This window comes from Dermacentor albipictus, chromosome 7, assembly GCF_038994185.2.
Source record: "Dermacentor albipictus isolate Rhodes 1998 colony chromosome 7, USDA_Dalb.pri_finalv2, whole genome shotgun sequence".
Classification (NCBI taxonomy): domain Eukaryota; kingdom Metazoa; phylum Arthropoda; class Arachnida; order Ixodida; family Ixodidae; genus Dermacentor; species Dermacentor albipictus.
Genome location: NC_091827.1, coordinates 140976700 through 141048336, shown reverse-complemented (window position 1 = coordinate 141048336; position 71637 = coordinate 140976700).

Sequence of the window (71637 nt, the reverse complement as noted above, 5' to 3'; positions counted from 1 at the left end):
CAGGCAGGCAGGCAGGCAGGCAGGCAGGCAGGCAGGCAGGCAGGCAGGCAGGCAGGCAGGCAGGCAGGCAGGCAGGCAGGCAGGCAGGCAGGCAGGCAGGCAGGCAGGCAGGCAGGCAGGCAGGCAGGCAGGCAGGCAGGCAGGCAGGCAGGCAGGCAGGCAGGCAGGCAGGCAGGCAGGCAGGCAGGCAGGCAGGCAGGCAGGCAGGCAGGCAGGCAGGCAGGCAGGCAGGCAGGCAGGCAGGCAGGCAGGCAGGCAGGCAGGCAGGCAGGCAGGCAGGCAGGCAGGCAGGCAGGCAGGCAGGCAGGCAGGCAGGCAGGCAGGCAGGCAGGCAGGCAGGCAGGCAGGCAGGCAGGCAGGCAGGCAGGCAGGCAGGCAGGCAGGCAGGCAGGCAGGCAGGCAGGCAGGCAGGCAGGCAGGCAGGCAGGCAGGCAGGCAGGCAGGCAGGCAGGCAGGCAGGCAGGCAGGCAGGCAGGCAGGCAGGCAGGCAGGCAGGCAGGCAGGCAGGCAGGCAGGCAGGCAGGCAGGCAGGCAGGCAGGCAGGCAGGCAGGCAGGCAGGCAGGCAGGCAGGCAGGCAGGCAGGCAGGCAGGCAGGCAGGCAGGCAGGCAGGCAGGCAGGCAGGCAGGCAGGCAGGCAGGCAGGCAGGCAGGCAGGCAGGCAGGCAGGCAGGCAGGCAGGCAGGCAGGCAGGCAGGCAGGCAGGCAGGCAGGCAGGCAGGCAGGCAGGCAGGCAGGCAGGCAGGCAGGCAGGCAGGCAGGCAGGCAGGCAGGCAGGCAGGCAGGCAGGCAGGCAGGCAGGCAGGCAGGCAGGCAGGCAGGCAGGCAGGCAGGCAGGCAGGCAGGCAGGCAGGCAGGCAGGCAGGCAGGCAGGCAGGCAGGCAGGCAGGCAGGCAGGCAGGCAGGCAGGCAGGCAGGCAGGCAGGCAGGCAGGCAGGCAGGCAGGCAGGCAGGCAGGCAGGCAGGCAGGCAGGCAGGCAGGCAGGCAGGCAGGCAGGCAGGCAGGCAGGCAGGCAGGCAGGCAGGCAGGCAGGCAGGCAGGCAGGCAGGCAGGCAGGCAGGCAGGCAGGCAGGCAGGCAGGCAGGCAGGCAGGCAGGCAGGCAGGCAGGCAGGCAGGCAGGCAGGCAGGCAGGCAGGCAGGCAGGCAGGCAGGCAGGCAGGCAGGCAGGCAGGCAGGCAGGCAGGCAGGCAGGCAGGCAGGCAGGCAGGCAGGCAGGCAGGCAGGCAGGCAGGCAGGCAGGCAGGCAGGCAGGCAGGCAGGCAGGCAGGCAGGCAGGCAGGCAGGCAGGCAGGCAGGCAGGCAGGCAGGCAGGCAGGCAGGCAGGCAGGCAGGCAGGCAGGCAGGCAGGCAGGCAGGCAGGCAGGCAGGCAGGCAGGCAGGCAGGCAGGCAGGCAGGCAGGCAGGCAGGCAGGCAGGCAGGCAGGCAGGCAGGCAGGCAGGCAGGCAGGCAGGCAGGCAGGCAGGCAGGCAGGCAGGCAGGCAGGCAGGCAGGCAGGCAGGCAGGCAGGCAGGCAGGCAGGCAGGCAGGCAGGCAGGCAGGCAGGCAGGCAGGCAGGCAGGCAGGCAGGCAGGCAGGCAGGCAGGCAGGCAGGCAGGCAGGCAGGCAGGCAGGCAGGCAGGCAGGCAGGCAGGCAGGCAGGCAGGCAGGCAGGCAGGCAGGCAGGCAGGCAGGCAGGCAGGCAGGCAGGCAGGCAGGCAGGCAGGCAGGCAGGCAGGCAGGCAGGCAGGCAGGCAGGCAGGCAGCAGGCAGGCAGGCAGGCAGGCAGGCAGGCAGGCAGGCAGGCAGGCAGGCAGGCAGGCAGGCAGGCAGGCAGGCAGGCAGGCAGGCAGGCAGGCAGGCAGGCAGGCAGGCAGGCAGGCAGGCAGGCAGGCAGGCAGGCAGGCAGGCAGGCAGGCAGGCAGGCAGGCAGGCAGGCAGGCAGGCAGGCAGGCAGGCAGGCAGGCAGGCAGGCAGGCAGGCAGGCAGGCAGGCAGGCAGGCAGGCAGGCAGGCAGGCAGGCAGGCAGGCAGGCAGGCAGGCAGGCAGGCAGGCAGGCAGGCAGGCAGGCAGGCAGGCAGGCAGGCAGGCAGGCAGGCAGGCAGGCAGGCAGGCAGGCAGGCAGGCAGGCAGGCAGGCAGGCAGGCAGGCAGGCAGGCAGGCAGGCAGGCAGGCAGGCAGGCAGGCAGGCAGGCAGGCAGGCAGGCAGGCAGGCAGGCAGGCAGGCAGGCAGGCAGGCAGGCAGGCAGGCAGGCAGGCAGGCAGGCAGGCAGGCAGGCAGGCAGGCAGGCAGGCAGGCAGGCAGGCAGGCAGGCAGGCAGGCAGGCAGGCAGGCAGGCAGGCAGGCAGGCAGGCAGGCAGGCAGGCAGGCAGGCAGGCAGGCAGGCAGGCAGGCAGGCAGGCAGGCAGGCAGGCAGGCAGGCAGGCAGGCAGGCAGGCAGGCAGGCAGGCAGGCAGGCAGGCAGGCAGGCAGGCAGGCAGGCAGGCAGGCAGGCAGCAGGCAGGCAGGCAGGCAGGCAGGCAGGCAGGCAGCAGGCAGGCAGGCAGGCAGGCAGGCAGGCAGGCAGGCAGGCAGGCAGGCAGGCAGGCAGGCAGGCAGGCAGGCAGGCAGGCAGGCAGGCAGGCAGGCAGGCAGGCAGGCAGGCAGGCAGGCAGGCAGGCAGGCAGGCAGGCAGGCAGGCAGGCAGGCAGGCAGGCAGGCAGGCAGGCAGGCAGGCAGGCAGGCAGGCAGGCAGGCAGGCAGGCAGGCAGGCAGGCAGGCAGGCAGGCAGGCAGGCAGGCAGGCAGGCAGGCAGGCAGGCAGGCAGGCAGGCAGGCAGGCAGGCAGGCAGGCAGGCAGGCAGGCAGGCAGGCAGGCAGGCAGGCAGGCAGGCAGGCAGCAGGCAGGCAGGCAGGCAGGCAGGCAGGCAGGCAGGCAGGCAGGCAGGCAGGCAGGCAGGCAGGCAGGCAGGCAGGCAGGCAGGCAGGCAGCAGGCAGGCAGGCAGGCAGGCAGGCAGGCAGGCAGGCAGGCAGGCAGGCAGGCAGGCAGGCAGGCAGGCAGGCAGGCAGGCAGGCAGGCAGGCAGGCAGGCAGGCAGGCAGGCAGGCAGGCAGGCAGGCAGGCAGGCAGGCAGGCAGGCAGGCAGGCAGGCAGGCAGGCAGGCAGGCAGGCAGGCAGGCAGGCAGGCAGGCAGGCAGGCAGGCAGGCAGGCAGGCAGGCAGGCAGGCAGGCAGGCAGCAGGCAGGCAGGCAGGCAGGCAGGCAGGCAGGCAGGCAGGCAGGCAGGCAGGCAGGCAGGCAGGCAGGCAGCAGGCAGGCAGGCAGGCAGGCAGGCAGGCAGGCAGGCAGGCAGGCAGGCAGGCAGGCAGGCAGGCAGGCAGGCAGGCAGGCAGGCAGGCAGGCAGGCAGGCAGGCAGGCAGGCAGGCAGGCAGGCAGGCAGGCAGGCAGGCAGGCAGGCAGGCAGGCAGGCAGGCAGGCAGGCAGGCAGCAGGCAGGCAGGCAGGCAGGCAGGCAGGCAGGCAGGCAGGCAGGCAGGCAGGCAGGCAGGCAGGCAGGCAGGCAGGCAGGCAGGCAGGCAGGCAGGCAGGCAGGCAGGCAGGCAGGCAGGCAGGCAGGCAGGCAGGCAGGCAGGCAGGCAGGCAGGCAGGCAGGCAGGCAGGCAGGCAGGCAGGCAGGCAGGCAGGCAGGCAGGCAGGCAGGCAGCAGGCAGGCAGGCAGGCAGGCAGGCAGGCAGGCAGGCAGGCAGGCAGGCAGGCAGGCAGGCAGGCAGGCAGGCAGGCAGGCAGGCAGGCAGCAGCAGGCAGGCAGGCAGGCAGGCAGGCAGGCAGGCAGGCAGGCAGGCAGGCAGGCAGGCAGGCAGGCAGGCAGGCAGGCAGGCAGGCAGGCAGGCAGGCAGGCAGGCAGGCAGGCAGGCAGGCAGGCAGGCAGGCAGGCAGGCAGGCAGGCAGGCAGGCAGGCAGGCAGGCAGGCAGGCAGGCAGGCAGGCAGGCAGGCAGGCAGCAGGCAGGCAGGCAGGCAGGCAGCAGGCAGGCAGGCAGGCAGGCAGGCAGGCAGGCAGGCAGGCAGGCAGGCAGGCAGGCAGGCAGGCAGGCAGGCAGGCAGGCAGGCAGGCAGGCAGGCAGGCAGGCAGGCAGGCAGGCAGGCAGGCAGGCAGGCAGGCAGGCAGGCAGGCAGGCAGGCAGGCAGGCAGGCAGGCAGGCAGGCAGCAGCAGGCAGGCAGGCAGGCAGCAGGCAGGCAGGCAGGCAGGCAGGCAGGCAGGCAGGCAGGCAGGCAGGCAGGCAGGCAGGCAGGCAGGCAGGCAGGCAGGCAGGCAGGCAGGCAGGCAGGCAGGCAGGCAGGCAGGCAGGCAGGCAGGCAGGCAGGCAGGCAGGCAGGCAGGCAGGCAGGCAGGCAGGCAGGCAGGCAGGCAGGCAGGCAGGCAGGCAGGCAGGCAAGGCAGGCAGGCAGGCAGGCAGGCAGCAGGCAGGCAGGCAGGCAGGCAGGCAGGCAGGCAGGCAGGCAGGCAGGCAGGCAGGCAGGCAGGCAGGCAGGCAGGCAGGCAGGCAGGCAGGCAGGCAGGCAGGCAGGCAGGCAGGCAGGCAGGCAGGCAGGCAGGCAGGCAGGCAGGCAGGCAGGCAGGCAGGCAGGCAGGCAGGCAGGCAGGCAGGCAGGCAGGCAGGCAGGCAGGCAGGCAGGCAGGCAGGCAGGCAGGCAGGCAGGCAGGCAGGCAGGCAGGCAGGCAGGCAGGCAGGCAGGCAGGCAGGCAGGCAGGCAGGCAGGCAGGCAGCAGGCAGGCAGGCAGGCAGGCAGGCAGGCAGGCAGGCAGGCAGGCAGGCAGGCAGGCAGGCAGGCAGGCAGGCAGGCAGGCAGGCAGGCAGGCAGGCAGGCAGGCAGGCAGGCAGGCAGGCAGGCAGGCAGGCAGGCAGGCAGGCAGGCAGGCAGGCAGGCAGGCAGGCAGGCAGGCAGGCAGGCAGGCAGGCAGGCAGGCAGGCAGGCAGGCAGGCAGGCAGGCAGGCAGGCAGGCAGGCAGGCAGGCAGGCAGGCAGGCAGGCAGGCAGGCAGGCAGGCAGGCAGGCAGGCAGGCAGGCAGGCAGGCAGGCAGGCAGGCAGGCAGGCAGGCAGGCAGGCAGGCAGGCAGGCAGGCAGGCAGGCAGGCAGGCAGGCAGGCAGGCAGGCAGGCAGCAGGCAGGCAGGCAGGCAGGCAGGCAGGCAGGCAGGCAGGCAGGCAGGCAGGCAGGCAGGCAGGCAGGCAGGCAGGCAGGCAGGCAGGCAGGCAGGCAGGCAGGCAGGCAGGCAGGCAGGCAGGCAGGCAGGCAGGCAGGCAGGCAGGCAGGCAGGCAGGCAGGCAGGCAGGCAGGCAGGCAGGCAGGCAGGCAGGCAGGCAGGCAGGCAGGCAGGCAGGCAGGCAGCAGGCAGGCAGGCAGGCAGGCAGGCAGGCAGGCAGGCAGGCAGGCAGCAGGCAGGCAGGCAGGCAGGCAGCAGGCAGGCAGGCAGGCAGGCAGCAGCAGGCAGGCAGGCAGGCAGGCAGGCAGGCAGGCAGGCAGGCAGGCAGGCAGGCAGGCAGGCAGGCAGGCAGGCAGGCAGGCAGGCAGGCAGGCAGGCAGGCAGGCAGGCAGGCAGGCAGGCAGGCAGGCAGGCAGCAGGCAGGCAGGCAGGCAGGCAGGCAGGCAGGCAGGCAGGCAGGCAGGCAGGCAGGCAGGCAGGCAGGCAGGCAGGCAGGCAGGCAGGCAGGCAGGCAGGCAGGCAGGCAGGCAGGCAGGCAGGCAGGCAGGCAGGCAGGCAGGCAGGCAGGCAGGCAGGCAGGCAGGCAGGCAGGCAGGCAGGCAGGCAGGCAGGCAGGCAGGCAGGCAGGCAGGCAGGCAGCAGGCAGGCAGGCAGGCAGGCAGGCAGGCAGGCAGGCAGGCAGGCAGGCAGGCAGGCAGGCAGGCAGGCAGGCAGGCAGGCAGGCAGGCAGGCAGGCAGGCAGGCAGGCAGGCAGGCAGGCAGGCAGGCAGGCAGGCAGGCAGCAGGCAGGCAGGCAGGCAGGCAGGCAGGCAGGCAGGCAGGCAGGCAGGCAGGCAGGCAGGCAGGCAGGCAGGCAGGCAGGCAGGCAGGCAGGCAGGCAGGCAGGCAGGCAGGCAGGCAGGGCAGGCAGCAGGCAGGCAGGCAGGCAGGCAGGCAGGCAGGCAGGCAGGCAGGCAGCAGGCAGGCAGGCAGGCAGGCAGGCAGGCAGGCAGGCAGGCAGGCAGGCAGGCAGGCAGGCAGGCAGGCAGGCAGGCAGGCAGGCAGGCAGGCAGGCAGGCAGGCAGGCAGGCAGGCAGGCAGGCAGGCAGGCAGCAGGCAGGCAGGCAGGCAGGCAGGCAGGCAGCAGGCAGGCAGGCAGGCAGGCAGGCAGGCAGGCAGCAGGCAGGCAGGCAGGCAGGCAGGCAGGCAGGCAGGCAGGCAGGGCAGGCAGGCAGGCAGGCAGGCAGGGCAGGCAGGCAGGCAGGCAGGCAGGCAGGCAGGCAGGCAGGCAGGCAGGCAGGCAGGCAGGCAGGCAGGCAGGCAGGCAGGCAGGCAGGCAGGCAGGCAGGCAGGCAGGCAGGCAGGCAGGCAGGCAGGCAGGCAGGCAGGCAGGCAGGCAGGCAGGCAGGCAGGCAGGCAGGCAGGCAGGCAGGCAGGCAGGCAGGCAGGCAGGCAGGCAGGCAGGCAGGCAGGCAGGCAGGCAGGCAGGCAGGCAGGCAGGCAGGCAGGCAGGCAGGCAGGCAGGCAGGCAGGCAGGCAGGCAGGCAGGCAGGCAGGCAGGCAGGCAGGCAGGCAGGCAGGCAGGCAGGCAGGCAGGCAGGCAGGCAGGCAGGCAGGCAGGCAGGCAGGCAGGCAGGCAGGCAGGCAGGCAGGCAGGCAGGCAGGCAGGCAGGCAGGCAGGCAGGCAGGCAGGCAGGCAGGCAGGCAGGCAGGCAGGCAGGCAGGCAGGCAGGCAGGCAGGCAGGCAGGCAGGCAGGCAGGCAGGCAGGCAGGCAGGCAGGCAGGCAGGCAGGCAGGCAGGCAGGCAGGCAGGCAGGCAGGCAGCAGGCAGGCAGGCAGGCAGGCAGGCAGGCAGGCAGGCAGGCAGGCAGGCAGGCAGGCAGGCAGGCAGGCAGGCAGGCAGGCAGGCAGGCAGGCAGGCAGGCAGGCAGGCAGGCAGGCAGGCAGGCAGGCAGGCAGGCAGGCAGGCAGGCAGGCAGGCAGGCAGGCAGGCAGGCAGGCAGGCAGGCAGGCAGGCAGGCAGGCAGGCAGGCAGGCAGGCAGGCAGGCAGGCAGGCAGGCAGGCAGGCAGGCAGGCAGGCAGGCAGGCAGGCAGGCAGGCAGGCAGGCAGGCAGGCAGGCAGGCAGGCAGGCAGGCAGGCAGGCAGGCAGGCAGGCAGGCAGGCAGGCAGGCAGGCAGGCAGGCAGGCAGGCAGGCAGGCAGGCAGGCAGGCAGGCAGGCAGGCAGGCAGGCAGGCAGGCAGGCAGGCAGGCAGGCAGGCAGGCAGGCAGGCAGGCAGGCAGGCAGGCAGGCAGGCAGGCAGGCAGGCTAAAGTAAAGTAAAGTAAAGTAAAGCAAGCAAGCAAGCAAGCAAGCTAAAGTAAAGTAAAGTAAAGTAAAGTAAAGTAAAGTAAAGTAAAGTAAAGTAAAGTAAAGTAAAGTAAGTAAGTAAGTAAGTAAGTAAGTAAGTAAAAGTAAGTAAAAGTAAGTAAGTAAAAGTAAGTAAGTAAGTAAGTAAGTAAGTAAGTAAGTAAGTAAAAGTAAGTAAAGTAAGTAAGTAAAAGTAAGTAAAGTAAGTAAGTAAAAGTAAGTAAAGTAAGTAAGTAAAAGTAAGTAAAGTAAGTAAGTAAAAGTAAGTAAAGTAAGTAAGTAAAAGTTGAAGCGGTCTGCGCTGGACGCATGAAAGAAGACGAAGGAAGGTGCTAGGGGAGAAGTGACGAGGAGGAAGTTGGAATAAAATGGCGGACGACACCCGTCTCGCTTAGATGATGTCATTTCTGTTGCCGTTCTAGTTAGGAACGCTACATTTTGGCGCAGCCGACAGTTTTCGAAGACCAGCGATGCGGGTGACGTTTTTCGTTGACCAGGCGTCATCAGAGTCTGTTGTGTTCACCCGATACCAAGTGCACGGTGAGCCAGCGACGGACCTTCCTCTTGAAGTTAGTTCTACCGCGCTGATCAACGTGGTACTGCAACAAGCTGCAATCAGCCGCCAAGCCCTCGTGCAAACAGGATCGGTGACAGTGAATCTACAACTGCAGACACTGAGCGAACTCGTTCTGGAACCCATACGACGTGGCACCCTCAAAGAGGAAACGCCTGCCGGGAAGGTGAGCCTAGACTTGAGTGTTATGGAACTGCAAAGGAACATTATACAACAGATCGAAATAATGAGAACTTTCGTCCAAGCGCTTAGTCGAGAGCAGTCAGCACGAAGTATTGTTGAACCAGATGTTTTTGAAGGAAAATCGCAAAATGCACACTACTGGCTGTGTTTTTTCGAGTACGCCTGTGACAAGAATCTGTGGCACTCCGACGACACAAAGATTTTGCATATGCGCCGCTATTTGGGCGGTATAGCCAGAAAATGGTATGACGTGCAACTCATGGATTATGGAACAACATGTTGGGAACTGTGGAAAAGCAACTTTTTAGGGGCTTTCGAAGGCAACGCAGTAGAAAGATGGGATGCGGCACTGCGGTTCAGTTATACAGGTGGCTCTCTGCTTGAGTACTGTCTTGAGAAGCGTCGCCTGTTGTATTCTGCAGAACCGAAGCTGTCGTCTTCTTCTGTTGTAGCTTTGATAACGCAAGGGTTGTGTATCGAGATCCGTTGTCATGTCCAGCTCAAAGGTCCAAGAACGTTTGATGACCTTCTGAACTTTCTACAGACCTCAGTGCCAAGAATTACATCGAGAAGACAGCCAGATGGTAGAACAGAGCAACTTGATTCCAATCTAGAGTCGTTGCCGTCAACTGAATGTGAACACAGCTTCATAAACAAATCTCTGGGAAGCGTAAATCATGACTGTGAGGATGGTGAAGAACCAATTACCGCAGTTCACGGCAACCTACTTCCACATAATCTGTCTACCGTGCATCACAAGCCCCAGAAAAAGAGCTTCAGTGACACAGTATATTTGGTGTCGTCAAGCTTATTGTACGCCCCCATTAAGGTAGATGGCATTGAAGTGAAGGCTCTCGTTGACAGTGGAGCTTCGGTATCTATTATCAACAAGACTCGAGTGGATGCCAGTCGTCTGCACGCTGGTAGAACATTGCGTGTCCAAGCCTACGATGGGTCAGTGACCATGCATAGCGAATGGGTAACCCTGGCTATGGAATTTCAAGGAAATGCTCTTACCAGTGACGTATTGGCCATTCCCAATGTCACCTACGATTTTCTTTTGTCCCGTCCAGACATGAAAAAACTTAAGATGAACCTCTATTGGGATGACAAGGTAATGGCCGAAGACACGATAAGAACAGAAGACCCTGGTGAAGAACCTAGTGTATCAAGGCTAATTTTTCACCACGAAGACATCAAGACTAAGTACCCAGAGCTTATATGCATAGGAAGCTACCCTCCAGCAATGAAATCCCATGTCGTTCCTTTCGAGCTCGCAGATAAAACAGTGGTTCGTAGAACCCCCTATAATATGTCCAGAGATAAAAAGGTGTGGCTGAAAAAGGAGTTGCAAGAAATGTTAGACGCAGGTATCATCCGGCCTTCTGTATCCCCATTTGCTTCTCCTATCACTATTGCACCTAAAGAAGACGGGACATTCCGCCTCTGCACAGACTACCGGGCTCTCAATCGTCAAACTGAATTGATACCTTATCCAATGCCGAGAATCGACGACATCATTGACGAAACCGGTGGTAGCCATTGGTTTTCACGAATAGATCTCTGCAAGGGCTTTTGGCAGATTCCACTAAGTGAAGAAACGAAGAAGTACACCGCGTTCATAACCCCATTTGACTTGTTTGAGTACAACCGCCTACCATTTGGTTGGAAAAACTCCCCTGCGTGGTTTCAGAAGATTATGACGGACATTCTGAAACCTTACCTGGGCACATTTTGCAATGTGTACATCGACGACATCATCATCTACTCAAAGACAAAGGATGAACACCGTAGTCATCTTTCAAAAGTTCTTCATGCCCTCAGTCTTGCCCAACTCAAAGTCAACTTCAAGAAAAGTGCGTTCTTTCAAGATACCGTAGTATTTCTTGGCAGGGTGTTTGATGGACAGACTAAAAGCACCAAGCAAGAATCGGTAGAGAGAATCTCCAAGCTGGTAAAGCCTTATGATGTGCACTCCCTGCGCGTTTTTCTTGGCCTTGCAGGACACTTCCGGGCGTTTATCAAAGACTACGCACTGAGAACAAGGTGCCTCACACGTTTAACTCAGAAAGACGTGCCTTTTCATTGGGACGAGAAGTGCGAAGCTGTCTATCGTGAGCTCGTAAAACTAATATCGTCGGACCCCATCTTGCGAATACCGGATTTTTCCTTGCCTTTCGTGCTGAACACGGACGCATCACATTATGCTACCGGTGAAGTTCTATACCAGAAGCCATCCAAACAAGCTGATCAAACCAAACACTACGTCGTGGGGTACTACAGCTATACCCTGAAACCCGCCGAAATCAATTAATGTACCACAGAAAAGGAAGCTCTGGCCGTCTTAAAAGCTGTGCAGTACTTTCGTACTTACCTGGAAGGTGCCAAATTCATACTTTTCACGGACCATCAAGCATTGACTCAACTTCTGAGCATGGCCCAGCCAAGAGGCCGCATTGCTAGATGGGTGAACTATCTGCAACAATTTGATTTCGTAATTTCGCACCGTCCTGGCCCACTCCTCACTGATGCTGACGCACTATCAAGATTACTTGTACAGGAATCAAGCAATAATCCAGATACAATCAATCATATTAAGCTATGGGAAGGTACAGAAGAGGTCCAGTTTATCAATGGAAGGTATCACGTACCACCAACTATGATTCCAAGGATTCTTCATCTATACCACGACACCCCTGAATCGGGTGGACATGATGGCTTCTGGCGCACTTATAAGAAATTGCTCATGAGATTCACATGGCCGGGCATGAAAAACGACATCAGCCATTACATCCGCACATGCCACCTCTGCCAGGTGAACAAAGTTAAATTCAAGCAATCGACAGACGTTATGACAAACCCTGAATATTCAAGCATCCCGTTCGAAGTAATTCATTTGGACTTCGCGGAGCTCAAAAAGAAGGGGGAAGGAGTCAAGCGAACGCAAGCTTTCTTGCTCTCCATAGATGAGTGCACACGGACGATTGCGGCTAAAGCTGGCAAAGAAGACGCAAACAGCGTAATAGACCTCCTCAAAGCTGAGTGTTTTAAACACACAAAGACGCTCGTCTGCGACAACGGGCCGGCTTTTCGGAGTGCCAAATTATCAAAGTGGGCCCAGGAGCACGGCATCATGATAAAGTATTCTTCTCCATACCACCCGGCAGCAAACGGTCTAGCGGAACGTGCCATACGAGACATCAAACAGTATCTGAAGATGTATCCAGACTTTGCCGGTGGCTGGAAGTGCTGTCTCGAGGCCGCTGTGAAGCATCACAACAGATCATACACCACGAGTTTAGGCTGCAGCCCTCATTTTGTAACTTCAGGTACAGCGCCCATACTTCCTGCAGATGGTGAGCTAGGTCTCCTAGAGAACCTCGAACTTGCGGAAGTAAGGGAAACTGTCAAAGAACAGGAGATCTACAAGCGCCGCATGAAGCCAAACTTTGATAAAAGGCACAGTAGCGAGATACCGGACATACAGCCTGGAAACTATGTCCTTGTAAGGAAAGGAGCTGTGCCCTCAAATTCAAAATATTGCGGACCATTTCAAGTTATTAAGACTGCATGCCAGCATGGAATATTGAAGAATGTCTGGTACGCCGGAGCCTCGGGCCAAACGGAGTGCGCCGCTATTAGAAACGTATTCAAGTATTACCCCAGGAGGTGTAATTAAAAGAAATCCGGAAGAGTGAAGCGGTCTGCGCTGGACGCATGAAAGAAGACGAAGGAAGGTGCTAGGGGAGAAGTGACGAGGAGGAAGTTGAAATAAAATGGCGGACGACACCCGTCTCGCTTAGATGATGTCATTTCTGTTGCCGTTCTAGTTAGGAACGCTACAAAAGTAAGTAAAGTAAGTAAGTAAAAGTAAGTAAAGTAAGTAAGTAAAAGTAAGTAAAGTAAGTAAGTAAAAGTAAGTAAAGTAAGTAAAAGTAAGTAAAGTAAGTAAGTAAAAGTAAGTAAAGTAAGTAAAAGTAAGTAAAGTAAGTAAGTAAAAGTAAGTAAAGTAAGTAAGTAAAAGTAAGTAAAGTAAGTTAGTAAAAGTAAGTAAAGTAAGTAAGTAAAAGTAAGTAAAGTAAGTTAGTAAAAGTAAGTAAAGTAAGTAAGTAAAAGTAAGTAAAGTAAGTAAGTAAAAGTAAGTAAAGTAAGTAAGTAAAAGTAAGTAAAGTAGGTAAGTAAAAGTAAGTAAAGTAAGTAAGTAAAAGTAAGTAAAGTAAGTAAGTAAAAGTAAGTAAGTAAGTAAGTAAGTAAAAGTAAGTAAGTAAAAGTAAGTAAGTAAGTAAAAGTAAGTAAGTAAAAGTAAGTAAGTAAGTAAAAGTAAGTAAGTAAAAGTAAGTAAGTAAAAGTAAGTAAGTAAAAGTAAGTAAAAGCAAGTAAGTAAAAGTAAGTAAAAGTAAGTAAGTAAAAGTAAGTAAAAGTAAGTAAGTAAAAGTAAGTAAAAGTAAGTAAGTAAAAGTAAGTAAAAGTAAGTAAGAGTAAGTAAGTAAGAGTAAGTAAGTAAAAGTAAGTAAGAGTAAGTAATTAAGAGTAAGTAAGAGTAAGTAAGAGTAAGTAAGAGTAAGTAAGAGTAAGTAAGTAAGAGTAAGTAAGTAAAAGTAAGTAAGAGTAAGTAAGTAAGAGTAAGTAAGTAAAAGTATGTAAGAGTAAGTAAGTAAAAGTAAGTAAGAGTAAGTAAGTAAGAGTAAGTAAGAGTAAGTAATTAAGAGTAAGTAAGAGTAAGTAAGAGTAAGTAAGAGTAAGTAAGTAAGTAAGTAAGTAAGTAAAGTAAGTAAGTAAGTAAGTAAAGTAAGTAAGTAAGTAAAGTAAGTAAAGTAAGTGAGTAAGTGAGTGAGTGAGTAAGTGAGTAAGTAAGTGAGTGAGTAAGTAAGTGAGTGAGTGAGTAAGTAAGTGAGTGAGTAAGTAAGTGAGTGAGTAAGTAAGTGAGTGAGTAAGTAAGTAAGTAAGTGAGTGAGTAAGTGAGTGAGTGAGTGAGTAAGTAAGTGAGTGAGTAAGTAAGTAAGTAAGTAAGTAAGTAAGTAAGTAAGTAAGTAAGTAAGTAAGTAAGTAAGTAAGTAAGTAGTTAAGTAGGTAAGTAGGTAAGTAAGTGCTTTATTCCCATATACAACATACATTTGAATATGGACAGGTGCTGAGGAAAAAAGCTGCGTCAGCAGCTTGACTCAGTCCTAAAACCAATTTTATGGCAGCAGCAGGGGGGAAAGCAGTGCATGTGGAATTGATAACAATAAAGCAGAAAAGCAGAAAAGGGCGAATAAATTAACGCAGAAGAAACAAACACAAATTGATAAACCACGAATTGATAAACACAAACATTGATAAACCAAAACAAGTTACTTAGCTTGCATATTAAGAAATCAGCAATATGAAAAAAAACGACACTCAGATCAGTCACGCATACTAACAGCAGATTGTGTTGCAAAAGTTATATTGTGATCTACAAGTACAAAGTATTAGGCATAAAACCAGCTCTAGCAGCAATAATAATTATACAGGCCAGTTAACGAAGACTGTCAAACATGGATATCAGCGGCGATCAGTGTGTTAAGCAGGACAGGCCACGTATAATTAATAAATAAGGACAGTTGAGCAATTAGTGTGCGGGTGCATTACGTGCCAATATTCTGGAGATCGTGTTTGATAACGGCGTATGTTCTGTTTAAGGTTAGCTATGGAACGGATACAGCAATTATTCGATTTACACTTTCTAACGTACGCACGGACTAACCTGCAAGTGTACAAATTATGCGCTTTCTGTATTTTCAATTCTTGGAAAAGAGGTTCACTTGGGGAGTCCCATGGTACATCACATATCACACGGATAATTGTTTTCTGAATTATGAATAATTCACCTATATTTGTGACAGATGTGGTACCCCAGACATGGGAGCAATAATTAAGATGGCTGATGAAAAGGGTGTTATTTGTTAGCATTTTTACATGGCGTGGAAGGTACCTAAGGGAGAAAACCAGTCCAACTATCTGTGAAAGTTTAGTGACAAATGATAATATATGGCTATTCTATGACATATCGTGGTCGAAATGATCCCTTGGCTCTTAACTGAGCTTACTAGGTCAATTTTCTCCGAATTAAGTGTAATGTCAGCAGGCAGCGTAACGTTTTTGTTCTTGGCTCGGAATAATGTGGCTTTAGTTTTAGTAGTGTTAATTATGAGACCATTTTTAACGGACCACACATGTAGTTTGTCTAGTACTGCATTGGCAGTCCTTAACAAGTCTGAGGTATGAAGGGACGAAAACAGTAGTGTAGTGTCATCAGCATAGATGATGTATTTGGTGTCATTGTCAATATTGACAACATCATTAACATAGATATTGAAAAGTAGAGGGCCAAGTAGGCTCCCTTGCGGCACTCCTATCCATGTGTCCCTTAACTTAGACGACAGGTTATTTACGTGTGTAAACTGAACTCTGGAGCTTAGATATGATCTAATTAAGTCAAGGGCGACGCCGCGAATTCCATAGTTAAACAATTTATTCAGTAGAAGTTCATGATTAATGCAGTCGAAAGCTTTTGTAAAATCTATTAACACTGCAAGTGTGAGCAAGCGCTCTTCGATGTTTTAGAGAATAAATTCTTTTTGATCCGACAAGGCAAGTTGTGTTGACCGGTTTTTACGGAAGGCGTACTGACAGTCAGTTAAGAGGTTTTTATTTTCCAGAACTTTAGGAAGACGTTTAAATATAAACTTTTCCAGGCCTTTTGAGAAGACTGGCAAAATGTATATGGGTCTGTAATTTGTCATAAGAGTCCTGTCCCCACGCTTGAATAACGGGATTACTTTAGCGACTTGCATTTTGTGCGGGAAGACTCCGGTATCGAGGCATAAATTGTATATTTATACCAGCAATGGGGCAACAATATCTGGGGCATACTTGATTGGCTTTATCTGCAGATTATCTACATCCAGACTGCGGCTGTTGCTCAGCTCAGAAAAAAAAGGCATGTGAACTCCGATTCATTGGTCGGGTGCAGGAATATCGTGTCTGCAACACTTGTCCTTATGAAATCGCAGGCACTCATGCATACAGTAATATTATTACCGACTAGAAAATAATTGAATGCGTCAGGTAGTGACTCATCGGTTAGTTGAACACCGTTACTGGCAATGTTAATACGTGACTGGGAAATAGGTGTATGGTTGCGCTGAAGATTTAGCTGTTTCCATATCCTCTGGCTGTCACGTTCACAAGAGTTAAACAAGTGAGTATGATAACGGTTTTTCACGTTGCGAAGATCGTTCGTGAGACGATTGCGAAAACGTTTAAACTCCGTCCAGTCGTTCGGATCTCGTGACTTAATAAACTTATCATAAAGGCAATTTTTTTTCTTTATTTGATGGAGAAGATTGCTTGTGACCCACGGCTCGCGTATCCTGGAAGGTTGCTTTTTCATAATAGTAAAGGGCAAATATTTACGATAGCATGAGGAAAATAGCCTGAGGAAACTTTCATATGCGACATCCGGTATTTGCTCCAGTCGATGCTTCCTAATGCGGCATGGAAATTTTCTAACGCATTCTGCGTAATCACTTGTACGAAGGTATCGGTAGCAGTTGATCGTTGACATGCACGATTCAGGCTCAGAAATATAGGCATATGGTCACTAAGGCCACAGGAAAACACTCCCGATTTATTCTTGCTCAAAGCAATGTTTGTAATGAATAGGTCGATACACATAGATGTATTAAGAGTAGTTCTGGTAGTTGATGGTATGACATTGAAGCAACCATGTGCGTGTATAACTGCCTCATAATGTCGCTTCATGGAGTTGTCGAGCATCATATTGAGATTGAAATCACCACCCAACACGAGTTTAAATTGCAATTCACCGACGTAATGGAAGAACGTTTCAATAAACTAGAAGAAATTGTCTAAATTACCGCTTGGTGGACGGTAGAAAACTGAGTAGACAGTTCGAGCACTCACGACTGTTAGGACTTCATAGTCATCAGTAATACAGCAAAATTCATTGATGGACTTTGCATCAATGTTATCACGGACAAGCGCACTGACACCACCACCTCGCGACGTTTCCCTGGTTTTAGTAAAGCACTGATATTTAGGCAGCTACCATACGACTGAGGGCTGGTCATACCACGTTTCAGACAACATAATGACATCAAACTGAAAGTTCAAGCTGCTGAAAAAAAGTTCGAGTATGTCATGCTTGTTTCTCACTGACTGGCAGTTGAGATGGAAGCATCGAGTGGATTTTTTATGGTCTGGTCAAACAAAATGCAAAAAATTAGACGGGGGTAACGAGTCAACAGAAGCCATGTCAAAACAGGACAACGTAGGGACAACACTTCAGGATCATACTTTGAGCTTTTCGATATCGGTTGCGGTCTTGAGTACATGTACATGGGCATTTTAATATTCTTCCGTTGCGATGCCACAAAAATTTCAAATTGTTTACGTGTGCCCATTCCTTTGCAACTTTGAGCAACGGTCTATTATAGCCGGTTAGGTTTTTGGACATATAGGGTTCCCAGTGCGTAGGGAAACAGCCAGGAAAGCACACCCCATGACAGTGCCGTCTGAAACGAGCGTTTGTGGACACCACATGATCCTAACGGTGTCGTGCCCGACGATTCTGGTAGCTGGTTACAATTTATGCTTAGATGCGCTTGCGTCGACGGTATACGTTCCCTATGTGCGTTGCCAGATGCAGGGAGCACTCGCGTCCAATCACGGCTGGGATTGCGGCAGGACCGACATAAGCTGCGGTGCACCATCGCAGTGCGGAGGGAAACAGCCAGGAAAGAACACCCCATGACAGTGCGGTCTGAAACAAGAGCGTTTGTGGACACCACATGATCACAGCGGTGTCGTGTCCGACGATGCTGGTGGCCGGCTACAATTTATGCTTGGATGCGTTTGCGTCGCCGGTATACGTACGCAATCCGCGTTCCCTTACGTAGGGAGCAGCTGCGTCCAAACGCTTCTGAGTTTGCATCAGGACCGGCATAAGCAGTGGTGGACTATCGATGTGCGCATGCAAAGAGCCAGGAAGCTAGAAAAGGACATCCCATGAGAGTGCAGCCTGGAACAAGAGCGGTGGTTAGAAGCGCATGGTTATAGGGTGTTGAGCGCAATGATGTTGGTGGCTGGCTACAATTTACGTTTTCATGCGCTTGCGTCACACGTATACATTCCCAATCGGGGTAGCCAGATGTAGGGACCAGTCGCGTCATCACATGGCTGGGATTGTGGCAGGACCGGCATAAGCAGTGGTGGACCATTGAATTGCGTAGGGAAAGTGCCAAAAAGCGATGAAAGGACGCTCCATGAGAGCTAAGCCTAGAATAAGAGCGGTTGTGAACAGCGCATGGTTACAGCGGGGTCGTGCCGGACAATGCTGGTGGTTGGCTACAATTTTTGCTTGAATGCGCTTGCGTCGCCGGTATGCGTCCCCAGTCCGCGTTCCCCGACGTAGCGAGCAATTGCGTCCAAACACTTCTGAGATTGCTGCAGGACCGGCGTAAGCAGCGGTGGACTATCGAAGTGCGCAAGGAAAGAGCCAGAACCCAGGAAAACACGTCCCATGAAAGTGTGGCCTGGAACTAGAGCGGTTGTCAGATGGGCGTGGTTATGGGATGTAGAGCAAGACGATTTTGGTGGCTCGCAAAAATTTACGTTTTGATGCGATTGCGTCTCAGATATACGTTCACAATCGGCGTTGCCAGACGTAGGGACCAGTTGCGTCAACACACGGGTGGAATTGTGGTAGGACTGGCATAAGCAGTTGTAGACCATTGAAGTGCATAGGGAAAGTGCCACGAAGCCAGGAAAAGACGATCCATGAGTTACGCCGTGAACAAGAGCGGCTGTTAGAAGCGCATGGTAATAAGATGTAGAGCACGACACTCTTGGCGGAAGGCAAGAACTTACGCTTTGATACGCTTGCGTCGCAGGTATACGTTGCCAATCCGCGTTGCCAGACGGAGGGAGCAGTCGCGTGATATCACGGCTGGGATCGCGGCAGGACCGACATAAGCAGTGGTGCACCATCGCAGTGAGTAGCGAAAGAGTCAGGAAGGACACCCCATGACAGTGCGGTCTGAAACAAGAGCGTCTGTGTGCACCACGTGGTTACAACGGTGTCGTGCCCGACAGTGCTGGTGGCTGGCTACAGTTTATGCTTGGATGCGCTTGCGTCGCAGGTATACGTTCCCAATCCGCCTTCCCAGATGCAGGGAGAAGTTGCGTCGAAACACGCCTGGCATAAGCAGCAGCGCACTGCTTTGGTCATCACTTCGGTAGGCAACCATGCAACAAATGCTTCCTGTAGCCTGCAGTAAGCGAAATACGATAGTTTAGTACTTCTTAATTGCTTGTGACACTGCTGCCGAACCACATTTAGTGTCGACGGTGATTCTCTCCCATTATGATGGGCCGTGCAGATTGCCTCGATACGCAGTATGAAGCCTCATGGAGACTTGCTGTGGTCGGTAGGTCGCCTGAGCGTCGCGTTCCTTGACTGCTTCGGTCATCACTTCAGTAGGCGACCATGGAACCAATCCTGCCTGCAGTAAGCGACATACGATGGTCTAGTACTTCGTGCTCGTGACACGGCTGAAAAACCGCATATAGTGTCGACGGTGATTCTCTGCCATTATGATGGGTGCTGCAGATGTCCTTGGCCAGCAGTATGCGGCCTCATAGAGACTTGCTGTGGTCGGAAGGTTGTCTGAGCGTCGCGTTCCTTGACCTCTTCGGTCATCAATTCCGTAGGCAACCAGGCAACCTATGCTGTCTGCAGTAAGCGAATTACGGTGGTTTAGTACTTCGTGCTGGTGAAACGGCTGCCTAACCGCGTGTAGTGTCGACGCTGATTTTCGGCTATTATGATGGGCGCTGCAGCTAGCCTCGCTACGCAGTATGCGGCCTCGCAGAGAGTTGCTGTGGTCGGCAGGTCAGCTGAGCGTCGCGTTCCATGACTGCTTCAGTCATCATTTCGGTGCGCAACCAGGCAACATATCCTCCCTGTAGTAAGCGACATACGGTGGTCTAGTACTTCGTGCTAGTGACACGGCTGCCGAACCAGATATAGTGTCGACGGTGATTCTGGGCCATTATGATGGGCGCTGCAGATTGCCTCGCCGCGCAGTAAGCGGCCTCATAGAGACTTGCTGTGGTTGGTAGGTTGTCTGAGCGTCGCGTTCCTTGACTGCTTCGGTCATCACTTCGGTAGGCAACCAGGCAACATATGCTTCCTACAGTAAGCGAAATACGGTGGTTTAGTACTTCGTGCTGGTGAAACGACTGCCTAACCGCATGTAGTGTCGACGGTGATTCTCGGCTATTATGGTGGGCGCAGCAGATTGCCGCGCTACGCAGTATGCAGCCTCATGGAAACTTGCTGTGCTCGGTAGGTTGTCTAAGCGTCGCGCTGCTTTACTGTATTGGTCATCACTTCGGTAGGCAACCATGCATTAACTGCTGCCTGCAGCCTGCAGTAAGCGAAATTCGGCAGGTTATTACCTCATGCTGCTGACACGGCTGCCGAACCGCATGTATTGTCGACGGTGTTTCTCTGCCATTATGATGGGCGCTGCAGGCGCCGTATTCTGTAGCGGTTCCTTTGGGAACCGGTTCCTTTTGTCTGTTGCCATTGTTCGGCGCTTGGATGTCATCATCCCTGGTGGGCGGGACGGCAAATATTGATGACGTCACACAGGTTGCCAATCATCTGGAAAGGAACCGGTTCCCTGCTAGGAGTGGAACCGCGGAGAAGTGGTTCGTTTGAGAGTCGCACGCGGGGGCGAGCATGATGTCGTGGGTTGCTGGGTCAACCGTGGCTGCCGGCTAATCTCGCGCCAGCTGACGAGCCAGCACCTAGACGAGACGAGACAGAGACGGCAATGGCGGCTCCTTTGGTTGTGCTGCTGGCGAGTGCCGTAAGACAACGATGCGACGAGAGGCAACGACGCGACGCGTTCGGCAAGGCCGAAGAAGAGTTTCGAAGGCATTTTAGGCTCTCCAAAGACATAGTGCGACGTCTTTGCGATGAGCTGGAAGGACATCTCGGACCTCAAAGATTGCGTGGTGTCGACACTACGATGAAAGTGCTGTGGGCGCTACGGTTTTTTGCAACCGGGAGCTTTCAACAGTGCGTCGGGAATGAAGGAGCGATTGCACTGTCGTAGCCTTCGGTCAGCCGGATCATTACAGCCGTCATCAAGGCCATTGCGATTGTGGGCAAGGAAAAAGGATGGGTTAGATTCCCATCCAAGGCGCAACAGAAAGCCGCCGTCAAGGAAGGCTTTCTTAGCCGTGGAAAAATTCCAGGAGTTCTAGGATGTGTGGACGGGAGTCTGGTAGCCATCGTTCGCCCTAAGAAGCTCGGCCCCGGCGAAACGGAATTGTACTGGAGCCGTAAAGGGTATTACGCCCTCACCTGCATGGTCGTGAGTATTGTTCATTGACAAATATTTTCGATATGTTTTTGCGCGAGTGCACGTTGTAAAAAACTTCGTTTCGTTATTTTTCATCAATTGCCGGTAATACTTGCGTTCCTATTAGAGAACGTAGCGTTTGTGTTGTATGTGTAATGACGACTTTGATCTTTGCATAGAACACGGCCGGACTTTTTCAGTGCTCTCCAATCACAGTTGAATAGCCTTTTCGATGCTACAATGTAAACACATTACGCGCGACTTAAACCGGAAAAGATGCCGTAGCAGTGAAGGGAGTCTTGGGCTGCGAGCGATCCTAACAGAAGACGAGCCCTTGTGATTCTTACTCGACGTAAAACTAAAGCATTGTGGCCAACCGACCGTAAACGTGAAAAGGAGCATCCCATCAATGAAAATGGTGTGAGGGAGAATGCGAATGTGTGGACACCCATTTGCTCTAGCTGTTAATACGGCACATGCTGTCTCCGCGTTCTTTCGCTTGTAATAGGCACTTTGTCTGAAAACAAAAACAAGAACAAAAAAACACAGGTGGCAATCTTTAGCAGAATCTTATACAATATGGACGGAAGAAACCAAAGGAATTATTTTGCACATTGTGTTGTTACCGCACGCGATACATGAGCATGTGAACACCTGCCAACACTGCATTTGTAGGTTAAGATGACATTGTTATCATGCTGATCATTAGTTCAACTGCCTACTGCGTATGTTGATATCTCCTTTTCTGTAATTGTGTTCACTGACTGAACAGTAACTGGTTGGCAAGTAGTGTCGTAAGCGAAAGGTTGTGCCAGATGTTTGTTGCGGTGGCACTGACACCTTCTCTTTGCTTTCCCTTATGAGGTGTGTGACGCGAAGCTGAATATCCTGGAAATTGACCCACAGTTTCCGGGATCGTGCCACGATTCTTTCGTCTGGAGGCATTCTGCATTTCGCCGCCGCCTCACTCGTGGCCTGCTACTTCATGGAGAAGTCTTGCTTGGTAAGTGCACCTAAAGTAGCAGTGCTTCTTCCACATGTAAAACATACACAGTCAAATAGTTTTGCTTCCTAGAAAGCTTTAAGAAAGCGTGATTTGCTAGAAATGTGTTGTGAATGCAGCAGTACCTAATGAACCTGTAGCGACTATCGAGAGAAACAAGTCTCTCTTAAAAGGCAGATATTTGTACCAGGATGTATACAACAGCTGACATGTTATGCTGTTTATTTATTAATTTCAATACAGTGAATGCCACGTGGAGCGCTACAGGCAGGGGTGAAATTCTACAGAACACGTCGAAATGGCAGATTTCAAGTATGGTGGAAAAGGGTTGGTGACAATGGACTCGGGGACCTGGTCCCTGGTCACTGTCCTTGGAACAAAGGAATAAGCATGTGCGTGAAACTTTCGGCATCGACGTTAGTGATTGGTGTAGTATATATTGTACAATGGTGGAAGTTGCGCTATTTTGCTTTGTGTCGCAATGTGAGCGATTTTTTGTTGCAGCGACATGTGGTGCTGGAGTGAGTAGAAAGGATCAAACGGGTAGCTCGATTTTGGGTACCTTCATGAGAAAACGCACGAAAGGTAGAGCAAGGATCCCAGATACTGGCAGCATATTCGAGAGTAGACCTTAGAAGTGTTTTATAAAATAACACTTCTGAAGAAAGAAGAGCTGCTAAGTTTCAGTGGAAGATGTACATTTAGGGAGGGGCAAATGGGATGAACGGAACAGAAAACCACGTGTATGAAATAAATATTAGATGTCCAACTTAACCTGAGAATGTGATTTGCAGCCACGACAACAGGTGAAATTGGGTTTTTCTTTAAAATGAGTTGAACTTTCTTTACAACTTTCCGGGAAGGTCAATGTTTGATAGATATTGCAACAATAAATCCAAGACCCGCTCCTGTTGTGAAAGGGCCCTGGCGTAGACTGTGTTCTTGCATTGTGCCTTAATGTATCCATTTCGTTCACTGACATGCAACACATTACAGGGGACTATGGGTACCCGCTAGAGCCACGGATCATGACTCCTGTGCCTGGTCACCCAAATCGCCTCACGGCAGAGGGGCGCTATAATGAGGCACACGCAGCAATGCGAAATGCCGTTGAGCGGTGCATAGAAGTCGTCAAGAGCCGCTTCCGATGCCTGCAGAGGTATCGGGTGCTCCACTACTCGCCTCAGAAAGCAGCCACTATTGTTGCAGCTTGTGCAGCGCTGCATAACCTCTGCCTTGCAGCAGGCGTGCCTCTGCCAGACGACCCAGATGACGACGGTGCACATGTCGACAGCGCACATGACGACAGCGCACAGGGGCCAGCCCAGGCACAAGTGCCGCTTCAAGTACAGGTGCCACCGCAGGCGCACCCTGTACAGCCTTCTCGAGCTTTGTTTCAAAGAGACCTTGCGGTGCGCGAATCCATAGTTGGTGTGTTTCGGCTGCCCAGAAATTTGCGCATTGCCTACCTGCAAAGGGTGCGCCGGCGCATTCGCTGGCAAATGAGGCGGAGACATGTGCTGGTGTAACATGTTTTATTTGTATTTTCATGAAGTAAATAGGCCGTGCACTTCAACATAACACATTGCGTGTGCTCACATGTGGCTAATCGTAGTATGCTGCATACTACGGTAGTGAAAAGCACATGATTTGTCTATGTTGAGCATGACAGATACACATGCAGTGACAAATAACCATGTGCCATTATGTTACTCCTTTGCTTTGTTCACTGTGCTTTTGAATATTGTCTCGCCAGAGAATTTTCTTTAAATAAAGGTTATTTCCAAGGTGAATGGCAACCAAACATGCATTGTCGAATATTGCTTTGCGATGCCTATTTTACTGTGCAGTATGCATTGTTCCAAAGCTGAAGGTGTCTGTTCATGTGTGACACGCAAGCACAGCACAAGTTACACAGCAACTGAAATGTCGTTCAGAGCAATCGGTATAGCACATATTGAAACGTATAGCAACAAACGAGACATGCCAAACACTTTTTAGAGCATGATTTCTTTAAATAGCAGACACTCATGCTTACTACTTCTTTGTTTAAACTCAAGAGTTGCTTCAACATTGCATTTCTAGCACGCATGATTTCACATAATGCTTGTAATTGCTGCTTAACAAGGTGCAACTACGCTATAACATAACATAAACAAAATCATGACAATGAAACATTTCTTTATTTTATTCATTGTGTACCTGCTTCGCCATTCAGGCATTACAGCAGGGAGGGTACAACTCATAAATGAACACTCAAAATTACATTCATAAAGCATGGAAGAAATCATCATTTGAACAGACAGACAGTGTCAGGTGGTAGAGTATTTCAATCCCTTATAGTACGAACATAGAAAGAGTAGCGCAAAGCGTCGCTTTGAACCCTCTATTGCATGGCGTCCCATATTTGGCACATACCAGTTACCATTCTTTTTCGCGTGAGTGAGATTCCCAGTTGAGAATGTGATACCATCAGAGTAAATCTCATAGTTATGTGCAATTATTATGGGCAAGTGCTGCCATCTCTTGAGCGATACGCAAAACAGAGGTGAAGTAGATTTTGGGATGCAACGTGAAACTCGGAGGGGGCAAACACGAGCAATTGGTTTTTTTTTCTCTGAAGATTTCGACCGCAGAAACAGAAAAATTATTTTGGCATATTTTTTGGTCTCGTCAATTCAAGGCAGTTACTAGTTTTCTCAATTTTGCCTGCAACTACAGCAGAGAAACTGAAATCGGTGTGTGCGATATTTGGCACAGTATGAACTTGAAATACAAAATATGGTAACGTGCTGCCATCTGTTCAATAGCCCGAAGTTGCAGGTCACTCTATCACAAGATGGAATTTTGACGATCGGTACGGTAAGGGCGAATTGTCTACCAAACAGCCGCCTGAAAAGCGAAAAGGAACTGAAATGTAAAGGACGTGGTCCTTCAGAGGCATTGACAAGCGCGATATATGACATGGAGTTATCGTGTGTGCGTTGACACGATAACCGCGCCGTGACATTTCTGTCAAGCTTTGTTGGGAGAGATCCAGTCCAAAACGCTAAGCGCTGGTTTACCTCCGCCATGGTATTTCGCGAAATTGATTGCCCCAGCGTAGTAAAGGTCCATAACAGGCACATGGGTGGTGTTGACCTGCTGCACTCACTGTTTGGACTTCACTGCATACATATCAGAGGTCGAAGAAATGGCACTTTCGAATTTTTACGCCTATGCAAGACTTATCGGTAGTAACAGCATGGGTATTGTACAGGAGGGTGCAGGAGCAGCTTAGGAGGAGACAAGTACTAGCGCTGGCTCATTTAAAAGCAGAAATTGCAGAATGCCTTACCTCACATAACAAATGCCTACCCAACTAGCGACCAGGAAGGACTTCTAGTCAGGACATCGAATTCCAGGTTCAAGTCAAAAAAGCACAGGGACCAGCGGCCGCAATGCCACCCAAAGACGACCGATCTGACCAAGTCAGCCACTGGCCAGAATTTGACGAGAAGAAACAAAGATGTAAGCGGCCACCTTGCACAAACAAGTCGTTGGTAAGATAGAGGAAGTGCAACATTCATCTGTGCCTGAACGCAGCAAACAACTGTTTCATTTCATTCCCCACAACGCACTAAAAAGACCACCGTCCATGAAGCTTTGTTTTTCACCCATGGCAGCAAGAGCGCTCGGCCATCTTCATGGTGTGCCATATTTGGCACAAAGCTTTATCTTTATTATTACAGTCGTGTTTGTTCATTCAATCAATAATGAAAGCTGAAAAAATGACTTTTCATAATTCATGCAATAGAGGGTCAAAAGGAATCTCACATATTTTTAATTTGTGATCTCGCCTTTTAGAAACATGTGTGCGGCTGAAAATGCAATTACCTGGCTATCCCCGTATTAGAGTGGTATGTGTTATGAAGAAATTTTAATCTGAGGTTTCGGCGACGTTGTTCAAGAAGATGCCAATTTAATGCTTTTTTGCTTTCTGTCATGCTAAGCATCCTGTCATAATTGCCAAGGACAAACCGAACTGCCCTGTTCTGCACTTTTTCTCGTTTATCTGCAAGTTCTGTAGTATATGGATCCCAGCAAACACACGCATACTCTAGTGTACTGCGCACATGTGTGAAATAGAGTTGCTCCCTAAGTTTCTGTGGCAAGCTACTAAAGTTACGTTTCAAGAAACCTAATGATCCGACAGCCTTGTTCCTAACATGAGTAACGTGTCTGTTCCACCTTAGATCAGCAGAAAAAATACACCTAAGTACTTATATTCTGACACTTGTTCAAGAGTAGCATTATTTATAGTGTTACGATTGCTGTCATATGAGCGCTTCCCGGTAAAGGTGACGCGGACACTCTTTTTCTCATTCAGTGACATTTTCCATTTTTCACACCATGTGGCAATCAAATCCAAATCATGTTGTAGTGCTTGTTGGTCAGATTCGCTGTTGATGACCTTATATACTATACAGTCATCTGCAAACATTCTAAATATTTATTTATTTATTTACGTGTACCTTACAGGCCTTCGAGACGGCATAGTGTAAGGGGGAAATACGGCAACATATTAGTATGGAATCTGGAAAGAATATAACATCAGCATAATGAAAGGAGTATACACAGAACATGGAAAATTAATACATTAGCAAATACAACATGTAGAGCAATAAGAATAAATGGTAAACAACAACATATTAGCATAATAACATTGTAAACGTTTTTACATGTTATACAGTAGTAAGTATTGTAAAAAAATTCGGAGCGCTGAAATTCTTTAACTTGTAGAAAAAAATTCAAGTAAATTACAAAAGACATGACGTGTTTAGACGGTTGAAACGGCATATTGATTGCTTAGCAGACTGCGAAATGCAGTGTGTTTAGATTGGCATGCAATGGTATCTGGTAGTGCGTTCCATAAAGGTACCACACCGGGCAAAGTTGAAAAATTAAAAGAGTGTGTGTTGCCATAAATTCGGGTGTAGCTGAGCTGATTGTTTAGTCGTTGTGACGTCGAGGATGCTTCTTTCAGGTTTGATAAGGTTAGGCCAACTGTGTGAACAAATCTGTGAAATAATAATCGTACAGAAGATGATATATTGTTCGGCAAGCCGTTAATGTAAATTAAAAAGAGAAGAGGCCCAAGTACACTGCCTTGAGGTATACCAGAGGTGACGTCAGAGAGGCCAGAGGAAAAGTTAGCAACAACAGTGAACTGTTCACGATTAGTAAGAAAATTACGAATCCATAATAGGGTTAGTGAGTTGAGTCTAATTGCTGAGAGCTTTGATATCAGGTGACTATGGGCTACACGATCGAATGCTTTCGAGAAAGCCAAAAAGATGCAGTCAATTTGTTTTTTACTGTTCATGTGAAAGTGTAAGTCTGACGTGAATTCTAGTAGTTGGGTTTCGCAAGAAAATCCTTTTTGGAAACCATGCTGTGAATGATGATGTAATGCCCGAAGTGGTGCCATGAATGTGACTTCTGGGGTACCCCAGAAGTCACAGGTACGTATTCAGAGGAACATCCGTTGAGAGCCACAGACATCTGTCTTGAACGAAGAAACTCGGCAATCCATGCGATAACCTTCTCATCCAATTTTTAAAGTAGAAGTTTAGCGTTCAGTAGACTATGCGTAACGACGTCAAAAGCTTTTTTGAAATCCAGAAATAGACAATCAACAATTTGTTTCTTGTCGACTGCTGAGACTAGCTCAGGAGGGAATGCAACCAGTTGTGTCGTACACGAAAAACCCTGCCGAAACCCATGCTGACTAGGATGAAGAAGGTTATTGTTATCAAGATGAGATATGATGCAGGTATAAACATGTGCCATAACCTTACATAAATCCTAGTTAAGGATACTGGTCCGTAATTCTCAACTCTGTCCCTCTGTCCACTCTTATGAATTGGCACCACTCGCGCTAGTTTCCAATCACCAGGAACAACGCTGTTATTTAGGAAATTTTGAAATAAGCGCAGAAGTGCAAAGATGCCCGAGCAATTTATAAGGAATGATGTAGGGATATCAACTGGACCACACACTTTTGTTCGTTTCAAACTCTGTAATAATCGCTCGATGTTCGTCACACTAAATACAACCTCACACATTTCGCCGGCTCCGACCGGAAAATCAACTCTATTAACCCCACTAATGCTTGAATGAGTAGACTGAAATACTGATGAAAGGTATTTAACAAAAATGTCGACCTTACTTGACGCAAGCGATAGTAAACAGCTTGACGATTTCCGCTCAAGCTCGGGCCATTTTCTGAGCGGCAACACTAGCGCGCGACCACACATCAGCCATAACGGCGGTGGCTGAGCGAATCGCGACTGCACGTCGACTTGGCGTTGACCTATTGAAACCCATGCGCCTGATGTTCACCTCTTCATCGGGCCCAAAGAACGGCGGGCAGACTCCGATGGCGCTCGCCCGCCCTCACGGTCCGCGCAGGCTGCCTCCTCCGGTTCCTCTGTGATTAACACGTTTGTTAGGATATCGTGCGCAAAAGCTCCGTCAACGAGTGTGCTTACCTGGCTGCATCATGGCGGGCGTTATACACGTCTTTCTTCCACACGCCGCGCTATTGGGCTGCAGTTTTCACTGCCAGGCCCTCAGCGTTCAGCAAGGCAGTCACTTGCTGCCAGAGCTCCTCCTTGCGCGCCGCCGTCAGCTGTTGACCCAGCACACACGACGCCTTCGCAAGGTAGGGGTGCTCTTCAACAAATGACACCAGTATATCGTGTTGCCTCGCTGAAACATGAGAACCCAGCCGCCTAACCTTCTGCGAGGATATTGTTTTGGATCCGCGGTGCGCTAACTGGCAAGTCCAAAACGTAAACAAAGCGAGGCAACTTGTTTGCATAACGTATGGCACACCACCTAGCGACTAAATAAGAAAACAACACATATAAACTTACAACTCCCAGTAGCAGTCTGCGCCGCAAGCTCACATTTATTACTGAAAATTTATTTGCAAGTGTTCTATACAAACCAACGCTTTTTTATCAAACCAGCAACATCCTTCAATTGCTATACCGTCCCCCAAGTACAAATAAAAATGATGACGTGATCTTCCGGCAGACCACCGCTCGTTGATTGGTTCCCCTCACGCCGCGACGTTCCACTCTTTCTCCGAGTTACGTAATCCAGACGTAGCAGCCAAAACGAAGCGGTTCCCAAAGGAACCGCTACAGAATACGGCCCCAGATTGCCTCCTGCAAGGTATGCGGCCTCACAGGGACTTGCTGGGGTCGATAGGTCATCTCAGCGTCGCGTTCTTTGACTGCTTCGGTCATCACTTCGGTACGGAACCAGGCAACATATGCTGCCTGCAGCAAGCGAAATACGGTGGTTTAGTACTTCGTGCTGATGACAGGGCTGCCGAACCGCATGTAGTGTCGACGGTGATTCTTTGCCATTATAAAGGGTGCTGCAGATTGTCTCGCTACGCAGTTTGCGGCCTCGTAGAGACTTGCTGGGGTTGGTAGGTCAGCTGAGCGTCGCGTTCCATGACTGCTTCAGTCATCACTTCGGTACGCAACCAGGCAACATATCCTGCCTGCAGTAAGCGACGTACGGTGGTCTAGTACTTCGTGCTGGTGACACGGCTGCCAAACCGCATATAGTGTCAACGGTGATTCTCTGCCATTATGATGGGTGCTTCAGATGTCCTCGGCCAGCAGAATGCGGCCTCATAGAGACTTGCTGTGGTCGGTAGGTTGTTTGAGCGTCACCTTCCTTGACTACTTCGGTCATCACTTCGGTAGGAAACCAGGCAACATATGCTGCCTACAGTAAGCGAAATATGGTGGTTTGGTACTTCGTGCTGGTGAAACGGCTGCCGAACCACATGTAGTGTCGATGGTGATTCTTGGCTATTATGATGGACGCAGCAGATTGCCGCGCTACGCAGTGTGCAGCCTCATCGAGACTTGCTGTGGTTGGGTGGTCGTCTAAGCCTCGCGTTTCTTGACTGTTTTGATCATCACTTCAGTAGGCAACCATGCATCAAATGCTGCAAGCAAAATTTGGTAGGATATTACTTATTGCTGCTGACGCGGCTGCAGAACCGCATATAGTGCCGACGGTGATTGTTTGCCATTATGAAGGGTGCTGCAGATTGTCTCGCTACGCAGTTTGCGGCCTCATAGAGGCTTGCTGTGGTCGGTAGGTTGTCTGAGCGTCGCGTTCCTCGACTGCTTCGGTCATCACTTCGGTATGAAACCAGGCAACATATGCTGCCTACAGTAATCGAAATATGGTGGTATAGTACTTCGTGCTGGTGAAACAGCTGCCGAAACGTATGTAGTGTTGACGGTGATTCTCGGTAATTATGATGGGCGCAGCAGATTGCCGCGCTACGCAGTATGCAGCCTCATAGGGACTTGCTGTGGTCGGTAGGTCATCTCAGAGTCGCATTCCTTGACTGCTTCGGTCCACACTTCTGTAGGCAACCATGCAACAAATGCTTCCTGCAGCCTGCAGTAAGCGAAATACAGTAGTTTAGTACTTCATGGTTGTGACACTGCTGCCGAGCCACATTTATTGTCGACGGTGATTCTCTGCCATTATGATGGGCCGTGCAGGTTGCCTCGATACGCAGTATGAAGCCTGAGGCAGATTTCCTGTGGTCGGTCATCCGTCTGAGCGTCGCGTTCCTTGACTGCTTTGGTCATCACTCCTGTAGGCAACCATGCAACCAATCCTGCCTGCAGTAAGCGAAATACGGTAGTTTAGTACTCCGTGCCTGTGGCACGGCTTCCGAACTGCATATAGTGTCGACAGTGATTCTCTGCCATTATGTGTTGCGCTGCAGATAGCCTCGCTATGCAGTTTGTGGCCTCATAGAGACTAGGTGTGGTCGGCAGATTGTCTAAGCGTCGTGTTGCTTGACTGTATTTGTCATCACTTCGGTAAGCAACCATGCATTAAATGCTGCCTGCTACCTGCAGTAAGCGAAATTCAGTACTTTATTACCTCATGCTGCTGATACGGCTGTCGAACCGCATACATTGTCGACGGTGATTCTCTGCCATTATGATGGGCGCTGCAAATTGCCTCGCTACGCAGTATGGGGCCCCAAGGAGGCTTGCAGAGTTCGACAGGTCAGCTGAGCGTCGCGTTTCATGACTGCTTCAGTTATCAATTCGGTACGCAACCAGGCAAGATATCCTGCCTGCAGTAAGCGACATACGGTGGTCTTGTAATTCGTGCTTGTGACATGGTTGCCAAACCGCATATAGTGTTGACGGTGATTCTCCGCTATTATGATGGGCGCTGCAGATTGCCTCGCCACGCAGTAAGCGGACTCCTGGAGACTTCCTGTGGTCGGTAGGCCGGCTGAGCGTCGCGTTCCTTGACCGCTTTGGTCATCACTTCGATAGGCAACCATGCAACAAATGCTTCCTGCAGCATGCAGGAAGCGAAATACGGTAAATTAGTACTTCATGCTTGTGACACTGCTGCCGAACCCCATTTAGTGTCGACGGTGATTCTCTCCCATTAGGATGGGTCGTGCAGATTGCCTCGATACGCAGTATGAGGCCTCATAGAGACTTGCTGTGGTCGGTAGGTCATCTGAGCGTCGCGTTCCTCGACTGCTTCGGTCATCATTTCGGTAGGCAACCATGCAACCAATCCTGCCTGCAGCAAGCGAAATACGGTGGTTTATTACTTTGTGCTGGTGACACGGCTGCCGAACCACATATAGTGTCGACGGTGATTCCCTGCCATTATGATGGGCGCTGCAGATTGCCTCGCCACGCAGTAAGCGGCCTCATAGGGACTTGCTGTGGTCGGTTGGTCATCTCAGCGTCGCATTCCTTGACTGCTTCGGTCAACACTTCTGTAGGCAACCAGGCAACATATGCTGCCTGCCGCAAGCGAAATACGGTGGTTTAGTACTTCGTGCTGGTGAAACGGCTGCCCAAACGCATGTAGCGTCGACGGCGATTCTCGGCTATTATGATGGGCGCAGCAGATTGCCGCGCTACGCAGTATGCAGCCTCAAGGAGACTTGCTGTAGTCGGTAGCTTGTATGAGCGTTGCGTTCCTTGACTGCTTCGGTCATCACTTCGGTAGGCAGACATGCAACAAATGCTGCCTGCAGCCTGCAGTAAGTGAAATTCGGTAGTATAGTTATTAATGCTGCTGACACGACTGCCGAACCGCATATAGTGTTGACGGTAATTCTCTACCATCATGATGGGCGCTACAAGTGTCCTCGCCCCGCAGTATGCGGCCTCATAGAGACTTGCTGTGGTCGGTAGGTTTTCTGAGCATTGCGTTCCTTGACTGCTTCGTTCATCACTTCCGTAGGCAACCAGGCAACATATGCTGCCTGCAGCAAGCGAAATACGGTGGTTTAGTACTTCGTGCTGATAAGAGGGCTGCCGAACCGCAAGTAGTGTCGACGGTGATTCTCCGATATTATGATGGGCGCTGCAGATTGCCTCGCTCGCAGTAAGTGGCCTCATAGAGACTTGCTGTGGTCAGTAGCATGTCTGAGCGTTGCGTTCCTTGACTGCTTCCGTCATAACTTCGGTAGGCAACCAGGCAACATATGCTGCCTACAGTAAACAAAATATGGTGGTTTAGTAGTTCGTGCTGGTGAGACGGCTGCCGACCCACATGTAGTGTCGACAATGATTCTCGGCTGTTATGATCGGCGCTGCAGATTTTCGCGCTACGAAGGATGCAGCCTCATCGAGACTTGCTGTGGTCGGTGGGTCGTCTGAGCGTCGCGTTCCTTGACTGCTTCTGTCATCGCTTCGGTAGGCAACCATGCAACAAATCCTGCCTGCAGTAAGCGAAATACGGTAGTTAAGTAATCCGTGCTGGTGACATGGCTGTGGAACCGCATGTAGTGTAGACGGTGATTCTCTGCCATTATGATGGGCGCTGCAGATTGCCTCGCTACGCAGTATGTGGCCTCATGGGGACTTGCTGTGGTTGGTAGGTCGTCTAAGCGTGGCGTTCCTTGATTGCTTTGGTCATCACTTTGGTTGGCAACCATGACACCAAACCTTCCTGCAGTAAGCGACATGCGGTGGTCTAGTACTTCGTGCTGGTGACACGGCTGCCGAACCGCATATAGTGTCGACGGTGATTCTCGGCCATTGCGATTGGCGCTGCAGATGTCCTCACCACGCAGTATGCGGCTCCATAGAGACTTGCTATGGTCGGTAGGTTGTCTGAGCATCGCGTTCTTTGATCTCTTCGGTCATCACTTCGGTAGGCAACCGTGCAACAAATCCTGCCTGCAGACTGCAGTAAGCGAAATTCGGTAGTATAGTATTTTATGCTGGTGACACGGCTGCCGAACCGCATATAGTGTTGACAATGATTCTCGGCTGAATGATGGACGCTCCAGATTTTCGCGCTACGCAAGATGCAGCCTCATGAAGACTTGCTGTGGTCGGTGGGTGACCTGAGCGTCGCGTTCCTTGACTACTTCAGTCATCACTTCGGTAGGCCACCACGCAACAAATTCTGCCTGCAGTGAGCGAAATACCGAAGTTTAGTACTCCCTGATGGTGAAACCGCTGCAGAACCGCATGTAGTGTTGATGGTGATTTTGTGTCCTTCTGATGGGCGCTGGAGATTGCCTCGCTACGCAGTATGCGCCCTCATGAAGGCTTCCTGTGGTCGTTAGATCGTCTGAGCGTGCGTTCGTTGACTGCTTTAGTCATCACTTCGGTAGGCAACCATGCAACAAATCCTGCCTGCAGACTGTAGCAACCGAAATTCGGTAGTATAGTATCTTATGCTGGTGACACGATTGCCGAGCCATATATAGTGTCGACGGTGATTCTCTGCCATTATGATGGGCGCTGCACATTGCCTCGCCATGCAGTAAGCTGCCTCATAGAGACTTGCTGTGCTCCATAGCTTGTCTGAGCGTTGCGTTCCTTGACTGCTTCGGTCATCACTTCGGTAGGCAACCAGGCAACATATGCTGCCGACAGTAAGCATATTATTATGGTTTAGTACTTCGTGCTGGTGAGACGGCTGCCGAACCACATGTAGTGTCGGCAGTTATTCTCGGCTATTATGATGGGCGGTCCAGATTGTCGCGCTACGCAGGATGCAGCCTCATGGAGACTTGCTGTGGTTGGTTGGTCGTCTAAGCGTCGCGTTCCTTGACTGCTTTGGTCATCACTTCGGTAGGCAACCATGCAACATATTGACACGTGTACTTATCTTTATCGGGCAACCACGTTTCGCCAGATGTCACGTGGTAGTGACGGTGAAGAAAGAACACAGTAGCAGTACTGTGAAAGACAAAACTAGCTTTTATTGGGCGAACCTGTGCCCACAAAACAGGCTACACTTAAAGCACAACGATAGCGGCGAACACAGTCGGCGATCGTCAAAAATCTGATCAGCGGTTCAAGCGCGTCGGCTTTTATACACAATCGTCGAATGTTCCAGACTAATCGTTCGGACCCGCGTGTCTTCCACAAAGTTCTACACCATTCGTGTCACGCGATGAAATCTGATAACACAAGGTTCGGCGACAACAGACACGCGGATAGAAGCGTCGATAACTTTCCAGAAACGTCGGATACATGCAGGCGCGTCCCTCGCTCTGCGATTACAGGTATTAAGCGGTGAAACGTGGTTGCCCGATAAAGATAAGTACACGTGTCATTGACGTGTCATTGACGTGTCATACACGTGTCAGTGCTCGTGACACGTGTACACGTGTCACGAGCACGTGTACACGTGTACACGTGCTCGCCAAATGTCCGTCTTCCTCGCGTAGGTGCGCTGGGCGACGTATTGGCGTGCTGGCTGCGCCGGCGGCGGCGGCGGACGACGGAATTGCGGCGTTGCAGGACCCTGGCGCGGTCGCGCAGGGGGACCTTGACGGCGGGCGACGGCGGCGGCGTAGGTCATTGCCTCCGGCTGCGGTGATTCTGGTTCCACTTCAGGAACTCCAATAGATCGGTGCACCTCTTCTTTCACGATGTCGGCGATCGAGGCCACTTGAGGCTGCGACGAAGGCAAGACCTTGCGCAGTTCTTCGCGCACAATGGCCCTGATGGTCTCGCGCAGATCGTCTGTGGCCAGTGATTGAATTCCTGCGTAGTGGGTAGAGCTAGTACGGCGGTTGAATTGCCGGTTCCGCATTTCGAGTGTCTACTCAATGCTGGTTGCCTCGCGAAGGAACTCTTCTACGGTCTTCGGTGGGTTTCGTACCATTGCGCCAAAAAGTTCTTCCTTCACACCACGCATGAGAAGGCGGACTTTCTTCTCTTCGGGCATATCCGGGTCGGTGTGGCGGAAGAGACGTTTCATTTCTTCCGTGAAGATAGCAACGTTCTCGTTGGGTAGCTGCACTCGGGCGTCCAGCATGGCTTCGGCCCTTTCCTTGCGCACGACGCTCGTAAAGGTGCGCAGGAAGCCGCTACGGAAGAGGTCCCATGGCGTTAAGGTCGACTCCCGGTTCTCAAACCACGTTCTGTCGGCGTCTTCTAAGGCGAAGTAGACATGCCGCAGCTTGTCGTCGGAGTCCCAGTTGTTGAATGTCGCGATGCGCTCGTAGGTCTCCAGCCAGGATTCCGGGTCTTCAGTCGCTGCTCCATGGAAGGTCGGTGGGTCCTGGGGTTGTTGTAAGATAACAGGGGACGCTGGGGCAGCCATTGAGTTTGTCTTGACCACGATCTTCTTTGTCGCCTCAGGTAGAAGTCCGTGCTCTGGGGGCAGTTCTTGCAGTCTGCGGCTAGCACGCTGGTCTTGGGCGGTGTCGGTTTTGTCCTCGGGCTTCGGGCTTGGATCGCGGCTTTGCGGGGGCGTTGGGTACATGAACGCACTAGCACCTCCACCAGATGTCACGTGGTAGTGACGGTGAAGAAAGAACACAGTAGCAGTACTGTGAAAGACAAAACTAGCTTTTATTGGGCGAACCTATGCCCACAAAACAGGCTACACTTAAAGCACAACGATAGCGGCGAACACAGTCGGCGATCGTCGAAAATCTGATCAGCGGTTCAAGCGCGTCGGCTTTTATACACAATCGTCGAATGTTCCAGACTAATCGCTGGGACCCGCGTGTCTTCTACAAAGTTCTACACCATTCGTGTCAAGCGATGAAATCTGATAACACAAGGTTCGGCGACAACAGACACGCGGATAGAAGCGTCGATAACTTTCCAGAAACGTCGGATACATGCAGGCGCGTCCCTCGCTCTGCGATTGCAGTTGTTAAGCGGCGAAACGTGGTTGCCCGATAAAGATAAGTACACGTGTCAATATCCTACCTGTAGTAAGCGGAATAGGGTGGTTTAGTACTTCGGTCTGGTGACACGGCTCCCGAACCGCATATGGTCTCGACGGTGATTCTCTGTCGTTCTGATGGGCGCTGCAGATTGCCTCGCTACGTAGTATGCGGCCTCATGAAGACTTCCTGTGGTCGTTAGGCCATCTGATCGTCGCGTTCCTTGACTGCGTTTGTCATCACTTCGGTAGCCAACCATGCAAACAATGCTGCCTGCAGCCTGCAGTAAGGGAAATACAGTAGTTTAGTACTTCATGCTGGTGACACGGCTGCCGAACCGCATATAGTGTCGATGGTGATTCTCTGCCATTAGGATGGGCCCTGCAGATTGCCTCGCTACGAAGTATAAAGCGTAATAGAGATTTGCTGTGGTCGGTAGGGCGTCTGAGCGTCGCGTTCTTTGACTGCTTCGGTCATCACTTCGGTAGGCAACCATGCAACCAACCCTGCCTGTAGTAAGCGAAATACGGTAGTTTAGTACACCGTGCCTGTGACACGGCTTCCGAACCGCATATAGTGTGGACGGTGCATCTCCGCCATTATGATGGGTGCTGCAGATTGCCTCGCTACGGGGTATGCGGCCTCACAGAGACTTGCTGTGGTCGGCAGGTCGTGTGAGTGTCGCGTTCAATGACTGCTTCAGTCATTGCTTCGGTAGGCAACCAGGCAACATATCCTGCCTGCAGTAAGCGACATACGGTGGTCTAGTGCTTCGTGCTTGTCACACGGCTGCCGAACCACATATAGTGCCGACAGTGATTCTCTGCCATTATGATGGGCGCTGCAGATTGCCTCGCTAAGCAGTATGCGGCCTCATGGACACTTGCTGTGGTCGGTAGACCGTCTGAGCGTCGCGTTCCTTGGCTGCTTTGGTCATCACTTCGGTAGGCAACCGCGCAAAAAATGCTGCCTGCAGCCTGCAGTAAGCGAAATTGGGTAGTTTAGTATGTCATGCTAGTGACACGGCTGCGGATCCGCATAAAATGTCGACGGTGATTCTCTGCCATTATGATGGGTGCTGCAGATGTCCTCGCCACGCAGTATGCGGTCTCATAGAGACTTGCTGTGGTCGGCAGGTCGTGTGAGTGTCGCGTTCAATGACTGCTTCAGTCATTGCTTCGGTAGGCAACCAGGCAACATATCCTGCCTGCAGTAAGCGGCATACGGTGGTCTAGTGCTTCGTGCTTGTCACACGGCTGCCGAACCACATATAGTGCCGACAGTGATTCTCTGCCATTATGATGGGCGCTGCAGATTGCCTCGCTAAGCAGTATGCGGCCTCATGGACACTTGCTGTGGTCGGTAGACCGTCTGAGCGTCGCGTTCCTTGGCTGCTTTGGTCATCACTTCGGTAGGAAACCGCGCAAAAAATGCTGCCTGCAGCCTGCAGTAAGCGAAATTGGGTAGTTTAGTATGTCATGCTAGTGACACGGCTGCGGATCCGCATAAAATGTCGACGGTGATTTTCTGCCATTATGATGGGTGCTGCAGATGTCCTCGCCACGCAGTATGCGGTCTCATAGAGACTTGCTGTGGTCGGCAGGTCGTGTGAGTGTCGCGTTCAATGACTGCTTCAGTCATTGCTTCGGTAGGCAACCAGGCAACATATCCTGCCTGCAGTAAGCGACATACGGTGGTCTAGTGCTTCGTGCTTGTCACACGGCTGCCGAACCACATATAGTGCCGACAGTGATTCTCTGCCATTATGATGGGCGCTGCAGATTGCCTCGCTAAGCAGTATGCGGCCTCATGGACACTTGCTGTGGTCGGTAGACCGTCTGAGCGTCGCGTTCCTTGGCTGCTTTGGTCATCACTTCGGTAGGCAACCGCGCAAAAAATGCTGCCTGCAGCCTGCAGTAAGCGAAATTGGGTAGTTTAGTATGTCATGCTAGTGACACGGCTGCGGATCCGCATAAAATGTCGACGGTGATTCTCTGCCATTATGATGGGTGCTGCAGATGTCCTCGCCACGCAGTATGCGGTCTCATAGAGACTTGCTGTGGTCGGCAGGTCGTGTGAGTGTCGCGTTCAATGACTGCTTCAGTCATTGCTTCGGTAGGCAACCAGGCAACATATCCTGCCTGCAGTAAGCGGCATACGGTGGTCTAGTGCTTCGTGCTTGTCACACGGCTGCCGAACCACATATAGTGCCGACAGTGATTCTCTGCCATTATGATGGGCGCTGCAGATTGCCTCGCTAAGCAGTATGCGGCCTCATGGACACTTGCTGTGGTCGGTAGACCGTCTGAGCGTCGCGTTCCTTGGCTGCTTTGGTCATCACTTCGGTAGGCAACCGCGCAAAAAATGCTGCCTGCAGCCTGCAGTAAGCGAAATTGGGTAGTTTAGTATTTCATGCTAGTGACACGGCTGCGGATCCGCATAAAATGTCGACGGTGATTCTCTGCCATTATGATGGGTGCTGCAGATGTCCTCGCCACGCAGTATGCGGTCTCATAGAGACTTGTTGTGGTCGGTAGGTTGTCTGAGCGTCCCGTTCCTTGATATCTTCGGTCATCACTTCCGTAGGCAATCAGGCAACATATGCTGCCTGCAGTAAGCGAAATACGGTAGTTTAGTACTTCGTGCTGGTGACACGGCTGCTGATGTCACGGCAGCAGATATCCACGCCATGCAGAGTGCGGCCTCATAGAGACTTGCTGCGGTCGGTAGGTTGTCTAAGCATTGCGTTCCCTGATCTCTTCGGTCATCACTTCCGTAGGCGACCAGGCAGCATATGCTGCCTGCAGTAAGCGAAATACGGTGGTTTAGTTCTTCGTGCTGGTTACACGGCTGCCGAACCACATATAGTGTTGACGGCGATTCTCCGCTATTATGATGGGCGCTGCAGATTGCCTTGCCACGCAGTAAACGGCCTCATAGGGACTTGCTGTGGTCGGTAGGTCATCTCTGCGTCGCATTCCTTGAATGCTTCAGTCATCACTTCGGTAGAGAACAAGGCAGCATATGCTGCCTGCAGTAAGCTAAATACGGTGGTTTAGTTCTTCGTGCTGGTTACACGGCTGCCGAACCACATATAGTGTTGACGGTGATTCTGCGCTATTGTGATGGGTGCTGCAGATTGCCTCGCCACGCAGTAAACGGCCTCATAGGGTGTTGCAGTGGTCGGTAGGTCATCTCAGCATCGAATTCCTTGAGTGCTTCAGCCATCACTTCGGTAGGCAACAAGACAAAATATGCTGCCTACAGTAAGCATATTATTATGGTTTAGTACTTCGTGCTGGTGACACGGCTCCCGAACCGCATGTAGTGTTGACGATGATTCTGTGTCATTCTGATGGGCGCTGGAGATATCCTCGCTACGCAGTATGCGGCCTCATGAAGACTTCCTGTGGTCGGCAGTACGTGTGAGTGTTGCGTTCCATGACTTCTTCAGTCATTGCTTCGGTAGTCAACCAGGCAACATATCCTGCCTGCAGTAGGCGACATACGGTGGTCTAGTACTTCGTGCTTGTCACACGGCTGCCGAACCACATATAGTGTCGACGGTGATTCTCTGCCATTATGATGGGCGCTGCAGATTGCCTCGCTAAGCAGTATGCGGCCTCATGGACACTTGCTGTGGTCGGTAGACCGTCTGAGCGTCCCGTTTCTTGACTGCTTTGGTCATCACTTCGGTAGGCAACCGTGCGAAAAATGCTGCCTGCAGCCTGCAGTAAGCGAAATTGGGTAGTTTAGTATTTCATGCTGGTGACACGGCTGCCGATCCGCATAAAGTGTCGATGGTGATTCTCTGCCATTATGATGGGCCCTGCAGATTGCCTCGCTACGCAGTATGCGACCTCCTATAGACTTGCTGTGCTCGGTAGGTTGTCTGAGTGGCGCGTTCCTTGACTGCTTCGGTCATCACACCGGTAGGCAACCATGCAACATATCCTGCCTGCATTAATTGACATACGGTGGTCTAGATCTTCGTGGTGGTGACACGGCTGCCGAACCACATATAGTGTCGACGGTGATTCTCTGCCATTATGATGGATGCTGCAGATGTCCTCGGCCAGCAGTATGCGGCCTCATAGAGACTTGCTGCGGTCGGTAGGTTGTCTGAGCATCGCGTTCCTTGATCTCTTCGGTCATCACTTCCCTAGGCAACCAGGCAACATATGCTGCCTGCAGTAAGCGAAATACGGTGGTTTAGTTCGTCGTGCTGGTTACACGGCTGCCGAACCACATATCGTGTTGACGATAATTCTCCGCTATTATGGTGGGCTCTGCAGATTGCCTCGCCACGCAGTAAACGGCCTCATAGGGACTTGCTGTGGTCGGTAGGTCGTCTAAGCGTGGCGTTCCTTGATTGCTTTGGTCATCAATTCGGTAGGCAACCATGCAACAAATCCTGCCTGCAAACTGCAGTAAGCGAAATTCGGTAGCTTAGTATTTCATGCTGGTGACACGGCTGCCGAACTGCATATAGTGTCGACCGTGATTCTCTACTATTATGAAGGGCCCTGCAGATTGCCTCGCTACGCAGTATGAAGCCTCATGGAGACTTGCTGTCTTCGGTAGGTCGTCTGAGCGCCGCGTTCCTTGACTGCTTCGGTCATCACTTCCGTAGGCAACCAGGCAACATATGCTGTCTGCCGCAAGCGAAATACGGTGGTTTAGTACTTCGTGCTGATGAGAGGGCTGCCGAACCGCATGTAGTGTCGACGGTGATTCTTTGCCATTATGAAGGGTGCTGCAGATTGTCTCGCTACGCAGTTTGCGGCCTCGTAGAGACTTGCTGGTGTTGGTAGTTCATCTGAGCGTCGCGTTTCTTGAATGCTTCAGTCATCACTTCTATAGGCAACCAGGCAGCAAATGCTGCCTGCAGCAAGCGAAATACGGCAGTGTACTGAGAGAGAGAGAGAGAGAGAAACATTTACTGAAGCATAAAATGGAATTCTCGCGGATCGAGGTCATCTCTTCGTCACGCTGTCTTCTCGTCGAAGGGAACCCTCTTCAGCACGGGTGGTCCCTCAGTCGAGAGCTAAACTGAGTTTGGCCGTGTCCCTAGCGTGCTCCACCATCCTTCTTTGGACGGCGAGCTCGCAGCTGATGAGCTGGCTCTCCCAATGCTCCGACTCGGGGGTTTATGATCGCGGAATTTGCGTTTCGTTCACACTCTCAAGTTATGTGATAGAGTATGGGTGTAGCCCCGCACTAGGGGCAGGTGTCCCTATACTGCGTTGGGAACATCTTGTTTAATATGAAAAGGTTGGGGAAGGTGTTTGTCTGGAGCCTATGCCAGCCCGTTGCTTCCTCCTTCGTCAGCGTTTTATGGGGCGGTGGGTACTTGAATCTAGTCCCCCTGTAGTGTTGCAGCAATTCCGAATAACTGTCACTGAGGATCCCGGCGTAACTAGCGCGGTACTCCTGCTGCTGCCCAGCTCGGAATCTATTAGCTCGAGCTAGACCGTCCGCCACCTCGTTGCCCCTTATGCCCTCGTGCCCAGGTATCCAGATCAGATTGTGTGTGATTTCCGCCTCCTCTGAGGGTTTACTCCCTCTGAGGATCCTAAGGGCAGTTTTGCATAATCTGCCCCTCATATATTTGCGACAGGTATCTTTCGAGTCTGTGAGAATATTTAGCGATTTATTCCCCCTATAGCCTTGCATCGCCGCCAGCACCACGGTGATTTCCTCGGCTTCAGCTACGCTCCATATCTCGGCCGAGACGCACGAGACAAGCTTTTCCTCCTTGTTCATTACTACCGCGATGGCCTTTGCCTCGCTTCCTATTACACTTATGCTCGCGTCCGTGAAGGGAGTGTTCTCTTCTTAAGCCATTGTCTTTTCTATGTATTCGGCCCTAGCTTTCCTTCTGCCTCCGTGAAGCCTGGGATCCATGTTCTTCGGTATACGCTTTACGTTAAAAGTTTTCCTAATTCCCGCCGGTACGTCCTCGTACCGGTCGACGTCTCCTATTTCGAAGCCCAGCCTAACGATCAGGTTTCGCCCCGTGTAGGTCCCTGTTAGCCTTTCATTCGCGCCTTCCACTGTGCTTCCGCCATTTCGACGAAGGTGTTGCTCACCCCTAGTTGCACCAGCTTTTCGTTGGAGGTGTTTCTCGGCAGGTGCAGCGCCGTCGTGTAGGCTTTCCTCAGGACGACTTCGATCTCTTCGTTGGTCGTTTTAGTCCTCACTTGGTAGGGTAGCGAGTACATGACTCTGCTGACGATCAGGCTGTTGACGAGCTTGAGAGTGTCGTCTTCTGTCATGCCGTGCCCCTTCTGGGAGACCCTGTTTATCATTCTACTCACGTTCTCGGTCGACTTCTTGAGGAGGCCGATTCTGTGGTTGCACTTTCTGCTGCCTTGCAGCCACATGCCGAGGACGCGTATCATGTTGCGTTCGGGTATGAGTTGTCCTTCGAGGCTGACCTCCAGTTTCGCCTTGGTGGGATGTCTGCCGACTCTTAGCAGTTCGGACTTTTCGGTGGAGCACCTGAGGTCCCTCTCCTTCATGTAGTCTTCAACGCACTTGGCCGCATCTTGCAGCGCCGCTCGCTTTTCTTCCAAGGTTCCGCATGTGGTCCAGACCGTGATGTCGTCCGCATACATCGCGTGCCGGATTCCCTGGATTTTTTCGAGTCTCTTCGCTAAGCCCAGCATCGCCACGTTAAACAGTACGGGCGAGATTACCGAGCCTTGGGACGTACCTCTGCTAGGCGTTGCAAAGATACCGCTCCTCAGCTCGCCCAGGCCGACCGTCGCCATTCTGCCCGAGAGGAAGTTCCTGACGTAGTCGTGGGTCTTCCTGCCGCAGTTTTTATTGTTGAGGCCTTCCATGATGGCCTCGTGGCTGACATTGTCAAAGGCCCCTTTGACGTCGAGGGACATGACGACGTTTTCGCCCTTTCTCGGCATTGTAGTCAGGATTTCCTTCTCGAGCTGCAGCCGAACGTCTTGCGTCGAGAGGTTGGCCCTGAACCCAAACATCGAGTTTGGATAGTATCTTCCGTTTTCTAGGTGCCGCTGGATGCGCTTGGTGACGATTTTCTCGTAGAGTTTTCTAGGCACGACGTCAGCGAGATGGGCCTCAGGTTCTCAATCTGGATTTTCTTTCCGGGCTTGGGGATCATTACGACGACGGCGGGACTTTCCCTTCTTGCCACAGCGTGTTTAGGTACATGACGAGCTGGTCTATCGCTTCGTCACTCAGGTTGCGTATGAGGGAGTTCCGGACTCTGTCCGCTCCCGCCGCCGTGTTCTTGGTGGCCGGTCTGATGACCTCGACGACCTCCTCCCTCGAGATGGGTCGGTCCATGTCCGGGTTTTCTTCGCCTCGGTACTCGCCGCGGTATCCCTCCGACTCTCCCGTTCCGTAGCATTTCTTGCGGACCTCCTCGAGCAGCTGCTCGTCGGTGCCTTGGTATTGGTGGATCAGCCTCTGGATCGAGTTGCTGCTCTCTCGATTGCTCTTGCTGGGGTCCAGTAGGCCTCGGAGTATCTGCCACGTCCACGACGACACCACGGGCGCCCGTGGTGTCGTCGTCTTTCTTGTGAGTGTTGTGTTTTTTGGCGCAAAATCTTTTCAGTATGCAAGATCACCAAATAGCCCAGGAGTTAACTCTTCTAAAGAACGGTAATTTAGTACGCCGTGCCTGTGACACGGCTTCCGAACCGCATATAGTGTCGACGGTGATTCTCTGCCATTATGATGGGCACTCTGCCATCATAATCGTAGGCAACCATGCAACAAATCCTACATGCAAACTGCAGTAAATGAAATTCGGTATGCTGCTGCCTATTATGCTGCCTCGCCAGGCAGTAAACGGCCTCATAGAGACTTGTTGTGTTCGGTACGTTGTCTGAGCGTCCCGTTCCTTGATCTCTTTGGTCAGCACTTCCGTAGGCAACCAGGCAACATATGCGGCCGGCCGTAAGCGAAATACGGTAGTTCAGTGCTTCGTGCTGGTGACACGGCTGCCGAACCGCCTATAGTGTCGACGATGATTCTTTGCGATTTTGAAGGGCGCTGCAGATTGCCACGCTACGCAGTATGTGGCCTCATGGAGACTTGCTGTGGTTGGTAGGTCGCCTAAGCGTGGCGTTCCTTGATTGCTTTGGTCATCGCTTCGGTTGGAAACCATGACACCAAACCTGCCTGCAGTAAGAGACATACGGTGGTCTAGTACTTCGTGCTGGTGACACGGCTGCCGAACCGCATATCGTGTCGACGGTGACTCTCGGCCATTATGATGGGCGCTGCACATGTCCTCGCCACGCAGTATGCGGCCCCATCGAGACTTGCTGCGGTCGGTAGGTTGTCTGAGCATCGCGTTCCTTGATCTCTTCGGTCGTTACTTCCGGAGGCAACCAGGCAACATATGCTGCCTGCAGTAAGCGAAATACGGTGGTTTAGTTCTTCGTGCTGGTTACACGGCTGCCGAACCACATATCGTGTTGACGATAATTCTCCGCTATTATGATGGGCGCTGCAGATTGCCTTGCCACGCAGTAAACCGCCTCAAAGGGACTTGCTGTGCTCGGTAGGTCACCTCAACGTCGCATTCCTTGAGTGCTTCAGTCATCACTTCGGTAGGCAACAAGGCAACATATGCTGCCTGCAGTAAGCGAAATAGAGTGGTTTAGTACTTTGTGCTGGTGACACGGCTGCCGAACCGCATAAAGTGTCGACGTTGATTCGTTGCCATTATGAATGACACTGCAGATTGCCTCGCTACGCAATATGAAGCCTCATGGAGAGTTGCGGGCTTCGGTTGGTCGTCTGAGCGCCGCGTACCTTGACTGCTTCGGTCATCACTTCCGTAGGCAACTATGCAACCAATCCTGCGTGCAGTAAGCGAAATACGGTAGTTTAGTACTCCGTGCCTGTGGCAGGGCTTCCGAACCGCTTATAGTGTAGACGGTGATTCTCCGATATTATGATGGGCGCTGCAGATTGCCTCGCTACGCAGAATGCGGCCTCATAGAGGCTTGCTGTGGTCGGCAGGTTGTCTGATCACCACGTTCCTTGACTGCTTCAGTCATCACTTTGGTAGGCAACCATGCAACAAATCCTGCCCGCAGTAAGCGAAATACGGTAGTTAAGTACTTCGTGCTGGTGACACGGCTGCCGAACCGCATATAGTGTTGACGGTGATTCTCTACCATCATGATGGACGCTACAGATGTCCTCGCCCCGCAGTATGCGGCCTCATAGAGACTTGCTGTGGTCTGTAGGTTGTCTGAGCATCGCGTTCCTTGATCTCTTCGGTCATCACTTGCGTAGGCAACCAGGCAACATATGCTGCCTGCAGCAAGCGAAATACGGTGGTTTAGTACTTCGTGCTGATGAGAGGGCTGCCGAACGGCATGTAGCGTCGACGGTGATTCTTTGCCATTATGAAGGGTGCTGCAGATTGTCTCGCTACGCAGCTTGCGGCTTCGTAGAGACTTGCTGGGGTTGGTAGGTCATCTGAGCGTCGCGTTTCTTGAATGCTTCAGTCATCACTTTGGTAGGCAACCAGGCAGCAAATGCTGCCTGCAGTAAGCGAAATACGGTAGATTACTGAGAGAGAGAGAGAGAAACATTTATTGAAGCATAAAATGGAATTCTCGCGGATCGAGGTCATCTCTTCGTCACGCTGTCTTCTCGTCGAAGGGAAGCCTCTTCAGCACGGGTGGTCCCTCAGTCCAGGGCTCCACTGAGTTTGGCCGCGCCCCTAGCGTGCTCCACAATCCTTCTATGGACGGCGAGCTCGCAGCTGACGAGCCGGCTCTCCCAATGCTCCGCACTCGGGGGTTTATGATCGCGGAATGCGTCGTTTCGTTCACACTCCCAAGTTATGTGATAGAGTGTGGGTGTAGCCCCGCACCAGGGGCAGGTGTCCCTATACTGCGTTGGGAACATCTTGTTTAATATGAAAAGGTTGGGGAAGGTGTTTGTCTGGAGCCTACGCCAGCCCGTTGCTTCCTCCTTCGTCAGCGTTTTATGGGGCGGTGGGTACTTGAATCTAGTCCCCTGTAGTGTTGCAGTAATTCCGAATAACTGTCACTGAGGATCCCGGCGTAACTAGCGCGGTACTCCTGCTGCTGCCCAGCTTGGAATCTATTAGCTCGAGCTAGACCGTCCGCCGCCTCGTTGCCCCTTATGCCCTCGTGCCCAGGTATCCAGATCAGATTGTGTGTGATTTCTGCCTCCTCCGAGGGGTTACTCCCTCTGAGGATCCTAAGGGCAGTTTGCATATTCTGCCCCTCATATAGCTGCGACAGGTCTCTTTCGAATCTGTGAGAATATTTAGCGATTTATTCCCTCTATAGCCTTGCATCGCCGCCAGCGCCACGGCGATTTCCTCGGCTTCAGCTACGCTCCATATTCTCGGCCAAGACACACGAGACAAGCTTTTCCTCCTTGTTCATTACTACCGCGATGGCCTTTGCCTGGCTTCCTATTACACTTATGCTCGCGTCCGTGAAGAGAGTGTTCTCTTCTCTAGCCACTGTCTTTTCTATGTATTCGGCCCTAGCTTTCCTTCTGCCTTCGTGGAGCCTGGGATCCATGTTCTTCGGTATAGGCTTTACGTTAAAAGATTTCCTAATTCCCGCCGGTACGTCCTCGTACCGGTCGACGTCTCCTATTTCGAAGCCCAGTCTAACGATCAGGTTTCGCCCCGTGTAGGTCCCCGTTAGTCTTCTCATTTGCGCCTTCCGCTGTGCTTCCGCCATTTCGACGAAGGTGTTGCTCACCCCTAGTTGCATCAGCTTTTCGTTGGAGGTGTTTCTCGGCAGGTGCAGCGCCGTCTTGCAGGCTTTTCTCAGGACGACTTCGATCTCTTCGTTGGTCGTTTTAGTCCTCACTTGGTAGGGTAGCGAGTACATGACTCTGCTGAAGATCAGGCTGTTGACGAGCTTGAGAGTGTCGTCTTCTCTCATGCCGTGCCTCTTCTGGGAGACCCTGTTTATCGTTCTACTCACGTTCTCGGTCGACTTCTTGAGGAGGCCGATGGTGTGGTTGCACTTTCTGCTGCCTTGCAGCCACATGCCGCGGACGCGTATCATGTTGCGTTCGGGTATGAGTTGTCCTTCGAGGCTGACCTCCAGTTTCGCCTTGGTGGGATGTCTGCCGACTCTTAGCAGTTCGGACTTTTCGGTGGAGCACCTGAGGTCCCTCTCCTTCATGTAGTCCTCAACGCACTTGGCCGCATCTTGCAGCGCCGCTCGCTTTTCTTCTAAGGTTCCGCACGTGGTCCAGACCGTGATGTCGTCCGCATACATCGCGTGCCGGCTTCCCTGGATCTTGTCGGGTCTCTTCGCTAGGCGCAGCATCGCCACGTTAAACAGTACGGGCGAGATTACCGAGCCTTGGGGCGTACCTCTGCTAGGCGTTGCAAAAATACCGCTCCTCAGCTCGCCCAGGCCGACCGTCGCCGTTCAGCCCGAGAGGAAGTTCCTGACGTTGTCGTGGGTCTTCCTGCCGCAGTTTGTATTGTTGAGGCCTTCCATGATGGCCTCGTGGCTGACGTTGTCAAAGGCCCCATTGACGTCGAGGGCCATGACGACGTTTTCGCCCTTTCTCGGCATTGTAGTCAGGACTTCCTTCTCGAGCTGCAGCAGAATGTCTTGCGTCGAGAGGTTGGCCCTGAACCCAAACATCGAGTTTGGATAGTATCTTCCGTTTTCTAGGTGCCGCTGGATGCGCTTGGTGACGATTTTCTCGTAGAGTTTTCCTAGGCATGACGTCAGCGAGATGGGCCTCAGGTTGTCAATCTGCATTTTCTTTCCGGGCTTGGAAATCATTACGACGATGGCGTGCTTCCACTCCGCCGGGACTTTCCCTTCTTGCCACAGCGTGTTTAGGTACTTGACGAGCTGGTCTATCGCTTCGTCACTCAGGTTGCGCATGAGGGAGTTGCGGACTCTGTCCGCTCCCGCCGCCGTGTTCTTGGTGGCCGGTCTGATGACCTCGACGACCTCCTCCCTCGAGATGGGTCGGTCCATGTCCAGGTTGTCTTCGCCTCGGTACTCGCCGCGGTATCCCTCCGGCTCTCCAGTTCCGTAGCATTTCTTGCGGACCTCCTCGAGCAGCTGCTCGTCGGTGCCTTGGTATTGGTGGATCAGCCTCTGGATCGAGTTGCTGCTCTCTCGCTTGCTCTTGCTGGGGTCCAGTAGGCCTCGGAATATCTGCCACGTCCTGGCCATGCTGAGGGTGCCGTTTAGCGAGAAAAGATTTTGCGCCAAAAAACACAACACACACAAGAAAGACGACGACACCATGGGCGCCCGTGGTGTCGTCGTCTTTCTTGAGTGTGTTGTGTTTTTTGGCGCAAAATCTCTTCAGTATGCAAGATCACCAACTAGCAAAGCAGTTAACTCTTCTAAAGAACGGTAGTTTAGTACGCCGTGCCTGTGACACGGCTTCCGAACTGCATATAGTGTCGACGGTGATTCTCTGCCATTATGATGGGCGCTCTGCCCTCATAATGGTAGGCAACCATGCAACAAATCCTGCCTGCAAACTGCAGTAAGCAAAATTCGGTATGCTGCTGCCTATGCTGCTGCCTCGCCAGGCAGTACACGGCCTCATAGAGACTTGTTGTGGTCGGTAGGTTGTCTGAGCGTCCCGTTCCTTGATCTCTTTGGTCATCATTTCCGTAGGCAACCAGGCAACATATCGTGCCTGCAGTAAACGAAATAGGGTGGTTTAGTAGTTCGTGTTGGTGACACGGCTGCCGATACGCATAAAGTGTCACCGGTGATTCTCTGCCATTATCATCGGCCCTATAGATTGCCTCACCACGCAGTATGAAGCCTCATGGAGACTTGCTGTGGTCGGTAGAACGTCTGAGCGTCGCGTTCCTTGACGTCTTCAGTCACCGCTTCGGTAGACAACCAGGCAACATATCCTGCCTGCAGTAAGCGGAATAGGGTGGTTTAGTGCTTCGTGCTGGTGACAAGGCTGCCGAACCGCATAGAATGTCTACGGTGATTCTCTGCCATTATGATGGGCGTAGCAGATGTCCTCGCCACGCAGTATGCGGCCTCATAGAAACTTGCTGCGGTCGGCAGGTTGTCTGAGCGTCACGCTCCTTGATCTCTTGGGTCATCACTTCCGTAGGCAACCAGGCCACATATGCTGCCTGCAGTAAGCGAAATACGGTTGTTTAGGTCTTCGAGCTGGTCACACGGCTGCCGAACCGCCTATAGTGTTGACGGTGATCCTCCGCCATTATGATGGGCGCTGCAGATTGCCTCGCCACGCAGTAAGTGGCCTCATAGGGACTTGCTGTGGACGGTAGGTCATCTCAGCGTCGCATTCTTTGAATGCTTCAGTCATCATTTCGGTAGGGAACCAGGCAACATTTGCTGCCTGCAGTGAGCGAAATACGGTGGTTTAGTACTTCGTGCTGGTGGCACGGCTGCCGAACCACATATAATGTTTACGGTGATTCTCCGCCATTGTGAAGGGCGCTGCATATTGCCTCGCTACGCAGTAAAAGGCATCATGGAGACTTGCTGTGGTTGGTAGGTCGCCTAAGCGTGGCGTTCTTTGATTGCTTTCGTGATGACTTCGGTAGGCAACCATGCAACAAATGTGGTCTGCAGCCTGCAGTAAGCGAAATTCGGTAGTTTAGTACTTTATGCTGGTTACGTGGCTGCCGAACCGCATATAGTGTCGACGGTGATTCGCTTCCATTCTAATGGGCGCTACTGATTCGCTCGCTACGCAGCATGCGGCCTAATGGAGACTTCCTGTGGTCGGTAGGCTGTCTGAGCGTCGCATTCCTTGGCTGCTTTGGTCATCACTTCGGTAGGCAACCATGCAACGAATCCTTCCGGCAGACTGCAGTAAGCGAAATTCAGTAGTTTAGTATTTTATGCTGGTGACACGGCTGCCGAACCGCATATAGTGTTAACGGTGATGCTATACCATTATGATGGGCGCTACGGATTCGCTCGCTATGCAGCATGCGGCCTAATGGAGACTTCCTGTGGTCGGCAGGCTGTCGGAGCGTGGCGTTCCGTGACTGCTTTGGTCATCACTTCGGTAGGCAACCATGCAACGAATCCCTCCTGCAGACTGCAGTAAGCGAAATTCGGTAGTTTAGTATTTTATGCTGGTGACACGGCTGCCGAACCGCATATAGTGTTAACGGTGATGCTATACCATTATGATGGGCACTACAGATGTCCTTGCCCCGCAGTATGCGGCGTCATAGAGACTTGCTGTGGTCGGTAGGTTGTCGGAGCATCGCGTTTCTTGATCTCTTCGGTTATCACTTCCGTAGGCAACCAGGCAACATATTGCTACGGGGTAGTATTCCCAATGACGAAGAGCCGAGCAGGAAGAAGACGAAGACGACGATTGGAAGCTAGCGCGGGCTGTTGCCTCTTGGTCAACTGCGGCGTATTGCCTTGTAAATATACTTGTAAATAGCTTTTCTTCGGTGTCTTCCTACGTAACATATTTGGTGGAAGTGGACGTTCATTGTACCTCGTCACGGAGCTTCGCAGTGGACGGTACGTCGAGCCTACCTTCATGGCTCCCGGCGACGCCAACCCGACTCCGCCGGCTCCGACACCTGCTGCCACTTCGACGACCTACATCACCCTCTCCGCTCCCCGTGATTCTGGCGTATTCTCGGCAAAAGATGGGGAAGACGTCGAGGACTGGATCAGCCTTTACGAACACGTCAGCCGCAATAACCGGTGGGACCCAACTATCATGCTCGCCAACGTCGTCTTTTACCTCGGTGGCACACCTCGAGTTTGGTATCGGACGCACGAAGATGAGCTGACCAGTTGAGATTCGCTTAAGCAAAAGCTTCGAGACTTGTTCGGCAACCCCTACGGTCACCAACTTGCCGCGCAGAAGGCGCTTTCCGGTCGTGTGCAGACGTCAACGGAGCCCTACGTCACCTACATTCAGCACGGCTTGGCTCTATGCCGCAAAGTTGACGCACACATGACTGAGTCCGACAAGGTCTCCCACATCCTCAAAGGCATTGCCGATGACGCCTTCAACTTGCTCATATTTAACAACGTCGCGACGGTGGATGCAGTTATAAAAGAGTGCCGCCGCCTGTAATTCGCTAAAAGCCGACGTATCGACCAACAGTTTGCCCGTCTGCCCAACACCCCAGTGACATCTTCCTGTGCCGACGCTCCTCGTCCCAACAACACTGGCGATGTTACCAGGATTGTCCGGCGTGAGATCGAGGCCGCCTATCCGGCTGCGTTCGACTCCGACCCCTCCAATGCACCTGCAGTCACTGTTTCCCTGATCCAGGCAGTTATCCGCCAGGAGTTCGCCAACATGGGTATTCACACCATCTGCTCGGCCCATCGCCCTGATCCCCACCCGGCATCTTTGATTCCACCCCGTCCCGCACCTTCTTACCCACCACGTTTCCGCAACCCCTCTGAATGGCGCACTGCAGACGACAAGCCAATTTGTATTCACTGCCATCGAATTGGGCACATTTCTCGGCACTGCCGCAGTCGCTGGAGTTCTCTGAACCAGTCTACATATACTGCCTACTCTCGCCCCCCAGGTGGCCTTTCTCGTCCCTATGCTGCCCGCTCAGATAATGCCGCCACCGATTCTCCTGCGCCGAACCGCCCCTATTCTCGTTCGCCTTCGCCCCAACGACGACAATCTCGCTCTCCCCAGCCCCGTCGTTCCTATTCGCCGACTCCCTTCGGACGCCGCTCCCAGCCGGAAAACTAGACGATGCAGCGCCTCGAGGTGACGCTGCATTGCTCCCTACGCCGCCAAATCCTCTCCTGACGTTGCCCACTCATCTGAACCTTCTTGACGTGCAAGTCGATGGTGTTCCTGTATCAGCTCTCATAGACACTTAGGTGCATTTGTCGGTAATGAGCGCGGATCTTCGTAACCGGCTGAGGAAAATAATCACGCCCGCCACGACGCCTGTTGTCCGTGTCGCCGATGGCGGAACAGACCCTGTAATTGGTATGTGTGCCACCCGCGTCTCCTTCGCCGATCGCTCCACTACCGTGCTATTCACAGTCATCGCTCACTGTCCCCACGGCATCATCCTCGGCCTCGACTTCCTCTCCGCGCATTCTGCTCTCATCGATTGCTCCGCCAGTACTCTCCGCCTCGACCTGCCTGTTCTGGATCCCACTGAACAACACCTTCCTCGCCTCAGTTCCGTCGACTTCGTTCGCTTGCCACCTTCGGCACTGACTTACGTTGACTTCGTGTCATCCCCACCAGTGCCCGACGGTCACTACATGGCGGCTCCTATGCAAGACGTCTTCCTTACACACGGGATCACACTACCTCATACTATTTTATCATTACGGCGAATTGCGTCTGCCTGCCAGTGGTCAATTTTGCCTTGACGACACAAGTGCTGCCACGCGGGATGCCTCTGGCCCAACTTTGCTCATTCGAGGATCACTCTGTAGCATCGATTTCAGTAGACGACAATTCAACCGATCCTCCTCTACCATCGCAGTCGGCAACTTGTACCATCGCCAACTTACAGAAAATGATTGCACCCGACATGCCGTCCGAGCACGCTCGTGCGCTCTACCGCGTTCTGCTTTCCTACAAAGATATTTTTTACTATAACGATCGTCCTTTGGCCCAAACAACTGCTGTTAAACATCGCATTATTACCGGAGATGCCCCTCCTATTCATCGCCGCCCGTATCGAGTATCACCGGCTGAGCGTCAAGTGATTCACACCGAAGTTCGCAAAATGCTTGCCAAGAACATTATTGAACCGTCATGTAGTCCATGGGCGTCACCGGTTGTGCTGGTAAAAAAGAAGGATGGCTCATGGCGCTTTTGCGTGGATTATCGGCACCTTAACAGGGTTACCAAAAAGGACGTGTATCCCCTACCTCGGATTGATGACGCCCTTGACTGCATCCACGGTGCTCGATATTTCTCCTCTATTGACCTTCGCTTCGGCTATTGGCAGATTGCCGTGGACGATCTCGACCGCGAGAAGACTGCCTTTGTAACACCCCACGGACTTTATCAATTCAAGGTGATGCCGTTCGGCCTATGTAACGCTCCTGCCACTTTTGAACGCATGATGGACTTCCTTCTTCACGGTTTCAAATGGTCCACGTGCCTGTGCTACTTGGACGACGTTATACTATTCTTCCCAACATTCGCTACGCACCTTGAGCGCCTCTCAGCAGTCCTGGCCGTTTTTCGGTGAGCCGGTCTGCAACTCAACGCATCGAAGTGCCAATTCGGCCGTCGCCAGAATACCGTCCTTGGACATCTCGTTGACGCGAACGGAGTGCAACCGGACCCAGGCAAGATCCATGCTGTTAGGCACATCCCTGTTCCGAAGTGTGTCAAGGATGTGCGCAGCTTCATCGGCTTTTGCTCGTACTTCCGCCGTTTCGTCAAAAATTTCGCGGCCATAGCACGACCACTAACCGAGCTTTAGAAAAAAGACGTCCCTTTCCAGTGGGGTGATAACGAGGCCTCTGCATTCTCGCTTCTCATCGATCTTCTCACAACGCCTCCCGTTCTGGCCCATTTCGATCCTTCTGCGCCTACCGAAGTCCCTATTGATGCCAGCGGTCACGGAATTGGCGAAGTACTGGCACAACGCCAGCGTGACCACGACCGTGTTATCGCTTACGCCAGCAGGCTCCTCTCGCCCGCGGAGCGCAACTATTCCATCACTGAGCGTGAGTGTCTCGACCTAGTTTGGGTGGTTGCGAAGTTCCGCCCATACTTATATGGCCGACCCTTTTCCGTTATCACAGACCATCACGCGCTTTGTTGGTTATGCTTATTGAAAGACCCTTCAGGAAGACTTGGTCGCTGGGCATTACGCCTCCAAGAATATTCGTTCTCTGTCACCTACAAATCTGGCCGACTACACAAGGACGCTGACTGCCTGTCTCGCTACCCGGCAGACGAGCCTGACGACGCCGACAGTAGTACCGCCGACGGCATTTTCTCTGTGTCTGCCTTCGCTAACATCACCGATGAGCAGTACCGAGACCTATCGCTGCGAGTACTCATCGAGTGTCTGCGCTCTACACCTACCGACGCATCCGTTCGCCGATATGTCCTCCATGGCGGCATTCTGTACCGAAGGAGCTTCCTCCCTGATGGCCCTGATCTTCTTCTTGTCGTGCCGAAACATCTACGACAGACTGTGCTCTTTCAGATGCATGACGCACCCACTGCAGGACATTTTGGCGTAACCCGCACGTACGACCGCGTCCGCCGCCGCTTCTATTGGCCTGGTCTTGCTCGCTCCGTCCGACGCTATGTTGCTGCCTGTGATCCCTGCCAGCGTCGGAAAACGCCTCAGGTGCTACCTTCCGGTCATCTCCAGCCGATCACCGTCCCTGTGGAACCGTTTTTTTTGTGTTGGATTAGACCTCCTCGGTCCCTTTCCCACGTCATCCTCTGAGAACAAATGGGTAGCCGTCGCTACTGATTACGCCACCCGATACGCTATCACGCGGGAACTACCTACCAGTTGCGCCACTGACGTCGCGGACTTTCTCTTGCGTGACATTATCTTAGTGCATGGCGACCCGCGACAGCTGCTTACTGACCGTGGTTGTAACTTCCCTCGAAAGTTATCGCCGACATTGTGCGTTCCTGCTCTATTCAACACAAGCTGACTACCTCATACCATCCTCAAACCAATGGCCTGACAGAGCGCTTAAACGGTACTCTTACCTACATGCTGTCCAAGTGCGTTTCGAAGGACCACCACGACTGGGACGTTGCCCTTCCTTACGTCAACTTTGCTTACAATTATTCCCGGCACGACACCACCAGATTTTCTCCATTTTATCTACTCTACGGTCGTGAACCGACCTTGCCCCTTGACACAGTACTTCCTCCTGCTGCGACCTCAGCAACCGAGTATGCGCGCGACGCCATCGCCCTCGCCGATCATGCACGCCAGCTTGCCCGTGCTCGACTGCCGGACTCGCAAACCACGCAGCAGCGTCAGTACAACGCCCGCCACCATGACGTACAGTTTTGACGACAGGTACGCAACGTGACGTGACGTGACGACAGGTACAGCCCAGTCGTCACGTTGGACTTTCCGAAAAGCTCCTTTCGCGATACACAGGGCCCTACCGCGTGCTGCGCCAGGTGACGCCTGTGACTTATGAAATTGCTCCTGTGAGCTCAACCTCATCTACTCTGGCGTCTAGTGATGTCGTGCACGTCAGCAGGCTCAAGAGCTACTACACTGCTTCAGAGTCCAGCCTTTAGTCTCTCCGGGACGGCGCTTTTGGCGCCGGGGGTAGTGCTACGGGGCAGTATTCCCAATGACGAAGAGCCGAGCAGGAAGAAGACGAAGACGACGATTTGAAGCTAGCGCGGGCTGTTGCATCTTGGTCAACTGCGGCGTATTGCCTTGTAAATATACTTGCAAATAGCTTTTCGTTGGGGTCTTCCTACGTAACAATATGCTGCCTGCAGCAAGCGAAATACGGTGGTTTAGCACTTCGTGCTAGTGACCGGGCTGCCGAACCACATAAAGTATCGACGGTGACTCTCCGCAATTATGATGGGCGCTGCAGATGTCCTCGCCCCACAGTATGCGGCCTCCTAGAGACTTGCTGGGGTCAATAGGCCGTCTGAGCGCCGCGTTTCGTGACTGCTTTGGTCATGACTTCGGTAGGCAACCATGCATCAAATGCTGCCTGCAGCCTGCAGTGGGCGAAATATGGTAGCTTAGTACTTCATGCTGGTGACACGGCTGCCGAACAACATATAGTGTCGATCGTGATTCTCTCCCATTATTGTGGGCCCTGCAGATTGCCTCACTACGCAGTATGAAGCCTCATAGAGACTTGCTGTGGTCGGTAGTTCGTCTGAGCGTCGTGTTCCTTGACTGCTTCGGGCTTCGCTTGGGTAGGCAACCATGCAACAAATCCTGCCTGCAGTAAGCGAAATACGGTAGTTAAGTACTTCGTGCTGGTGACACGGGTGCCGTACCGCATATAGTGTTGACGGCGATTCTCTACCATTATGATGGGCGCTGCAGATTGCCTCGTAACGCAGTATGCGCCCTCATAGACATTTGCTGTGGTCGGAAGGTTGTCGGAATGTCGCGTTCCTTGACTGCTTCAGTCATCGCTTCGGTAGGCAACCAGGCAACATATCCTGCCTGCAGTCAGCGAAACAGAGTGGTTTAGTAGTTCGTGCCGGTGACACGGCTGCAGAACCGCATATACTGTCGACGGCGATTCTCTGCCGTTCTAATGGGCGCTGCAGAATGCCTCGCTATGCAGTATGAAGCCTCATGGAGGCTAGCTGCGGTCGGTAGGTCGTCTGAGCGTCGCGTTCCTATACTGTTTCGTTCATCACTTCGGTAGGCAACATGCAACAAATACTGTCTGCGGCCTGCAGTAAGCGAAAGTAGGTAGTTTAGTACTTCATCCTGGTGACATGGCTGCCGAACCACATATAGTGTCTATGGTGATTCTCTGCCATTCTGATGGGCGCTGCAGATTGCCTCTCTACGCGTTATGCGGCCTTAAGGAGAGTTCGTGTGGTTGGTAGGCCGGCTGAGCGTCGCGTTCCTTGACTGCTTCGGTCATCACTTCAGTAGGTAACCATGCATCAAACCCTGCCTGCAGTAGGAGAAATACGGTAGTTAGGTACTTAGTGCTGGTGACACGGCTGCCGAACCGCACATAGCGTCGACGGTGATTCTCCGCCACTACGATGGGCGCTGCCTCACTACACAGTATGAGGCTTCATGGAGACTTGCCGGGGTTCTGCAAATCGTATGAGGGTGGTGTTCCTGGACTGCTTCGGTCATCGCTTCGGTAGGCAACCATGACACTAAATCTGCCTGCAGTAAGCGAAATGCGTTAGTTTAGTACTTCGTGCCTGTGACGCGGCTGCCGAACCGCATATAGTATCGACGGTGATTCTCTGCCATTATGATGGGCGCTGCAGATTGCGTCGCCACGCAGTATGCGGCCTCACAGAGACTTGCTATGGTCGGTAGGTCGTCTGAGCTTCGCGTTCCTTGACTGCTACCTTCATCACTTCGGTAGGCAAGCATGCAACAAATGCTGCCTGCAGCCTGCAGTAAGCGAAATTCGGTAGTTTAGTATTTCATGCTGGTGACACGGCTACCGAACCACATATTGTGTGGACGGTGATTCTCTGGCTTTACGATGGGCCCTGCAGATTGCCTCACTACGCAGTGTGCGGCCTCGCAGAGACTTGCTGTGGTCGGTAGGTCGCCTGAGTGACGTGTTCCTTGGCTGCTTCATTCATCACTTCGGTAGGCAACCAGGCAACATATCCTGCTGCAGTAGGCGACACGCGGTGGTCTAGTACTTCGTGCTGGTGACGCGGCTGCCGAACCGCATATGGTGACGATGGTGATTCTCCGCCATTATGATGGGCCCTGCAGATTGCCTCGCTACGCAGTATGAAGCCTCATGGAGACTTGCTGTGGTCGGTAGATCGTCTGTGCGTCGCGTTCCTTGAGTGCTTCGGTCATCACTTCGGTGGCAACCATGCAACCAACCCTAGCTGCAGTAACTAAAGTACATCATCATCATCATTATTATTTTTATTATCATCATCATCATCATCATCATCATCATCATCATCATCATCAGCCTGGTTACGCCCACTGCAGGGCAAAGGCCTCTCCCACATTTCTCCAACAACCCCGGTCATTAACTAATTGTAGCCATGCCGTCCCTGGAAACTTCTTAATCTCATCCGCCCACCTAACTTTCTGCCGCCCCCTGCTACGCTTCCCTTCCCTTGGGATCCAGTCCGTAACCCTTAATGACCATCGGTTATCTTCCCTCCTCATTACATGTCCTGCCCATGCCCATTTGTTTTTCTTGATTTCAACTAAGATGTCATTAAGTCGCGTTTGATCCCTGACCCAATCTGCTCTTTTCTTATCCCTTAACGTTACACCTATCATTCTTCTTTCCATAGCTCGTTGCGTCGTCCTCAATTTGAGTAGAACTCTTTTCGTAAGCTTCCAGGTTTCTGCCCCGTAGGTGAGTACTGGTAAGATGCAGCTATTATATACTTTTTTCTTGAGGGATAATGGCAACATGCTGTTCATGATCTGAGAATGCCTGCCAAACGCACCCCAGCCCATTCTTATTCTCCTAATTATTTCCGTCTCATGATCCGGATCCGCCGACACTACCTGCCCCAAGTAGGTGTATTCCCTTACGACTTCCAGTGCCTCGCTGCCTATTGTAAATTGCTGTTTTCTTCCGAGACTGTTAAACATTACTTTAGTTTTCTGGAGATTAGTTTTTCGACCCACTCTTCTGCTTTGCCTCTCCAGGTCAGTGAGCATGCATTGCAATTGGTCCCCTGAGTTACTAAGCAAGGCAATATCATCAGCGAATCGCAAGTTACTAAGGTACTCTCCATTAACTTTTATCCCCAATTCTTCCCAATCCAGGTCTCTGAATACCTCCTGTAAACATGCTGTGAATAGCATTGGAGAGATGGTATCTCCCTGCCTGACGCCTTTCTTTATTGGGATTTTGTTGCTTGCTTTATGGAGGACTACGGTGGCTGTGGAGCCGCTATAGATATCTTTCAGTATTTTTACATAGGGCTCGTCTACACCCTGATTCCGTAATGCCTCCTTGACTGCTGAGGTTTCGACAGAATCAAACGCTTTCTCGTAATGAAAATACGGTAGTTTTTAACTACGTGCCTGGGGCACGGCTTCCGAACCGCATATATTGTCTACGGTGATTCTCATCCATTATGATGGGCGCTGCAGATTGCCTCACTACGCTGTATGCCGCCTCATGGAGACTTCCTGTGATCGGTTAGTCGTCTGAGCGTCACGTTCCTTGACTGCTTTGGTCATCACTTCGGTAGACAACCATGCAAGAAATCTGCCTGCTGCCTGCAGTAAGCGAAATTCGGTAGTTTAGTACTTCATGCTGGTGACATGGCTGCTGAACCACATACAGTGTCGACGATGATTCTCTGCCATTATCATAGGCCCTGCAGATTGCCTCGATACGCAGTATGAGGCCTCATGGAGACTTGCTGTGGTCGGTAGGTCGTCTGAGCGTCGCGTTCCTTGACTGTTTCCGTCTTAACTTCTGTAGGCAACTGTGGAACAAATGCTGCCTGCAGCCTGCAGTAAGTAAAATTCGGTACTTTAGTATTTCATGCTGGTGACCCGGCTACCGATCCGCATAAACTGTACGGTGATTCTCTGCCATTCTGATGGGCGCTGGCTATGGCCTCGCTACGCAGTATGCGGCCTCATGGAGACTTCCTGTGGTAGGTATGCTGTCTGAGCGTCGCGTTGCTTGACTGCTTTGGTCATCACTTCAGTAGACAACTATGCAACAAATGCTGCCTGCAGCCTGCAGTAAGCGAAATACGGTAGTTTAATATTTCATGCTGGCGACACGGCTGCCGAACCGCATATAATGTCTACGGTGATTTTCTGCCATTATGATGGGCGCTGCAGATTGCCTCGCTACACAGTATGAGGCCTCAAGGAGACTTGCTGTGGTCGGCAGGTTGTCTGAGCGTCGCATTCCTCGACTGCTTTGGTCATCGCTTCGGTTAGCAACCATGACACCAAACCTGCCTGCAGTAAGCAAATTACGGTAGTTTAGTACGTGCCTGTGACGCGGCTACGGAACCGTATATAGCATCGGCGGTGATTCTCTGCCATTATGTGGGGCGCTCATCGAGACTTGCCGTGGTCGGTAGGTCGTCCGAGCGTAGCGTTCTTTGCCTGCTTCAGTCATCACTTCGGTAGGTAACCATGCAACAAACCCTGCCTGCAGTAAGAGAAATACGGTGGTTAAGTACTTAGTGCTGGTGACGCGGCTGCCGAACCGTATATAGTATCGACGGTGATTCCTTGCCATTATGATGGGTGCTGCAGATTGCCTCGCTACGCAGTATGAGGCCTCATGGAGACTTGCTGTGATCGGTAGGTCGTCTTAGCGCAGCGTTCCTTCACATTTTCAGTCATCACTTCGGTAGGCAACCATGACACCAAACCTGCCTGCAGTAAGCGAAATACGGTAGTTTAGTACTTGGTGTCTGTAACGCGGCTGTCGAACCGCATATAGTATCGACTATGTTTCTCTGTCACTATGACGGGCCCTGCAGATTGCCTCGCTACGCAGTATGAGGCCCCATGGAGACTTGCTGTGATCGGTAGGTCGCCTGAGCGTCCCGTCCCTCGACTGCTTCGGTCATCAATTCGGTAGGCAACCATGCAACAAATCAAGCCTGCAGCCTGCAGTAAGGGAAATTGGTAGTTTAGCATTTCATGCTGGTGACACTGCTGCCGAACCGCATGTAGTGTCGGCGGTGATTCTCTGCCATTATGATGGGCACTGCAGATGGCCTCGCTACGAAGTATGCGGCCTCGTGGAGAATTCCTGAGGTAGGTAGGTCGTCTGAGCATCGCCTTCCTTGACTGCTTTGGTCATCTCTTCAGTGGCCAACCATACAACAAATGCTGCCTGCTGCCCGCAGTAAGCGAAATACGGTAGTTTTTAACTTCATGCTGGCGACACGGCTACCGAACCGCATATATTGTTGACGGTGATCCTCTGCTGTTATATGGGCACTGCAGTGCCTCGCTACGCAGTATGCGGCCTCATAGAGACTCGCGGTGGTCGGTAGGCCGTCTGAGCGTCGCGTTGCTTGACTGCTTTGGTCATCACTTCGGTAGGCAACCATGCAACAAATCCAGCATGCAGCCTGCAGTAAGCGAAATTGGTAGTTTAGCATTTCATGCTGGTGACTCTGCTGCCGAACCGCATGTAATGTCGGCGATGATTCTCTGCCATTATGATGGGCCCTGCAGATGGCCTCGCTACGCAGTATGAGGCCTCATGGAGACTTGCTGTGCTCGGTAGGTCGTCTGAGCGTCGAGTTCCTGGACTGCTTCAGTCATCACTTCGGTAAGTAACCATGCAACACATCTTGCCTGCAGTTAGAGAAATACGGCAGTTAAGTACTACGTGCTGGGGACACGGCTAGCGACCCGCACATAGTGTCGACGGTGATTCTTTGCCATTATGATGGGCACTGCAGATTGCCTCGCTACGATGTATGCGGCCTTATAGAGACATGCTGTGGTCTGTAGGTCGTCTGAGCGTAGCGTTCCTTGACTGCTTCAGTCATCACTTCGCCAGGCAACCAGGCAATTAATCCTGCCTGCAGTAAGCGAAATACGGTAGTTTAAAACTCCGTGGATGTGACACGGCTGTCGAACCGCCCATAGTGTCGATGGCGATTCACAGCCATTATGATGGGCCCTGCAGATTGCCTCGCTACGCAGTATGCGGCCTCAAAGAGACTCGTTGTGGTCGGTAGGTCGTCTGAGCGTCGCGTTCCTTGACTGCTTCGGTCATCACTTCGGAAGGCAACCATGCAACAAATCCAGCCTGCAGCCTGTAGTAAGCGATATTGGTAGTTTAGCATTTCACGCTGGTGACACTGCTGCCGAACCGCATGTAGTGTCAATGGTGATTCTCTGCCATTATGATGGGCCCTGCAGATGGCCTCGCTACGCAGTATGACGCCTCATGGAGACTTGCTGTGATCGGCAGGTCATCTGAGCATCCCGTTCCTCGACAGCTTCGGTCATCACTTCGGTAGGCAACCGTGCAACCAATCCTGCCTGCAGTAAGCGAAATACGGTAGTTTCGTACACCATGCCTGTCACACGGCTGTCGAAACGCATGTAGTGTCGAAGGTGATTCTCTGCCATTATGGTGGCCGCTTCAGATTGCCTCGCTACGCAGTATGCGCCCTCATAGAGACTCGTTGTGCACTCTAAGATGAAAACGGGGAAAAGGGGACTAACGGCAGCCGTTGGACCCTTGGATCAACTGTTAATCCACCGTGCGTGCCGTGTGCAGAGGCGAAGTGTCGTGTGCAAATTTGAGGGTATAAATGTTAGTCCTTGCAAGGTAACGGTCGACGTTGGGGATCAACGGCACAATTTAGTCCTCTGACTTTAGTCCCTTTAGAGAGGGGGGCTCCGTGTCCCTCTCCTCCCTGCCTGGACGGGGTGGCAGCGGGTCATAAAACAATGTCGCTCTGCTGTCATCCCGCCCACACGAAGGTCAACAGGCTTTCGCCATTGGCTAACATTCTGGCGGGATTCGGGCCCTGCTTGCGTGCCCTCCGGGTAAGCGCGCGCAAGTCGGGTCCCGGGGAGACTACATCGGGGCGTCTGAAGGTGCGTACGTGTTCCTCTCTGCCGGCGGCGGCCCCCTTTGTCCGCCGCCGGCTGATGGTTACTTCGGCTCGTCGGGGTCCCGGCCTCATCGGGCGCGCGCGCACTCTTCCGTCGTCTCGATGTCCTGAGGCAGCGTCTGCCGAGCGTGCCCCCGTCTGTTCGTCTGTCGTTTCTTTCTATTTCCCTTTTCTCTGCTGTGGGGCGCGCGATGGCAGGCGCTGACCGAAGGATAGGCAACTTCTTACTGCTGGGGTTCTTTTTTCTTTTTTCGTTTCTTTGTTCTCTTTTTGTCGCGGTGCGCCGTTAGTGGCCACCGGCGACCATTCGGCCATGTTTTGTGTAACTAGCTTCAGATTCGGACGGGACGTTAAAATTGATGTTTGTATTGACTTCCAGTTTAATAAATGTACTTTCTGGCTTCTCGAGAGCTTTGCCTAGGGTCTCCCTTGCTGCGCGCGCGGTCTCGCCTTCCCCCTAAGCTGGGGCCGGCGGGGCGCGTACGCGCGCAGCTGCGCGTCGGCACACGGAGCGGGCCGGAGCAGGCGCGGACGCGGTGCCCTGCACGCATGGCGCCTCGGAGTGCTCGAACCCGCGGTGGTCGTCTGGCGCGCGCGGAATCAGAACGTGCGCGCCGTGAGCGTAGCGAGGAGACCACAAATTTTTCATTTGTTCTTTGTGGAGGTGAAGACATAATAGGTTTTGTGACCGCATGCGGCAATGAAAGTGACAAAAAAGAAAAGAAGAAAAAAGAACATTGTGCTTTGGAGGCGTCTGGGAGCTTGTCTGTGGTTTTGTCGACAGCGTCTCTTTCATGTGCGCCGCGGTGCTTTGGTTGTACATGGTGACCGAGTCAATGGAAAATAGCAACAGAATAGGCAAAGGGCCAACTCTAAAGTTTTTGTGGGTGGCCCACACAGTCAAAACTTACACACTTATGGCTTGATGCACGGAATTGTTAATTCTGCGGCTTTTGCTATAATGACCTTTCATACTAAGGAACAATTTATTGTAGTCCCCTGAAGTTTATTATATTAAGATTTCACTGTAGCATCATTTTCAGTATTCCTGAATGGCACTTTGGTTTGCCACCTAGCACCCTGCGGCTGAAGTGACACTCAACGAAGTAAATTAAATTCACTCAAGGTGTCCTAAGTTTGCCCATCTGACCAGGATATTAAAGAGACACTAATCCCCGAATGCAGAGATCTAACTTGGATTGGGCTTGGACTTGACGAAGTCGGCCCGAAGCAAAAGGCAGACTTCAAAACGCCCAAGTCGGCTTTCGCGTTTCATAGACGCTCAAGCTGATTTGCTTCGTCAAGTCAAGACTGTGCTTCAGTACAAAAGCAGGTTGCTCCTCTGTGTTCGAGGTTAACAATAAATTTATTAGCGTAAGGCACGTTGTACAGCAAAAAAGTGTGTATCTTTCCAAATTTCCACCAGGGCATAAGTGCTGAAGTATAGTTTGCGTAAACTTATTCCATCTGGCTACGTCCGCCGCTGCGATGGGCAGTGTTGCTTGCGGAAAGCGCGCGTTCTCGGCGGATTTCAGTGGTCTTCAAGTTTCGGTGTTTTGGCACGTTTTTTGAGTTGCAGGTTTCACCATCTTTTCAAGTCGCCGCTACACTTTTAGGCGACAGTGTATTTGAGTGCAAATCAATTTTATCGTCACATTTATTTTGGTTTTAGTTTATCTTTAACTCAGAGGTCTTGTTGCATGTTTGTTGCCGTAGAGAAGCGAACGAAATGGTTGGTTCGTATGGCGGTCTTTAAACGGCTTTTGTTCTTGATTGCCGCAAGGCGTTCATGCGCCGTCTGGGCCGGCAACCGGATACAAGAGGCCGAGACGAGGCATACGGTTGGTTTCTGAGGGAGCTCGCGTGTCCCTTTTCGCCTATAGGCATTCCAGGAGGAAGGCGACGGCCCGTGTTCTGCTCGGGCTACGTGACCCTTTGAAGAAAAAGCCAACCGATTCGAACGCACTAGGCCGGAGTCACAAACAAGAAAAAAACTGCAACATGTGCTGCGAACGAAGAGTACCGAGTGCCGTTGAGTCGCCTGCCCGGACCCATATGGGTGACAACACCCGATAAAAAACAAAATAAATAAATAAAATGACACGTGCAAACGATTTGTCTGCTTCGCATGGAGGGTTTGTCGAGAACAACGAGAGGGAGAATGCGGCACAGTCGTAGACATCGCAAATTGGCAGTGCGTGTCGTCTGCTAGGAAAGTGTCGTCTGTTAGGAAAACAAGTTGTGGGGCTCGCGCGACGGCCGCGCGCCGCATTTGGTACGAAATTGCTGTTCTGTCAACAGGCTTTGACGCTGAAATGTTACACTCACGTACGGTCTCCTCCCAAGAGAATGCACCGCAACGCAAGACGGCAGCCCGTTTTAAAGAAGACGAAAAGAGCCTGCCGACGACACTCCTGAACGGCTACAAGCATATTGTGGAATGCAAGAAAACTGATGTCGCGTCGTTGACCAAGAAGAATCGGACGTGGAAAGAAATAGCAAAACATTAGAATGCCAACCACGGGATTACGCGGCGCAATCACCTGCAACTGAAAAAATTCTGGACGAACCTGAAGCAAAAGCGGTAAGAGGAAGCTGCGGAAGAAAAGGGAAAGCGCCACAAAACTGGTAAGCGCGCATGTTCTGCATGACTGACTCATTCGGGCTACTTGTTATTATGTGTAGTCACAGGAGATGAGAAAATACGCTCGCAATCAATCTTTCCACGACTGCGGGAAGCGTACCAGCATCGGGCGCGGGTGCTTCGCGATGAGCAGAGTCACCTTTCCAACTGCGCGGCACACTGTTGACTGAGGAATGCGGACCGGACCTCCGGTAACTGTTTGAAACGTGGCAGCGCCGTAAAACATCACAGCCATCAGCAACTGCAGCATGGGAGGTACACAGTCGGTCCTCTATTGTCCGCGCTAACCCGGATAGCCAGCATAGCGAGAAGTCGCACGGCGTTCTTCGTGAATCTGTAGTGACCGAGGAATTGTTCATCGTCGTACAGCTCCATCAAATTCCCTCGGTCACGTAGGGTGGGTCGCGGAATTTTCGGCAAGGGCTGCGCCTCTGAAAATGCTGTATCCGTGGCGTAGCAAGCAAACTCGAAAGCAGCTAACCTCCGCGTGACGTCCGTTCGGGAGGCTGCCATGTTGGAATAACACACGAAGTCAGTTTCAAGCTAGCCCGGGAGCAGACTTCAAACTTGAGCGGACTTCGACGCAGCCAAGTCGTTCCCAAGTCCTCCGCAAGATCAAGCACGATTTACGACGCGCGGCGAAGCTTTCTTGAGACTGCCAGAAGTCAAGTTCGAGCCAAGTTAGATCTCTGCATTCGGGGGTTAAGTGCTTCTAACTTATATTTCACTGTGACTGCTCCTTACTTAATTTCATTTTCATGATTTTACTCTGGCTTTGACACGTTTCATCTGCTGTATACTTTGGAGTTGTTTTATTTTGTTTGAACTGCTGCATATTTTCAGTCAATTTTTTTTATCTTCTGTATTTATATGTCATTACTGTATACCAAGGACTTGGCATTTGTATGCTAGTATTCCTTTTTTGTTTTGTTAATTGTGGCTCAAGATGATGGTGGCAATATGTAATTAAAAATAAACATGGGTTACTTGAGTTCGATCATTGTTTTTGCTTGAAAAGGTATGGCAACCTGGAATCATTGGAAAAGTGATTTCGGTGCATGACTGAAAAGTATGATTTATTCCAAACACTATATTCAATCCGAAACACATTGTTGCGGATTGAATGTTAATCATTCCTGTTGGAACCGTTAGCCTTTAGAAGAACATTAAGGTGGTATAACCATTACCTTTATGGTGGGCGACATTTTATCTTGGGGGAACAACTGTTGGTTTAGTGGAAGTACTTGAAAGAAAGAACATTTCTCCAGAGAAGGGCGAACAGATAGTCTATGGGCTAACTTAACCAGCCCAACCATTGGTCCTCCCTGGCTTAAATGTTGCTCCTGCAGTTACTCGCTGTGGACTAACATTAACAGACTAACTGTTGGTCCTCTAGGGACTAACTGGGAGGGACTAAAAGTTGCTCCTGCAGTTACTCCTGTAGACTAACTTTAACAGACTAACCGTTGATCCTCTAGGGACTAACTGGGAGGGACTAAAAGTTGCCCTCACATTTAGTCTGCAGTAGTTGCTCCCCCAGTTAGGCCGCTGCATTTGCTCCCGCAGTTAGTCCAAAATTGGTTCAAAATCTGTGGCAGGTCATTTAGTCCCCTAAGAGACTAACAGCCATACCCGTTTTAGTCCTTTTTGGCTTAGAGTGTGGTGGGTAGGTCGTCTGAGCGTCGCGTTCCTTGACTGCTTCGGTCATCACTTCGGTAGGCAACCATGCATCAAATCCAGCCTGCAGCCTGCAGTAAGCGAAATCGGTAGTTTAGCATTTCATGCTGGTGGCACTGCTGCCGAACCGCATATAGTATCGACGGTGTTTCGCTGTCATTATGACGGGCCCTGCAGATTGCCTCGCTGCGCAGTATGAGGCCTCGTGGAGACTTCCTGTGGTCGGTAGGTCGTCTGATCGTTGCGTTCCTCGACAGCTTCGGTCATCACTTCGGTAGGCAACGATTCAACTTATCCTGCCTGCAGTAAGCGAAATACAGTACTTTAGAACTCCGTGGCTGTGACACGGCTGCCGAACCGCCCATAGTGTCGACGGTGATTCACTGCTATTATGATGGGCCCTGCAGATTGCCTCGCTAAGCAGTATGCGGCCTCATAGAGACATGCTGTCGTCGGTAGGTCGTCTGAGCGTAGCGTTCCTTGACTGCTTCAGTCATCACTTCGGTGGGCAAGCAGGCAACATATTGACAGGTGTACTTATCTTTATCGGGCGACCACGTTTCGCCGCTTAACAAATGTAATCGCACAGCGAGGGACGCGCCTGAATGTATCCGATGTTTCTGGAAAGTTATCGATGCTTCTACCTGGCTGTCTGTTGTCGCCGAACCTTGTGTTATCTGATTTCATCGCGTAACGCGAATGGTGTAGAACTTTATGGAAGGCACACGGGTCCGAACGATTAGTCTGGAACATTCGACGACTGCTCTATAAAAGCCGACGCACTTGACCCGCTGATCAGATTTTCGACGATCGCCGACTGTGTTCGCCGCTATCGTTGTGCTTTAAGTGTAGCCTGTTTTGTGGGCACAGGTTCGCCCAATAAAAGCTAGTTTTGTCTTTCACAGTACTGCTACTGTGTTCTTTCTTCACCGTCACTACCACGTGACAATATCCTGCCTGCAGTAAGTGAATTACGGTGGTTTAGTACTTCGTGCTGGTGACACGGCTGCCGAACCGCATGTAGTGTCGACGGTGATTCTCTGCCATTATGATGGACGCTGCATATTGCCTCGCTACGCAGTATGCGGCCTCATGGAGACTTCCTGTGGTCGGTATGTCGTCTGAGCTTAGCGTTCCTTGACTGCTTCAGTCATCACTTCGGCGGGCAAGCAGGCAACATATCCTGCCTGCAGTAAGCGAAATACGGTGGTTTAGTACTTCATGCTTGCGACATGGCTGCAGAACCGCTTATAGTGTCGGCGGTGATTCTCTGCCATTATGATGGGCGCTGCAGATTGCCTCGCTACAGTGTATGAGGCCCCATGGAGACTTGCTGTGGTCGGTAGGTCATCTGAGCGTCGCCTTCCTTGACTGCTTCAGTCATCACTTCGGTAGGTAACCATACAACGAACCCTGCCTGCAGTAAGAAAAATATGGTAGTTAAGTGCTTAGTGCTGGGGACACGGCTGCAGTACCACATACAGTGTCGACGGTGATGCTCTGCCATAATGATGGGCACTGCAGATTGCCTCGGTGTGTAGGATCCGGCTTATGGAGGACGACTGTTCTCGGGAGTGCCTTTGCGCGTCGTGTTTCTTGCTTGCTTTGGTCATTACATCGCTAGGCACACCATGCAACAAATCGTGCCAACATTAATCAAAATGTGGTGAATTAGTACTTCGTCTTGGCGACATGGCTCCCGAATTGAATAGTAGTGTCGTTGGTGATTCGCAGCAAATTATATTGGCGCTGCAAATTGCCTCGCTAGGCAGGATGCGACCTGATAGTGATTTAGTGTATTTGGTAGAGCGTCTCAATGTCGCGTTACTTGAAAGCCTAAGTCATCATTTGGTTGACACACCATGCAGCAATCCCTGCCTGCAATAATTGAAATATTGTGGTTCAGCACTTCGTGTTGGTTATACGGCTGCCGGGCCGCATTGTTGTGTCGACGTAGAATTCCAGCCACGAACATGCGCACTGGAGTTTGCCTCGCTGCGCAGCATGTGGCCTGACAGAGAACGATTGTATTCGTTTGTTCGTCTGCGCATCGCGTTGCTTGACTGTTTTGGGTACTACTTCGGAAGGCACACCCTGCAACAAATCCTGCCTGCAATAAGCGAAATATGGTGGTTTAGTACTTCGTCTTAGTGTCATGGCTGCCAAACCGCATTGTAGTGCAAATGGTTGTTCCCCGTAAACTACATCGATTCGGCAGCTTTCCTCGGTGAGCAGGATGTGGCCTGAAAAATAATGACAATTTTCGGTTGTGCATCTGCGCATCACTTTTCTTGACTGCTTTGATCATTACTTCCGTAGGCCAACCATGCAACAAATCTTACCTGCTGTAAGCTATGTATGGTTGTTCAGTTGTTGGTCTTGGCTACATTGCTGCCGAACTGCATTGTATTGTCGACAGTAATTCCCTCCAAACAACATAGGTGCTGCTGTTTTCCTCGCTGCACAGGATGTGGCCTGATAGAGAAGGGCTCCTTTAGGTTGTGCGTCTGCGTATCGCGTTACTTGCCTGTTTTAGTCATTACTTCGGTAGGCACACCACGCAGCAGATGCTGCCTGCAGTAAGCGAAACACGGTTGTTTAGTCCTTCGTGCTGTTGACACGGCTACCGAACCGCGCTCTTGTATGGATGATGATTCTGTGCCACTGAGATGGTTGTTGGAGATTGCCTCACTGCGCAGAATGCGGCCTGATAAGAAGGACTTGTCGATTGTGCATGTAGGCGTCTCGTTACTTGACTGTTTTGGTCATTACGTCAATAGGCCCACCATGCAACATATGCTGCCTGCAGCAAGCGAGATATGGTGGTTTAGTAGTTCGTGTTGTTTACACGGCTACTGAACTGCATTGTAGTGTGGACGGTGATTCCCTGCCACTTTTATGGCCACTTCAGATCACCTCGCGGCGCAGGATGCGGCCTGATGCGGCTTGAAGTGCCTTCACGCGTAGCGTCACTTAGCCTACTAATCAGGTTCCGCCAGCCCTCAAGATTGGGAACGACTGTTCTCGGAAGTGCCTGTACTCGTAGCGTCACTTAGCCTACTAATCAGGGCCCGCCGGCCCTCAAGTAGGCCACCCAAGAGGTTTCTCCCCGATGGGAGAGGCCTCAAACACCCGCACATTTGCGGTGTCGCTGAGCTCCAGCGCCTCAGGAGAGGCCATGGAGACAACTGCCAGTCCACCCCCATAGCCGCGCAGGCAGAACTCATTCGAAAGAAAGAAAAGAAGAAAGAACCGCAATAACAGGTGCTCAAACACGAGGGACCTAATTATTTATAGCCGTACCTCTACAAAATAATTAAACATGGCGTTCCCAGTACTTTTAGGGGAGTACGGTAGCGCGATTAAAAGACGGGACAAAAGAAGACACATAGGGACACGAACAGCGCTAACTTTCAACAATGTTTATTACCGAAAACCAGGTCGTACTTATACACTCAGCCAACATATGTGACAGCCACGTGAGCAGATTACTAATAATATTGATACATTTTGTGATATGTTATGCCATGCGCAAGAATTCCAGTTCTTTTTCAGAGAGAGCCAATGAAGGTTTGGTTATACATGAAGCCCTTAGGGCACCAATCTGCGCGGCTTCTATTTTAAGTCTAGTGAGATCCCACTTATTTCTACCGGTAATGATTGTTGCCTCAAAGAGAGGGTAGCACTTATGTTGCTTACAATGAAGTGAGAGAAACCCATCTGATACAACTTTGTCGACTTTATTTTTGTGTTTGCGTAGTCTATCATGGATGCATCTGCCCGACTGTCCGACGTAATACTTCCCACACGATAAGTATACGATATATATTTGATGTCTTACATTCTCTAAACTTCTTCCTGTGCTTAACTTGGCAGCTAGGGGCACCATCTTTCGTTTCTGGTCTTGTTTTCCTACGCAGGCTGATTAGTTTGTTGAGCGCTGACGAAACCACGTCAGTGTTACCTCGGCGGGAAATTTTGTTTAGGTTGTGCGACAACCGTTGGATATAAGGTATCACTGTTGGTCCTTTTTTTCTCTAGGTTAATATTTCCTTCGGCTCGTCCAGTAGTCCCGCATTACTGCCCTTGCCTACGTATTCCCTCTGCAACTGATGCCAGTACATTATTGGGCCGAAGCATTCACGCAACAGGCCATGCGGCTACATGAAGCAGCTTATGAAACTGATGCCAGTACATTATTGGAATAACGTGCTTCATGTAGCCGCATGGCCTGTTGTGTGAATGCTTCGTCCCAATAAGGTACTAGCATCAGTTGCAGAGGAAATACTTGGGCAAGTGCAGCAATATCACCAAATGTATCACTCTGATGGTTAATCTGTTCACGTGGCTGTCACATATGTTGGCTGAGTGCATAAATACGACCTGGTTTTCGATAAAAAAACATTTTTGGAAGTTGATTGATTGTTTGTGTGGTTTTTGTTGGCGCAAGGGCCAGATATGGCCGCTGAGCGCCATGCAAGTGTTTGTGATTTCGCAGTGGAGTTATGAATTCTGTGAAGTTGATGTGACGTGGCTGTAAAGGGGTCCTAAAATATAGTCATTGTAAAATGTGTAAAATGTACGTGCAAACTAATAATGGTGATGACAAATGACGTTTACTATGAGCATTAGGGTGCATTGCAAAATAATGATACAATCTAAAAGAAATGCATAGGTTTCTAAAATAACCTAGAGCACCATGGCCTCATTAGAGTCCTTCAGACACAAAGGCCTGGAGGCATGTGCTATATGAAGCAACTATCACAGCGGCATATTCTGGAGAGAGGATGCGCTACGAATTTATTGGGCTCATAACTTGTAGGACAACCTCATTTAAAAAATTTAGGACTGCGTTGGTGTTGAAAAATGGTTCTTTACCAAGGAGCATAGCTGGGTGAAGAGGTATGCAATAATGATATGCAAGAAGGAAATGCTTCCTTCTTTCAGGTTCGGCTTTGCGACACTCCAAGAGGACGTGGAGGATGGTGAGCCTGTCACCACATTGACCACAGGTTGGCGGTTAATTACCAGTAAGCAGAAAATTGTGTGTGCCAAATGTGTGCCCTATTCTGAGGCGGCAGAATAGGACATCTATTCGCCGTGATGATGTTGGGAAGGGCCAAAAACCTAGCTGTGGCTTTATAACGTGCAGTTTATTGTGTATTTCTGTGTTCCACA